Genomic DNA, 72,089 nt, shown 5'->3' with positions numbered 1-72,089 from the left:
CCATACAGTTGCTTGAAAGGAATGAGAACAGCACTCTAGTCGGGGTGTGGCCAGCAAGCCTTGTGGGGGGATCTTGTCTTTGGTTAACGTTCTGTCCCCAGCAAGCTGTGTGATCCTAGGTAAGCTACTTCACTTCTGTGAGCCTCCATTTCCCCATCTGTTGAATGGGCATTGACAATAGTACCTACATCATACCCTGCTGTAAAGGCCAAATAAGGTAATTCCTGTTAGCTAACGTTACTTTTGACTCTTGAGAGTCCCTTGGACTGCAAGGAGATCCAACCAGTCCATTCTGAAGGAGATCAGCCCTGGGATTTCTTTGGAAGGAATGATGCTAAAGCTGAAACTCCAGTACTTTGGCCACCTCATGCAAAGAGTTGACTCATTGGAAAAGACTGATGCTGGGAGGGATTGGGGGCAGGAGGAGAAGGGGACGACAGAGGATGAGATGGCTGGATGGCATCACTGACTCGATGGACATTAGTTTGAGTGAACTCCGGGAGTTGGTGATGGGCAGGGAGGCCTGGCGTGCTACAATTCATAGGGTTGCAAAGAGTCAGACACGACTGAGTGACTGAACTGAACTGAACTGAACGTTACTTTTGAGCAGGGAATATAAAACCACTCCAGTATTCTTGCTGGGGGAACCCCATGAACCCCATGGAAGCTCGGCTGTCCATGACAGGGAAGTGCTGCAGTCCATGGGGTCTCCAAGAGTCGGACACCACTGGGTGACTGAACAACAACAACACACTTCTATTACCCTAACTAATGATGAAGCGTCCTCAGTGCCTCTCTTGTGTGTCTCCCTTGTCTCTGGGCAGCTGCCCTTGATTTGTTTTTTAAGCCCAGGTGCTGGGTCTCGAACTCATCCTTGTATATCACATATTGTTACTTCAAACCACTTCTTTACCCTGTCAAGACCTCTTGGATCCCAACACTGTTACCCAAGGCATTCTCCATCCCATCAGGGTCTGAACAGCTCATCAGTTTGATTAGCAGACAGTCGGTGTCTTCTTCTCAGTTACTGATGAAAAATGCTGAGGGAGATGGGCCTGAGGTGGAGCCCTGTGGCACACCACTGTAGATCTTTCTCTAGGTCAGTGTTTCCCAAATTGTGCTCCCACAGTACCTTTATCTTCCATGAGATGCAAATGTGTGTTTGGGAATAAAGGAGCCAGATGAGGTTGACACACACTGATAATAACAGCATTTGCACACAAAAAAACAAAGATATAATAACATCTAATGGTAAGCTTCCAGGCTAGATGGTTTACCTTCCAATAGTATGGGAGGTGGTATTCAAATCCCTTTTGTCCACTAAAATTTAATTTTATAAAAGAATTTCAAGCTACATGTAAAGATGCTTCATGTTACTAATCATTTCAGACATGAAAATTAAAACCACAATGAAATATCTCACTTCATATTCATAAGGATGACTACTATTTAGAACACAGCAGAAAGTAACAAATTTTGTGAGAACAAGGATAAATTGGAAGCTCTGTGTACTACTGGCAAGAATATACAGTGGTGCGGCCACTATGGAAAATTGTATGGTGGCCCCTAAAATATTAAAAATATAATTACCACATGATTCATCAATTCTACCTCTGAGTTTACACCCCAAAGAACTTAAAGTAGGGTCTTAGACAGATATTTGTCTATATTTGCCATGTTTATAGCAGCACTACTAGCAGTAGCCAAAAGGTAGAATCAACCCAAGGATCATTCGACAGATGAAAAGAAAAAATGGTGTATATATACAATGGATTATTATTCAGCCTTAAAAAAGGAATGAAATTCTGACATATGCCAAAGACGGATGAGCCTGGAGGACATTATGCTAAGTGAAATCAGCCAATCACAAAAAGACAAATACTGTTTGATTTCACTTAGATGAGGTCCAGAGCAGTCGAAACCGTAAAGATAGGGGCTGAGGAGGGAATGGGAGCAGCTGTTTAACGGGCACAGAGTTTTGTTTTGCAAGATGGGCAGATGGGGAAGAGTGGTGGTGATGGTTACACTTCACGCCACTGAACTTTGCATTTTAAAACGGTTGAGATGGTAAACCTTCCGTTATGTGTGCCTCCTGTGAGTGCCTTCCCCACGGCCAATCACTCCTTCCTTCCTCAGACACTTTATTTTTTTCAATGCCCCTGCCCTGGGTGAGAACCCCAGCCATACCAGCATTTGAGAGCTTCTTGTTTGCTTCTTTGGCTCTCCAGGGACCCTCGCTTGGTTCTCCAGCAGCCAGCAGTGTGGGCAGCAGCCATCAATTCTGACTCATCTCTGTGGGCTCCTATTCAAATCCTGGGTGTCAGCTTCAAGAAGTGAAGTGAAAGTCCCTCAGTCGTGTCCAACTCTTTGCGACCCCATGGGCTACACAGTCCATGGAATTCTCCAGGCCAGAACAGTGGAGTGGGTAGCCTTTCCCTCCTCCAGGGTATCTTCCCAACCCAGGGAGCAAACCGAGGTCTCCCGCATTGCAGACGGATCCTTTACTAGCTTAGCCACAGGGCTGCCCCCAACTACAGCCGCCTCAGATACCCCAGACTAGGGCACTACTCCCTTCCCACCTCACCAGCCTCCCCTGGAGGCCCTCCCAGGACCAAGAATAGACCTGATGAGACCACAGGAGATTGAATACCCTAATAGTCTATGCTTATCCCCTTGATGTCTGAGAGTCAGCACCTACCTGTCTCAGACCTGACCCACAGTGGCTGTTTGTTGAATGAATGAATGCCCCCATGGATGCAAGCTGAGTTTTCCTTTCCAAATGAGTATCCACCCTTTCAGATTACTCTCTCCCTCCCTTTCCAGCCCTGCCTGGCACTAAGCCTCCCCAGTGTTAAAGAAAAAAAATGTATTTATGGAACTTGTTAAAGATGGCAGGGCAGGCTCTATTCAGGACCATCACCAAAGGTGTGGGGATCGCTGCAATATGACTTGCAGGGAGGGAGACTGGCAAGTGGGAATTTATAACCAAGGATCAGGATGAGTGGGAGTCAGTGGAGGGAAAATTACTAAGACGAAACACCAAGGATAGAGGGAACTCTAGTTAAACTGACTGAGCTCTTGGTGAATTATGAACTAACCAGGATTCTTGCTGAAGGCAGGCCAGGGAGCTCAGACATCACCCGGAGGGTACGGTAGGATGAGCAACCTGATCCGATTTCAAGGTTCTGGTTAAACTGACTTAGCAGAGTTCTGGCTAAAACTAGATTTTACAGGGAAGTGCTCAGACGGGCCCAGGAGAGTTAGGAAACCTGACTCAAGTCTGATCAAGAGACTCTGTCTCAGTAACAGGGAAACTTACATTACCATATGTAAAACAGATAGGCAATGGGAATTTGCTGCAGGACTCAGGGAACTCAAACAGGGACTCTGTAGCAACCTAAAGCGGGGAGGGATGCAGAGGGAGATGGGAGAAAAGTTCAAGAGGGAGGGGACATATGTATACCTATGGCTGATTCATGGTGATATTTGGCAGAAAACAACAAAATTCTGTAAAGCAATTATCCTTCAATTAAAAAAATAAGTTAATTTAGGGGGAAAAAAGACTGCCTCCAGCCTCTCCTGGGGTTTGTGAATGAAATCTAATCAGCAGTGCTTACACATGAAACCTGCCATGAGGCCACTCTCTTTTTCACACACACACACACAAAAAAAAACCTCTTTGGAAACATAGGCCCACATCCCCTCAAAACTTCTGTCTAAGCAATGTGAATGGTCACCTCTCCACCCACTTGTGTCCCCTGAAAACAAGTCACTGAAGTCCTGAAGATGCTCATCAGTTCTCACTAATGGCCACTAGATGGCGACACAGTGCAACTGTAGAAACAACACAGGCACTCTGTATAAAACAAAAAGTCGCCAAGAGCCAGACATGATTGAAGCGACTGAGCTCACAAAGAATAGGAGAAAGGAGAGGAAGTGAAAAGATAGGGACTTTGAATTCCAGCTCCCCCTCCCGCTATGTGGCTATATAATCTTGAACACGGCCTTTAATCTCCCGAGCTTCTGCACCTATAAAATGGAGCTAGTGGTGGTAGCTGCCCCTAAGGCAGTGATTAGAGTCCAGGGGTGCACATTAGGGTCTCCTGGGGAGCTTTAAAACATAGTGAAGTCCAGCCCCCATCCTGATCAATTGAATCAGAGTCTCTAAGGGTGTCTCGCCTCAAACCAGCACTCAGGACAGAAACAAGACAAAAGCTCCCCAGGTAACTGCGGTGTGCAGCCTGGGGAGAAGCACAGCTCAAGGGCGGCAGTTCTCAAGCTTGAGTGCATCAGGACCACTTGATGCTCTTGAATAACACAGGTCGCTGGGCCCCACCCCCAGAGTCTCTGATCTAGCAAGTCTGCCTGCGGCCAGAGAATCAGCTGGTGCTGCAGGGCAGAGCCTACTTTGTGAGAGCCTCTGCCAGGAAGAGAGAGTCAGCCAAAGCATCTACAGCACTGAGCACCACGCCTGGCACAAAGCAGACCTTCAGTGAACGTCGGGTACTCTTTTCCTTAACCCATTGCCATGCTCCAGGCTATCTGTGGGTCCCCCTGGCACCAATCTGGGCCCATATTTCAAGCTAGACATCCCGCCATCTACTCCCTATATGTCCAGGAAGGAACTGAGCCTCAACTTCACATCTGTAAAATGGGAGTTAAAGTTCCTGCCTTGCCAGGATGTGATGAGGAAAGAGAATACATCCGTGGCACACAGAAATCTCAAGACGGTGGGTAATCTTCATGACCTTGGGTGAGGCAATGGTTTCTTTGGTTTGATGCCAAAAGCACAATAAATAAAAGGAGAATATATATATTAATATAAACTGGACTTCATGAAAACTAAAAGCTATTGTATCTCAAAGGACACTATTAAGAAAACAAGGGACTTCCCTGATGATCCAGTGACTCCACGCTCCCAACGCAAGTGACAGAGGTTCAAGCCCTGGTTGGGAAACTAAGATCCTGCAAATGACACAGCACAGCCCCCTCCCCCCCAAAAAGTGTAAAAACAACCCAGAGAATGGGAGAATACATTTGTCAACCACATATTGGATATGTGGGACATATTTGATAAGGAACTTACATCTGGACATACAAAAAACTTGCAACACAAAGAAAAAAAGGGCAAATAACCCAATTAAAAACCAGCAGATGATTTAAGCAAACATTTATCCAAAGAAAATACACAAATAGCCAATACACATGAAAAGAGGCTCAAAAACACTAGTCATTTAGGAAATACAAATCAAACCAGAAGGAGACACCACTTCACAGTCACTAGAATGACGAGACTCAAAAGGACAGATATTGACAAGCGTTGGTGAGAATGTGGAGAAATGAGAGCCCTTCTACATTGCTGGTGGAAATGCGGAAGGGCAGACCTGCTCTGGAGAGCAGTGGGACAATTCCTCAGAGATTAAATCCAGAGTTACCATGTGTGTACAGGTGTGTTTAGCCCACCAGGCTCCTCTAACCATGGGATTTTTCAGGCAGAAATACTGTAGTGGGTTGTCACTTCCTCCTCCAGGGTATGTTCCCAACCCAGGGATCAAATCCGTGTCTCCTGTGTCTCCTGCACTGCAGGCGGATTCTTTACCTGCTGAGCCATCGCAGAAGACCAAAGTTACCATATGACCCAGAAATTCTATTCCCAAATACATACCCCAAGAGAATTCAAAACATTTTCACACAAGGACGTAATCAAACTCACAAGCGATCGCACAGCAAAGAAAACTTTAAACAAAAAAAGAGACCGCCCACAGACTGGGAGAAAATATCTGCAAACAATGCAACTAACAAGGGATTAATCTCCAAAATAAACAAACAGCACATACAACTCAGTATCAAAAAGCAAATAACCTAATAAAAAAAAATGGGCAGAAGACCTAAATAGACATTTCTCCAAAGAAGACAAACAGATGGCCAACAAGCACATGGAAAGATGTCCAACACCGCTAACTGTTGGAGAAATACAGTCAAAACTGCAACAAGGCTCACCTCATACGTGTCAGGACGGCGAGCATCGAAAAGTCTACGGTAATGCTGGAGACAAGGGAATCCTGCTTCACTGTTGGTGAGAATTAATGCAAACTGGCACAGCCACTATGGAAAACAGTAGGGAGGTTCCTCAAAAAACTAAAAGTAGAGTTATAATATCAGTCAGCAATCCCACACCTGGACATATATCCAGAAAAGATAAAACTCTCAATTCAAAAAGATACGTGCATCTCTACGTTCAGAGCAGCACCATTAACAATAGCCAAGATGTGGAAGCAACCTAAGTGTCCATCAACAGATGGATAAAGAAGATGCGGTATACATACACAAAGGAATATGACTCAGCCATAAAAGGGAATGAAATAATGCCATCTACAGCAACGTGAATGGCCCTAGAGATTGTCATATTAAGTAAGTCAGACAGAGGACAAAACATTATTTCATTTATATGTGGAATCTAAAAAAATGGTACAAATGAATTTATTTACAAAACAGAAACAGACTCAGAGATATAGAAGACAAATTTCTGGTTATCAAAGGGGAAGAGGGAGGATAAATTAGAAGTAAAAGATTAACAGATTAATTATCTATATATGTGTGTATATGTGTGTATGTGCTTAGTCGCTGAGTCATATCTGACTCTTTGTGACCTCACAGACTGTAGCCCACCAGGTTTCTCTGTCCATGGGATTCTCCAGGCAAGAATACTGGAGTGGGTTGCCATGCCCTCCTCCAGGGGATCTTCCCAACCCAGTGGAAGGGAACAGGGATTAAACCCAGGTCTCCTGCATTGCTGGTGGATTCTTTACTGTCTGAGCCACCAGGGAAGCCCATGAATACTAGAGTCGGTAGCCTATCCCTTCTCCAGGGGATCTTCCCGACCCAAGAATCAAACCAGGGTCTCCTGCATTGCAGGCAGACTCTTTACCAGCTGAGCTACCAGGGAAGCCCACATATGTGTGTGTATATTTATATCCAAATCATGTTGCTAAACACCTGAAACTTATACATTATTGTAAATCAACTGTATTTCATTTTTTTCAAGTCTTTACACAAAAGCTTATGCACAGAAGTCTTATTCATAGTGCCCAAAAAAGCAGAAACAACCCAAATGCCCACCAACTGATGAATGGACAAACAAATGCAGATATCTACACACTGGAATACTACTCAGTCATAAAAAATAACAAAGTACTGATACATACTACAACATGGATGAACATTAAAAACATGAAGCTAAGTGAAAGAATTCAGCCATGGAAAGACCACATGTTGTGTGATTCCATTTACATAAAATGTCCAGGAAGGGCAAACCCACAAATAGTAGATTCTTGGGCTAGGGGAAAGGGGAACTGGGAGTGACTGCTAATGGGGTACTGGATTTCCTTTGGGGTGATGCAAATGTTCTCGGAATAGATAATGGTGACTGATAACACAACTTTGTGAATATATCAATACTAAAAAAAAAAAAAACACTAAGTAAAGGTTCTTATATATATAAAGTGTCCTAGAAAAATGCCAACAAATCTAAACCCTCAGAATCCAAACCAAACAGGTGTCTGAGGAGAGGAGACAAGCAGGGAGTGCGAAAGGGCCTAAGACAAGCTTCAGGAGCGATAAACATGCTCAGTATTCTGACTGTGGGGATGTTTCCACCATCACGTACATATGTCAAATACTGCCAGACTGTATACCTAAAATGTATGCAATTTATTGTGCATTAATTACTCCTCAATAAAACTTTAAAAAAAAAAAAGAAACAAAGCTCAGTAAAGCTGTTTTGATTTTTCAAAGCAAAGGAAACTATTGTTGTTTGTCATGGAGAAGATGAAGTTCGGATTGAGTTTCAGGGAGCTGGAAGATCTCGAGGTGCTTTGGGAGGTGGAATTCCACGGGGCTGGCACACGCCAAGGTCCTGTGGCCTGACAGAGCGCTGTGCTTGCCGAGGGCCAGAGCTGCAGGGTGAGGAGCAGGGCAGGAGGGGGCGGCAGGGCCTTAAATACCAGGCTGAGGAGCTTGGACCTTGTCCCGAAGAGCAAAAGATGGTGGTGGTCAAGCAGGAACTAGCACCAAACAGCTGACTAGTGAGAACGGAGCGTGATGTAGTAAGACTGTGTGTGCCCTCCCGCGTCACAGTGAGGGAGGGCCCGCGGGACCGTCCCAGAGCCGAGCCCTGCAGCCGGCCCACGCGGTGGGCAGGGGCAGCCCACCCAGCCTCCCTCGTCGCCAGGAGTCTGGACCCCTCCCCAGACCTCACCACCCTGACTCCAGTCTTCCTTCTCTCCAGCCATATGTTTCCTGTGAGTGACCCCAGCCTGGACTCACAAGCGGAAGGAAACTTTTCCAGAAGTACAAATAGACTGGGAGGAGCTGTTCTCAGAGGTGGTTCCTCAGCCCAGGGCAGGGGAACCCCTGATGATGGCCCGATACTCAGACACAAGGGGGTACAGAAACAGCCTGAGCCTTTGAAGAGTCGTCCACACAGACCAACAGATCCCCAGTTTCCTCCTCTCCGCTGGCAGAATTGCCATAGCACCGCCCTGCCTTTCCCGCCAGCATCCTTGTTAGAACTGTATGTAAATTGAGCCCTAACAGGCTCAGAGATACCCCTGTGGGTGCCAGTTTGACCCAGGAGCTGGGGAGGGTTGCTTTGGGCTGGTAGAGCTTCTCTTGGTTCTCTCGTGGTTCTCAGTGGCATGGCAGGTGGGTGAGGCTGTGGGACCCCCAAGACCTCCACCAGCTGCCTCAGTTTCACCCAATCTGCCTTGAACTCTTCCGGGCAGACTCCTTCCCCAGGGCCAGCCCAGATTCCTCATCCCCTGGCTGGACTGGGCCCACAAGGGCCGCCTCAAGCCACAAGGGGTGGGGTCTGGAGATGGCTAAGGGGTCTGGAGATGGCTGAGGGGCCTGGAGACCGGCCGGGCCAGCGCAGGCAGGAGGCAGACATCCCAGGCTGGCTAGGTTCTGGTCCTGCCGCCACACTGCCTGAGGCTGTGGCCTGAGCCGGGTCTGTTTACCCCATCAAGAGGCAGCCCCTGACCCACCTTCCTGCCCTGCAGAAGGCAAATCCTCTGACCCATTGTTCTCCGGGACAGTTGGTGGAGGGCGCAAGGAATGTGGGGCCCAGAGGCAGGAAGTCCTGGCTTCCGCGAGGGCGAGCTCTCTGCCAGACTCAGGCCTGCCCTCCAATCAGGGAGGAAGGGCCCTTGGTCCCATCCTGCCACTCCCAACTCGCTGGGCCACCCTGGAGCAAAGCCTTGAGCTCTCTGGGCCTCTGCAGGAGACGAGGGTGCAGAAGGCTTGGTCAACAGGGTAATAGAAGCAGATGATTTCCAGTTAATAGAGGAGGAAGGGGCTGGCCCCAGGAATGGCCCTCCTTCGGCCCAGCTGTGCCCCTTGGCCCACTCGTGCACATAAACACACATGTCACACTGATGTGGATGCCTAACACTGTCCACACGAGCTCTGGCACGTACACATTAGCCACACAGCGGCCAAACCAACGCCGTGCACATGCTCACACCTCACCCGTGCACATGTGCAGCTTCACCATCAACCTCTCTGCAGCATCACTGTCATGCCAACACTTATTGAACACCTACTGTATGCCAGAGGCAGCTTTACTCGAATCTTCTTAATGACTCCTTCCAGCAACCCCACAAGGAAGGCCTGTGGTCACTCCCATTTTACAGAAGGGGAAGCTGGGGCACTGGAGGCTTGTCCAGGATCAGTGGGACAGTAAGCAGCAGGTATGCCTGGGACATGACCACAGGCATCACTCTGAACCCTCACGTCGGGGTGGGGGAGCTGCTCCTGGGTACCCTTCAGCCCCAAGTGTGAACACAGCTTCCTAAGAGCCTGCCCGGATACGGTGAAAGAAAAGTGAGAAACAGCTGGGAAAGTGCTGTGCGGATGACCCATTGTTCTCACTGTCGGGAATTCAGTGCCTGCTCCAGTGGTCCCTTCCTAGCCAAGGCCTCACTTAGTCCAGCTCTAGCGACTGTACACAAAGCGGCCACGGCTCGTGGCTCACCAGCCAGGCCACAGACCATCAGACTGGCTGGGCGATTTGCCTGGCATTCAGTTTCTCAGAGGCCCTGCCTGAGTTCCCTCGTGCAGCTCATGAGGCTTCGGCCACCTGGCTTCACCCCAGCCAGTCCTTGAATCCCCCTCCCAACAGTTCAACCCTTGCCCCTGGGGGAATGGCTTCTCCTTCCCAAACAGGCAGGAGACACCGGTTGGATTCTTGGGTCAGGAAGATGCTCTAGAGAAGCGATAAGCTACCCACTCCAGTATTCTTGGGCTTCCCTGGTGGCTCAGAGGGCAAAGAATCTGCCTGCAGTGTGGAAGACCTGGGTTCAATCCATGGGTTGGGAAGATCTCCTGGAGAAGGGAATGGCTACCCAGTCCTGTATTCTGGCCTGGAGAATCCCATGGACTGTATAGTCCATGGGGTCACAAAGTCGGACATAACTGAGCAACTTTCACTTTTCACTTCCCAAACAGGCCTCCCTGCTTGGACCTTGCCCTTCTCTGTGGCTGGTCAGTCTTTCCTCTTGCCTGCCCCTCCTTTCAGAGCAGCCTGGGCACCCTGTCCTCTGGCAGCTCCCCAGGCTACCTCCTCCAGGCACCCCCAGCACAGGGCACACACCTCTGTCACCAACCTGACCCCACCCAGTGCTGCTCATCCTGGCCTGACACGTCAAAAGCAGGGAACCCGGCCTGGGTGACGTCTGCGTCCTCATCCCCTCCCCCCTGCCCCCCACCCCCGGCTTAGAGCGAGGCAAAGCCTGCATATCATTAAGTGTATTTTTAAAATAATATACAAGCACAAAACATTGTCAAACAATGACACGTTGCCCAGATAGAGTGAACACTCAACTGGGAACCAGAAGACAAGGGTTGGAATCCTGCCCCTGCTACTCAGGAGCTGTGTGACCTTGAGCAAGTTACTCAGCCTCTCTGAGGCTCAGCTCCCTCCTCAGGGAAAGAGGAATATGGATAGTATCTACACTTTTCAGGGTTGTAGTAAGGAATCATTATGTAAGAGGGGAGGAGCCTGGCAGGCTTTGGAACTGAATGAATGGGGTGCAGGCAGGGTGGGAGCTTCCACGTGGAAAGATGCTTTCCAGAATGGGAATCTGGAAGGGCTGGGTGGAGGGGTGGTGCGCTGGAGCTGGGAGTGCAGGAGGATCGGGCTGGTGGAGGTAGGAAGGAAGAGCACTCTGGGTGCAAGGACAGCACAGGGAAAGGCCTGGAGGCAGGCGGCTGCAGCAGCTCAGCCCGAGCTGCCCTGGGGTGTCCAGTGGGGCTCAGCACACTCACGGGAGCCCTGGCTTGAGGTGGGCAGTGCACTGGGTTAGTACTCAGCGCTGTCAGAGGGACAGAGTCAAATGACCTTTCAAGGTCACCCCAGGTATTAAAAATAAGGCACAGATCCTGGGACGGGTTAGACACGTACTGGGTTGCTGGCTGTAACCCAGGCCACCCAGTCTCAGCGTCTATCCAGGGACTGTCTCTTCCACTTCCGGGGTCCTCACCTGCAGCTGGCACAGAGCTGGGCACCCAGCAGGCTGAGAGGCCGCCTGGCTGACTGTGCCCTATGTGCTGGAAGGTACCGTGGACCCCAGGTACACGGGCCCGACGCCCGTGTCTGCCTCCACGCACCAGGGACTCATGCACACACTCGTCCATGCATTCTTTCATTCAACGACCCAGCTCTGTGCCCACCCTGAACTCTGCTCTGAGCACCCAGAGGTGAGCCTAGCCCAGTCCCTGTTGGAAGTGGCTCTCCCTGGTCCTTGTGGAGCCGCAGCTGAGGGTGAGACCCCTCCCCCACTCCTGAGACCCTGCAGCCTACCCTATGCTGACCCTTTGTTTCTGTGAAGGTTGTGTTCACTCCCCTTTCCACAGCCACACCGCCAAAGGCTTTCCTTTCATCCAAACCTCTCAGCAGGCGACTCACATTGCACCCTGCGCTCCATTCCCTCTCCCGCCCACTCCACCCCATCAGGCAGCCTGGGAGCCCCATGAACTCAACTGTCCCCTCTGACCCACCCCCTCAGCCCAGAGAAAGTCTGAGCCTCAGGTCCCCACACTCTTTCTCAGCCACAGATTTCAAGCAATTATCTAGAGAAAAAAGGAAGGGATTGAAAACTATTTCAGCAGACAAATCAAGCTACAGACAGGATCTCGGCATACATCCCAGGAACTTCTCCCAAGAGCATGCTAACTTCATCCCTTCCTCGTGCTCTGTGATTACAGGCACTGTGCTCACATGCTCACTCAGGGCTTCGCCTACTGGTCCGGGGCCACCACGCACTCCCAAAGGCCCTGCAGAAGGCACAGGTCTGATCCGCAGTGGGCTGACTGCCCTTCCACGAGTCCACAGTTTCAACTCCACGTGAGCAAAGTGCTCACCCTGTGCTGGGCGCCCACCAGGGACTGACAGGCACAGGAGACCCCATCACAGCACAGGGAGGGGAGAGGAGCAGATGGGCGGGGCAGCAGGCGGTGAAGGGGGTCCATGGAAAAGGTCTCAGGAGCCCAGAGGAGGCAGAGGAGAGAGGACAGGGCAGAGGAGACAGCTCCAGATGGAGCAGGGGGTTTCGGGGGGCAGGGGGAGGGGTCCATAGGCAGGCAGGCGAGGAGGCAGTCCAGTGAGCAGACCTGAGCATGGGCAAAGGCCAGTGGTCTGGCTTCCCTGTGCCCTCCTTGGGTCTCCCACACTGTGGGGAAGAACGAACAGGATCGCCTCTTGATAAGCCCCTTTTGTGCACCAGACCCAGACGGACAGGAAAGCTTGGTGGGCGAGGAGACAGCCTCTGGAAACACAGGCTTGGCTGGGAATTTCCCATGTGCCACTAACGGGCTCTGTGATCCTGGGAACACTCGGTTCCCAGGCTCTGTTTCTCCATCTGTGTAGTGGGAATAACAATAGAAGCCCCCCCCCATCCCCTCCCCACCCCTACCCCCCCCCCCCCACAGCTGCAATCCTTGTAGTTATCCTGAGGATGAAGAGGGAACCCTATGGAGGGAGAGCTCCTAGGGCATGGCCCTCCAGTGTGAGTGTGCAAACACAGGGCCTGGAAGCCACAGACGCGCAGGTCTCGGGGTTCCGTTGGCAGCCATTCTGCCTCCACTGCCCTGGGGTGGGGCCCAGAAGGGTGCATTTTCAATACATGCTTTTCCAGTGATTCTGAGACAGGAGGCCACACTCGGAGAAATACCTGTTCAACGAACGCGTGCTATTACCATCATTTATTTTCGTTGTCTCATCTGCTGCTCAGACAGCCCTGCAAAGTCTGAACTGGTAACTCAGATCACAGGTAAGGAAAGAGATTCAGAGAGGCAAGTCTGCTGGCCCAGGTCACACAGCCAGCAAGGGGCCCGCTCAGGATCTGAACCGGGTCTGTGCGCCCCCAAGCCTGAACCTCTCACAGCAGGATGTCGTGGGGCCACCTCCCTGGTCAGCATTTGTCCTGGCAGAGGCAGGGGGGTGTCCCCAGGCCTTGCTGTCACACTCCCCAGCCCAGCCCCACCACCTCCACTGTTGCTTTCCTCTCCAGATACTAATCAGGCCTCGCAGACCATCTTGTTTCCTGCAGGTCGACTGGCTGCCTCCTTTGCTCCTGATGGTACCTTCCTGGCCTGTGCCTTCCGTCACCTCCTCTGCCTCCAGAGGGGATTGGAATCGCGGTTGGGCAGTGGCAGAAATCACGCAGAAGACCCTCAGAGGCACCAGCCGCCCTCCGGTGGCCAGGACCACCACTGTGTGGGGGCCCCAGGCCTGCCTCAGGGGCACATGCCCAGTCAGCCCTTCCCTTGTTTACAGACACCAGAACAGTGGGCTTCAGGGCAGTCAACATCCCCACCACTGAGAGCACAGGGGGTCCTGGTGGGTGGAGTCAGGACAGACACCATCTCTGTCTGCCCCCAGCAGGAAGTGGACGCCAGGACCTGGCCCGACCTCACGGGCACGTCAACCACGAGGGCAGGCAGCAGGCACGGCGGGGGTGAGGAGCACTCAGGCTGGGGCACCAGGGGCGGAGCCCTGGCTGGCCCTGGCTCCTCTGTGGCCACCCCACCCCCGGCAGGAGAAGGCAGAGTTAATCCTGTTGGAAAAGGAAGTGCGGAGTCTTTGTTTGTGCACCCCACAAACAGGGAGCGAATGGGCTGCATCCTCCAGCACAGAGGCCCGCCTCGGACCAGCCTCTCTCCAGCGAAGTCTGCCTTCCCTTCCCTGCCACTGGAGTCCCCTCTGCGCACAAACAGGCCAGCAGAGCTTTAAAACCAAACCTAAAAGCCTCCCATCTCTCCGTGCCATTCACTGCAAGTCTGGAGGAAGGAGCGGTGACCGCACGCCCCCACTTCCTGGTCCCCCATGCCAGTCCTCTCGGTCCATCATGCCTTCTCCTTTCCCTGGGCCTGCTCTGGTCACATCCATCAATGACCTCAAATGTCCAGTGGTCAAGTTTCAGGCCTCACCTTTCCCGGGCTGACACAGCCGACACCATCCTTCTTCCCTCCTGGCTTCAGACACACCTCCTGGCTTCCCTCTTCCTTCCCTGGACTCTCTCCTAACGAATCTACAGATCTCAGAGGCCGGGGCCTCCCCCCCTGTAAGCTCATCCACCACCACTGCCTCCGGTGCCAGCCATAATAAGCTCAGGGCTTCCAGACCTCACTTCAGGACGGACTGCATCTACCTGTATCCAGCTACCCACCTCTCTCTCCAACTGCCAATCTGACCTGGCCACTTGCGGGTCTAAAAGCCATCTCAAACAGGCCTGAACATAGAAATCTTTATCTCCCCCTCCCCTATCTCCACACCAGTGGCCGCTGACTTAGTGCCCCTGGGCAAGGCTCTCTCCCTCTGAGGTCTCATGTTTGTCTAGCTGTATAAGGGATCCCGTGCGGGACTTCCCAGCCATTCATCCATCCATGGAAAAATAGGGGCAACTATTCACAGATTCCCACTACCTGCCCTGGAAGATTCCAAAGTCAGCTGCACTGGTGTGGGGCCCCGGTCTATGCACTTGGTAAAATCTCCCCCTATGACTCTCACGACTGACAGACTCTGAGCACCTCCTGCCCCCGGCTTCCTGGTTCTAAAAGTCCCTGGTCCTGCCTTCAGTTTCCCTTGTCTTCCACATCATGTTGGACTCAATAGCCGTGTGAGGCTGAATTTCTGATTATCCCCATTTTACAGCAGAGAAAACTGAGGTTGGGGTGGAGGTGCATGACAGGCCCATGGTCAGCTCAAAAGTGAAGTCAAGGAACTTGACTCCACTCGGTATTCCTAAACCCAAACAGGCTGGCACCTCACAGCTGGAGCCCAGGTCCACCTTCACCGGAAGAAGCCGATTCAGGGCACACAGCCAAGGGTTGCGGTCTGTTTCCTTTCTCCCACCACCCCCGGCCCCCGCCTCTGAGGCTCCCCCCAGGCCTCCCCAGCACCTTTGCAGTCGGCCCTCCCCCAGCATGTCATGGGGTCACCTGGGAAAATCTGGTCTGTGTCCTGAGCTATAAAAGGCAGGTGATGCCACCTGCCCTCGGGGTTACAAGGAGCTCATATGAAGGCCCTCGGCAGGTGCTGGGCTCAAAGCTCCAGGGCTGAGGCCTGGGGTTGGGGTCCGAGTTACATATCCAAGGCCAAATCTCAGACTAGGCCTCCATGGGGGCAGCCCGCCTGGGCAGGCCCATTGCGGGGACTGCCTCCCTGCAGCCAGCTCGGCCCTCACAAATGAACAATAACAGGAAACCATCCTGGTGGGGGCGGGGGGTGGCGGGGGGGACATGGGCTGGGGCCAGTTGGAAAACCTGCAGGGGCGGCGGCCAGGCCTCCCTTGCCGCTGGGTGGGGCTCCCCTCCAGAGGCTATCGGCCGAGCTCTGCAGCGCTCCACGGCACGCTCAGCCCCAGCCAGCCAGAGAGACGGAACAGACACACTGTGAGCCCACGGACACGGTGAGTGAGGGGCCTCGGCCTCCCCTTCTGCAAAATGGTCATCAGCGACTCCCCCAGGAAGAGCAGCTCCTGAGGTGGCCTGCATCTCCTGGTAGAGCGGGGCAGGGAAGGGACGCCTGGTGGTGGTGTGGTGGGCACAGACGGATGTTCTCGGGGAGGGGGAAGCTCGGCTCTCCCACGGGTAGACTCCCAGACTTGAGGGCCCACGGGCATCTGTGGGTGCCGAGCTCCGATGCTCAGAGGACAGGATTCCACCTGAGTCTCCCGGCACACCAGGGGCAGCAGGCTGGCACCCAGGTGACGCCCCTACTCCCGTGAGAGAGGGCTTATCCAGGCTGGCATCCCCTCTCCGGAAGGCTCTGCGCTGGGAGTGGGTGAGGAGCCCTGAAAGGGGAGCTCAGAGCCTCGGCCCCCTCCCGGCCAGCCCCTGCCCCCATTTTCAGAACAGGCACGCTGAGGCTTGGCTCTGGGTGCTCAAGGCCCTGCCTGTGGAATCCTGTCTCCTCCCTCCCCAGACCGCGGGAGCTGTGGATTCTCCCCCCAACACCCAGGTACCCGTAGATCGGTTGCCAAGAGACCTGGAAGCCCTCGTATTTTAGAGAAGTTCTCCCAAAAGACTTGAAGGCAGGAGGTCTAAGGTGAGAGCCTGGCTTGGAGACCGTCTTCCTGGGTACAAGCCCCAGCTCAACCATCCGCTTCTGTGATTTTGGTTAAGTTACTCAGCGTCTCCCAAACTCAGTTTGCGTGTCAGAACAATGGAGATGGTGGTTCTTTCGTGAGAATTCATTGTGAGGGCTGGAGATGAGGGCCACAGAAGGCTCTGAGGCACTGGAGCCCGTTACTGTATATCACACCAGCAAGCTGATGAGTTAGACACAGCCCTTCTCCATTTCTCAGTCAAGGCAACTGAGATACGAAGCGAGATCTTGTACCCCAAAGCCCAGGTTCTTCCCAGAACCACACAGCTTCTCACGTGCCAGCCTCCTCATCTGTAAACTGGAAGAAAGGGTCTTCTCATGAGTCAAGGGGGGTGATGTATACACTGGCACTAGGAATGGATCATAGGAGAGATGCTTTGAGAAATCACAGATGAATTTACCTTCCACCTGAACTGACCATGGCTAGAATGTCTTTAAGGTTATGACCCCTGGGGTTGGTCAGTCCCCAGCAGGTGAGGGATGCATCAGCTCGTCTTCCAGCGGGCACTCTGGGCAGCGACTCCGTGCCAAGCACTGTGTCTGTTCCCCACCCCCCACCCCGTGGATGTTTCTGCCATGGGTGGGGGGTAGATAGGATCCTAACAGGAGATGAAGGGCATTCCAGGGGAGGCAGGGAGCCTGGGCAGCTTGACGGATCTGGAGAAGCCAATGTGGCCAGAAGGTTTGAAGAGCAGGGAGTGGTGGGAGGGCAAATGACGCTGAGGACCAGGGGTGAGTACCAGGACTGAGAGCCCTGGTTTATCTTCAGGCATTGGGGAGCAGTAGGACCCTCCCGATGACCTGAGTCCAGCCACGTGTGGCTCCCAGCCTGGAGGGCAATAGGACATCAAGGGGACCAGGAGCTGCTGTGCCCCCAGGCAGCCCCGCTAATTCTGGCTTACCGTGGTGAAGGGGTAGGCGAGGCGCCCACCGGCCTGGCAGGGGTTAAGCTGCCCGCCCCACAGTCTGGACCTGAGCGATTGTGCTGCTGAACAAGGGCCGGACACGGGGGCAGGAAGCCGGAGGGGCCATGCTTTCTTCTCCCAAAGCTGGATGACTCACAGCTCTGCTGCTACCCCGAGGACGCAACGGACACAATGGCCACTAGCTCAGGGAAAAATCTTTGAGCCCCCTTGCTGATGGAACCCATCCCTGCTACTTCCACCACCTCTCTGCACCTCCGTGGTATCTGTGAAGCTACTAAAAGAATTCCCAGTTGAGAGACAGAACCACAGAGGCTGAGAGAAACGGAGCAGCCAGTCCAAGGTCACATGATTACTATGAAGTAAAAGCAGGATATGAATGAGGCCAGCCCCTTCTGACCCCATTGCCCTGCCACACTCCATAGGGAAGCCTGGAGGGGGAGAAGCCGGGGTGAGGATTGAACTGGACAGTTCAAACCACAGAATCAGGCACCAGACTGAGCCAGGAGCCCAGAAATCCTGGAGAAGGAATGTTCTAGGAGACAACTGCTGCCCTGAGTAACCGGCTTCTTGCTGGAGAGATACTGGCAAGCCCGTCCTAATCCAGCTCCAAGCTGATGTTGGGTAGAGAAAGCACAGAAGAGTTCCTAGAGGAAGAGCAGGAGCCCCAGAAGGTGCTGGAAGGTCTTGGGTGTGCTCTCTGAGCTTCAGTCTTCTCGTTTCTCTAGGGCAGGGAATGGACTGCATGGTCCCTAAACTCACATGAGGACCACTAGACCGTGCGCCACGGCATAAAGGTCGGATTCTGGCAGGTGCCGACACTGAGAGGGCACAGTAGGGCCCGTGGAGCTGGGGCAGGAAGGCGGTGAATGAGATTTCCTCGCCCAGGCAAACAGAAAGGAGCAGCAGATGAGCCCAGGGCCGAACCAGGAAATGAGGTCAGACGTGAGTGCCCAGGGCAGAACCAGGAAATGAGGTCACACCCACAGCTGCCAGGCCAGGCTGAGTGGGTAAGGTGAGAGTTGGGACACCCACACACTTACTAAGCACCTACTGTGTGCCCATGATCTCATCAACTCTCCATTAGAGATGAGGAAGCTAGAGTTCAGAGAAGGCAAGGAATGGGCCTAAGGCTACAGAGCCCATGAGCAAAGAGGCAAGTGTGTAATACTTGTTGCCCCCACTGACTGCCTCAGAGCCCCAGGCAAAGTCAGAAATCCCAGAGGAGGAAAAGGCTCTCCCACGGGTGGGTTTTCTCTCCTTGAAGCTTGGAGCTGCCCCTTTAGGATATATCGGGGTGACCCAGAGACCCTAGCATACATTTGTTTCAAATCACAAACTAGTTCTGATGAATTGGTAGTCTCTAGCTCAAAGACTGTACTGAGGATTCAGGAGCTGAGTTCGAGTTCAGCAGGAATGAACACTGTGATTTATCACCGATGTCTGCCATGAGTATGAAGAAGGCTGAGTGGCAACCCAGGACTTCTGTTTTGTCAGTCCTGCCTTCAGAGGTGCCCTGCACACGGGTATATGGTCATCAGGGACCCATAAGGATAATCTGATTGTCCTCAAAGGGTTGTGTGTCTGACAAAGCCGTGGGCTATCAGAGATGCTATTTGGGGACGGGGAGGAGCTTCTCTGAGTTGTTTCAACTATTGTACCTGCTCTGAGCACCCAAGGTGTTGTCTGCAGATGCGCAGATTTGTTTGAAATTCTGTGAGTAAGGAGGGAAGGAGACCAAGGCGGGCTCACAGGCAGTGGTGGGGACACTGGCTCCTCAAGGTCCTCCAGGCCTCTACTTCACACAGCTAGATGCTGAGATGAAGGGGACACTGGCCCAGGACCTGCCTGGTCAGAGACACTCGGGAGTCCGTCAGAAGATGTCGTGGAGGATACGGACTGGGGCTTGAAAAGAAGCAGAGCATTCATCCTGGGGCCACAGCAAGGAAAGGCATTCCAGGCAGAGGGAACAGCCTGGGCAAAAAGCCTGTTAAAGAGAGGAAGAGCACTGTGTACTGCAGAAACATCCAGTTCTCCTCTTGGCTGGGAGGGGCAGGGAGGGGAAGGAGAGGAGAGCCAGAGGGTGGGCAGGGATGCTCAGGGGCAGGGCCTCGTCCTGCTGGCAGTGGGGAGCCAGGGAGGAGCAGTCAGCAGGGGAGCGGCGTGGGCATCTCTGAGGGGAGCCGAGACAGGCGGGCTGTTGGCAGAATCCCGAGGGGAGGGGATCAGGTCTGGGACCCTCTGGAGCGGGTCATGGGGCCGAACAGAGCTCCAGTTCAGGATGAGGCCTCAAGGGGCCAGCTCACAGCTGCCCAGCCCCACACCCAACACTTCCCATCCCTGTGGCTCCCGGGGCCTCACCCTTCATCCTCCCAGTGTGGGTGACTGCCAAGGCCCAGCTGTAAATGCTGGGGCTCAAGGAGACAATTTGGGAATCCCTGAATGAGTTTGGGGATCACTGGCTCCAAACTCTGCCCTAGACTGAGGCTTGAGGTGGTGAGAGGGTGGTGGGGAGGGTGGTCCAGGGCCACACAGGCAGCAGGGGCTCCAGCGCCCCACCCCGCAGGCACACCTCCTGCAGGCTCTGGGCCTCTCCTCCCACCTCCCAGCCCCTCACCCTTGCCCCAGGGTCCCCGGGCAGGAGCCCAGAGCCTGCAGGAGGCTGGGCTGGGGTGGAGTGTCCAGTGTACCCTCCGAGGCTGTGCCTGGGGCTGGGCTCTGCCGCCAGGTCTTGTCCCAGATCACAGAGGTGTGAGGACAGGAGAGGGGCCAGCCCTGCAGAGAGAAGACTCTTCGGGGGACACAAGTGTGTGCTTGCATAGGCAGCACATGTCTGTGTCCATGTGGCCTGAGGATGTCGTGTGTGTTATCCCTGACCTGGAGTCTTTCTCTAGCCCACACCCAAGGGCCCTGCGGTCTGCTCAATAACCCCCTAAACCCAGACCCAACCCCTGAAACCTAAGGCTTGAACAGGTCAGGGCAGAACTAGCCTGGGCCTTTGCCAGGCTGTCTGCCGAGCAGCTCCCAGCTGGTCCAGGCTTCCTAGGGTCAGTTCAGCTACATAAAGCACAGCCTCTGCCTGCCCCATCTCTTCCTATATCCCCACCTTGTAAAGAGCACAGAGCTGAGCAGACCTCACAGCCCCTCCAAAGCCAAACCCTAGTGACAGATGGAGGCCTGTCACAAAGAGAAAGAGACCAAAAGGAGTTGTGCCTGCTGTCCCACAGCGGGTCAGAGAGAGGCGGGGTCACTCCTGGGCTGAGACCCTCCGAGGAATCAGGGGCCCCCACCTCCGCCCTCTCACAGCTTCCTCTCCTCCTCCATCACACCACACACCACAACCTGAAACCGTGTTTCTCATCAAATGGTCAGTGTGTCTACACGAGGGTGCAGGCTGTGTTTGCTGTCCACGTGTAGGTCAGTGCCTGGCATGTAGCAGATGCTTGATAAACGTTTGCTCAATGACTATATAACCCCTGGGCTCTACAGAGGGCTTCAGAGGGGTGGTGACATGTGACCCAAATCTAGGCAGAGGCGAGAGAACATCAAGGACAAAGGGGACTGTGACTAAGCCTGAGGGCCGTCACTGTTCTCCAGGCTGTGGCTACTCTTGGAGTACTTGGTGAGTACTCTTGGAGTACTCTTGAGTACTCACCAAGCACCCTCGAGGCCCACACAGGGAACTGGAGAGGGGCAGAGGCACCCCGCCACCCCACCACCCCCGAGCCCAACCTCCACCAACACGGCTCAGCCCTCAGAGCCACACCTCTGTCCTCGCTTAGGCATCCAGGTTCTGAGCTCAGTGGCCCCACACACTGTGGACACACCCAGACCTGGGGATTCTCCAAGGCCGTGACCTCCCATCCGAGCATGCCTGAGCCCAGCTGGCCCCCACATGCTCCCGGGTTCCCCTACCCCTTCTCCTGGGCTCCATATACCTGCTACGAGGGGGCCCCCTGGGCCTTCCCAGACTGACCGAGGGCACAGAGGGCCTGCCTTTGCCCATCAGTCCATTGGAAGCTGCCCCTAAAGCCTCTGTCACAGCTCCAGGGATGGAGCATCATCACAGATCCTGGATTAACAGGGACAGAGGCCGGCCCCTGGCTCCTGGGTGCCCAGCAGGCACCTCTGAGTAGCCAAGCAAATCCCCCATTCCCAAGGCTGTCATCAGGCAAGCTCCCAGGCTGCTTGGTGGGCATTTCTCAGCACAGACATCACTTCCAAACTCCTCAGTCTCTCTGCATATCTATGGTACCCAAACCCAGCCAGCAGCAGCCTGATCTCTCCAAAAACTTGTGAGAACCACCAAGAGACATGACTTCTGCTTACAGGAAAGGAAAGGGCTAAAATAAGCCTGACCCCAGCTGTGCGCTGACCGCACCTCCAGAGGTACAGGCCAGGGCAATTCTGTTTCCAGCTGTGGGTCCAACAAATCCTGCCGGCTGACTTCCTCTCCAACTGGAGGACGAGGAGGAAAAATTTCTTGACAAACCCTTCCCCTCAGAAACCCATTTAGGTAAATTTCTAACCGAAAAGACAAAAGACAGAAACACATGGGGTTTTTCAAAAGGAAAAGTCCCTCAGGGCCCTCTGAGATTGGGTGTGAAGCCCAGGCCTTAGAAAAAAAGACAGATCTGCATGAGGGTTCCAGATGTACGACTTACAAGTTGTTATCTGAGCCTCACTTTCTTCCTCTGTGAAGTGGGGGTGATAACTCCTGCATGCTGGGGATAGTGTGAAGACTACGCGAGATAGAATCTATGAAAGCCAGCATGGAGAACAGCTTCTTCTTATTACTATTATTATTACTACTATTATGATGATGATGATTATTACAGGATAGAGAGAGAGTGTCATGAGGGAAAAACACTACTTGGGGTGAAAGGTAGCCTACTTCATATCTTGGCTCCACCGCTTGCTGCTGTGTGACCCAGGAGGACTCCCTCTACCTCTCTGAGCTTATCTGCAAAACAGGATTACTGACAACTATCTCACAATTTGCAAGGTTTAAGTGAGATGAAGTTTCAGTATGCCACTGAGGGGGTGTTCAGGAATGATGCCCCCGGCAAAAAGGGCAGATCTGGGCAAGCACGCCAGGGTCCAGCAGAGGAGTGAGATGGGGCATGTGGTCCTCCTCTCCCGAAGGCCCCACCTTCAGAGTCCTGGCCCCTCACTCACTGCTCAGAGAGCTGAGCATGCAGAGCCCAGCAAGGGACACTCCAGCGACATGAGGTGACTCTACAGGAGCAAGCACCAGTCCTGGGTGCCAAGGGATTTCTCTCCAGGGCTCACAGCAGAGAGTGATTCCTCTTCTAGACACATAATAGGATCCAAGGGGCTTTTCTGCACATTCAGAGGACATTTCAGGGCTGGGGGCCAGCCAAAGCCACCGAGAGGATGATGTCTCCCGTGAGCCATGCGGCCGTAGCCTGTGACGAGCAGCCTCTGCTGTACTGCAGGCCAGTGTGGTTATTTGTTTGTTTGGCTGTCACCTACTGGCAGCCCCAGGACCACTGCCCTATCCAAGAGGCTGCCACAGAGAGAAAGCCGCATCCGCTTCACTGTATCAGGTGGAGTCTCAGCTGGAAACATCAGCTACCCCTGTCATTCCAAAGAAGAGACTTTATAAAGGAAACATAGAGCTGTGAGCTTAATCATAGGAACAAATGGGATGTTGAGGCCTGTAGAGACAGGAAGCAGGCTATCCCAGGACCAAGGGGACTAAGAAGAGGGGAGGGTGTTTCCAGAACCCAGTGAGGGACTGATGAGAGTAAAGAGGCCCGCAGGATGGAGAGATGCAGCCACAGGAGGAAATAGGAACCAGAGCAGAGAGCAGTGGAGAAGAAGTTCCTGACTTCTCTCCTCCTATCCTCAAGACGCCCGCTGCAGACCCTACTGGCCAAATATCTGAAGCTCAAGCAAGAAGGCCCAGGGTCAGTCCCCTTGACACAGAGCAGAGGTCAGGGGAGGGGCAAGGGGAGTGGATCCAGCAGGGTGGGAACAAAGCCCCCAGCCAAGTGGCTGAGTTCTAAGGAGCAAAAGTGGTAAGCTGACTACTCAGTGGAGCAGAACAGAGCATCAGCAAGGATTCATATACACTTAGTTTCTTACCTACTCTTTTGGCCATGTTACGATTTTTTTTTTTTTTTAATTCAGGCCTGAAAACAACTCTGAGAGGCAGATACTAGTGTTCCCATTGTACAGATAATGAGACTGAGGCTCAGAGAGGTGAAGTGTCATGTGTACGGTCACACAATGACAAAGCGGCGCAACTGACGTTCTCTGAAGCATAGAGCCTGCAGTCACAACCATCACCCTGCTCCACGTCACCCCACAGAGGGGAGAGCCATGCGCCATGTGTGACTGGGCCTTGGGGAGCAGTGAGGATGGGCACAGGGCAGGTGGAAAGCTCTTCTCCAGGAAGGGAAGGAAGCTGTGATTTGAGCCCAGCAGTGGGAACTGGTCCCCAGCCCTGGGACCAACCCCAGGTGATGATGTACTGGAAGATGCCCACGGATGCAGGAGGTGCAGGGTGGAGACCAGAGATGGCTCCCCAGAGGAGTCTGTTTGGGCTCAAAATTCCAGATGAGGAGCTCACCAGACAGAGAAAAGAGGAAAGACCTGTGGGGCTGTCCTGGGCCACTTCTGCTCCCTGGTCTCCTTCACGTTCCAGCCTCCCAGTCTGAGCACCAGCCACACGATACGACTGTCTGCAGCTGCTCCAGCCCCAATTTCTCTCCCACTCCAGATCAGGTCTCTGGCAGCTCCTGGCCACGGCCACAGAGATTTCTCATAGCAACTCCAACCTGACACAGCCCACACAGCCCTTGTGGCGCCATCACCCACCCATCTTCCAAATCTCAGCAAAAGCCCTGACCTGCAACTGCTCAGGCCAAAGACTGGGGAGCCGGCCTCGATTCCACACTCCTTGGCCTGGGGCCCTGTATCTCTTCAAGCTCTGTTTCCATCATCACATCTGCTTTTTTCTCGTTCTGATCTTCCTGCCTTCAACTTCTTAAGGACACTGTGATTGTACTGGGTCTATCCACATAATCCAGGATAACCTTCCTATCTCAAGATCCTTAACTTGACCCTATCTGCTACAAGTCCTCTGCCATGGAAGGCAGCTGGGGAGGGGGGCATGGACATCCCTGAGGCGCCACCGTGCACCCTGCCACCCTGACCCGTCACCTCTCTGGAGCCCCACAGATTACTCATTTCTCTCTGACCCAAGGGCCTTCTCTTTTGTTTCTTCAGACAACTGAACCATTTTCTTCTACCTCGGGGCCTTTGCACTTGCTGGTCCTTCTGCCAGGGATTCTCTCCCTTCCCCTGGTATTCCAAGGGCTGACACTCCGACGTTGGCCCAGCAGTCATCTCTTTTGAGAGGCCTTCCCTGGCTTTAGGAGTCTCAGCCAGCTGCCCCCTCGCCCGCTATGCCCCCCAGCGTAATTCCCTGAGGGCCTCTGATCAGCAGCTGATGCTTTTCCTCATGTCCTTACTTTCCTGGGGTTCCCACGACAATGTGCACTCCCCAAGGACATGTCCTGTCTGCTCTGCTCACCGCTCACCAAGCACACAGCAGAGGCTCCATTCACACTCGCTCAGGGCTTGGCCTCAGGACTTAGTCCTGCCCAGGGGCCTGAGAATTCTCTCTTCCCCTTTCTCAGTTTCACTTCTGTTTGTTTCACTTTTTTATTTTTTAAAAAAACTTTTCATTTTTATTGGAGTATGGCTGGTTAACAATGTTGTGATCGTTTCAAGTGGACAGCAGAGCGACTCAGCCATATGTATACATGTATTCATTTTCCCCCAAACTCCCCTCCCATCCATGCTGCCACATAGCATTGAACAGAGTTCCCTGTGCTATACAGTAGGTCCTTGTTGGTAATCCATCTATTTATTTTTGATTTTATTTATTTATTTAGGCTGTGCTGGGTCTTTGTTGCTGCCCAGGCTTTTCTCCAGTTGCAGTGCACAGGATTCTCACTGCAGTGGCTTCTCTTGTTGCTGAACACGGGCTCTAGAGCGCAGGGCTTCAGTGGTTCTGGTTCCTGGGCTCTAGAGCACAGGGCTTCAGCGGCTCTGGTTCCTGGGCTCTAGGGCGCAGGCTCAATAGTTGTGGCACATGGGCTTAGTTGCTCCGCGGCATGTGGGATCCTCCCGGATCAGGGACTGAACCAGTGTCCCCTGCCTTGGCAGGCTGATTCTTTACCACTGAGCCACAGGAAAGCCCGGTAATCCATTTTAAACATAGCAATGTGTATACGTCAATCCCAAACTCCCTAACTATCCCTTCCCCCCACCCTTTCCTACTTTTTCATTCTTGAGTCACTTCTCACTTGAGGGATACAGAAAGCAGCAAGACATGCAGGTCATTTCCAGGCAAAGAAGGAAATGACCTACCGGGCCTGAACCCCATGAGGCTGGCCAGGGGTCACAGCTGCGCTGCCTCTGAGTTAGGACGGCTTCCCGGCAGGACTCTCAGCTCCCCGTGCCTTTGTTCACTGCCTTCCTCCTGCCTGGAACAGCTGCCCTTTTCACAGCCCACCTCGAAGGGCATCGGGTCTCTTTCGGTCCAACTGCCCCATTTAGGACTGAGGAAACGGACACAAAAGCCTTCCCAGGCACACAGCACTTGCTCTCCAGGCACTGTCCCACCTCAGCCCTGCAAGCCCTCTTCCTCCCCGGCCGGCAGCAGGGGCCACAGGGATGCTGGGTGCTAAGATCAGCAGGCCCAGGAGCCAGTCTACAGACACCCTTGGCCCTCACTGAGGACAGCCTGGCGCCACCGTCTCAGAGAAAATGTTACTAGAGTTTAGAAACTTCCTGTGCTGTGCAGAATCCAGCCCCTCCCTCCAGCCAGAGCAGGGGACGGCCAGGGTGGCAGCCTCCCACCCAGCACCCAGTGGGTGCCTCCTCTCCAGATGGGAGCCCTGGTTCTCCCACACAGCACCCCTCTTCCTCTGAACCCTCCCAGGAGCTACAGGTCAGTGACATGGGTCCCAGCATGGGTATAGGCTGAGGGGTCAGGGCTGAGAGGGCACAGTGACACCCGCCGTGGGTCAGTGAGAAAATCCCCCTTCCTTCTAGAACTCAGGGTGAAGCCAGGCCCTCTCTCTGCGTGACCCCAGGTTCCCCATCCAGGGTAACCCCACACCCCAAGGGTTGCCTCGTGCTGGGTTTCATGTTCTTCTGTCTCCGTCCTTAAATTCTTAATAACTTTTGTAAAAAGGACCCCATGTTTCCACTATGTACTGGACCCCACACACTATGAAGCTGGTCCTGTGAGCCCAGCCTCTCAACACTCCCACCCCACCCCACCCCTGCTCTCGTGACAGCTCCTAAGCTGATCACCAACTGTGAGCTCGGGGTCTGGTGAGGGCCTGACCCGCTGGGTTAAGACATCCCGCTTTCTTAAGAGCCTTCTGAAGACAGCATCAAAGCAGCGCTGCTACAGGGGTTCTTGGGCCGGCCAGGGGGCATATTTGCTCAGACAAGCCTTTAAATCCCACCCCACAGCAGGTGCTAGGACAAGAGAGGGCAGAAAGAAAAAGCAGGAACTTTGGGGCCAGGCCAATTCAGTTTGAGTTTGACTCTGCAGCTTAGAGTCTGGGTGAGCTGGGAAATGTTACTAAACCTCTCTTTTCCTCAGCTCATCTATAAAGTGAGGACTACACACACCCACCTCCAGGGTTATTGGGAGGATTAAGTGAGATACAATATATAAAGTTGATATTTATCATTCTGGTGACATTTTTATTTTTTTACGACATTTATTGATAAGTGTCGGCTGAGGTCAGACAACTGTGCTCTAGTCCCAGTCCCACCATTTACTCCAGTGTGAAGGTCATATGTCTGTGCCTTGGGTTTCCCACATGTAAAGCGAGGATAAGCTGGGCGTCCCCTGCACAAGGGGGGAGCTCTCGCTCATGGCAGCATCACCCTCTCCTCCAGCAAATCTCTCCTACAGCTCTCCTTTGGGCTCCCCATCACCCACACTTGCTTCCCCGCCAGCACATGCGACCCTTAAGAAGGAGTTGTTTCCATGTCCTTCCTCCCCTCTTGGACTGGGAGCTCTGTGGGGGCAGGAACAGGCCCTGGTTCTGCTGGGCTGAGCAGAGTGGAGGACGAAGGGTTAAATAGGTCAGTGCTCCCTGGGAGATGCTCGCACCCCACATGACCTGACGGTGTATCCCCTCCTCCCTCAGACCCGAGCCTCCCTCCTGGGAAGATGCAGGCACTCGTGATGCTGCTGGCCACGGGGGCCACCTACTACCTGGGCCTGCTGGCAGCAGCTGCAGCAGCCGTCAACCCTGGCCGACCCAACACCCCCGGCTCGCTGCCCGCTCACCGGCGCCAGAAGAGAGACTGGATCTGGAATCAGATGCACATCGATGAAGAGAGAAATGACTCGCTGCCCCATTACGTGGGCAAGGTAAGCCTCAGACCCCGGAGCAAGAGAAGCCTCGGCGGCAGGCGGCCCACAGCGTTGGTGGTGATGGGAAAGACTCTGATGGTGGGGGGGGTGGCTGTAGGGTTAGAGATGATGGCTGCGAGGGTGATGGTCATAGTGGGAGAGATGGTGGAGGTGGCGGTGGCGGTGACTAGGAGAAAGGAGACAAGGAGAAAGTGGTGGTGGTGGTGGTGGTCGGGAAGGGGAGGTGGCGGGGGCGATGATGCTGATCGTGGAGGTGGTGGTGGCAGTGGTGATGACGGCGGTGGTGGAAGTAATGCTGTGCACAAGGGTTCGTTTTTCTCCCAGACTTTGGTCCGTGGCCTGAATATCACTGGCAGAAGGACCACCCCATGCACAGTTAAGGAGGCCAGTATAGTCTGAGGGTTCAGGGCTTAGGGTGGGACCAGTAAGTTCAGTTCAGTTCAGTCACTCAGTCATGTCCGACTCTTCGCGACCCTATGAATTGCAGCACGCCAGGCCTCCCTGTCCATCACCAACTCCTGGAATTTACTCAAACTCCTCGAGGCAGTGATGCCATCCAGCCATCTCATCCTCTGTCGTCCCCTTCTCCTCCTGCCCCCAACCCCTCCCAGCATCAGAGTCTTTTCCAATGACTCAACTCTTCGCATGAGGTGGCCAAAGTACTGGAGTTTCCGCTTTAGCATCAGTCCTTCCAAAGAACACCCAGGACTGATCTCCTTTAGAATGGACTGGTTGGATCTCCTTGCAGTCCAAGGGACTCTCAAGAGTCTTCTCCAACACCACAGTTCAAAAGCATCAATTCTTCGGTGTTCAGCTTTCTTCATAGTCCAACTCTCACATCCATACATGACCACTGGAAAAACCATAGCCTTGACTACATGGACCTTTGTTGGCAAAATAATGTCTATGCTTTTGAATATGCTGTCTAGGTTGGTCATAACTTTCCTTCTAAGGAGTAAGCGTCTTTTAATTTCATGGCCGCAGTCACCATCTGCAGTGATTTTGGAGCCCAAAAAGATAAAGTCTAACACTGTTTCCCCATCTATTTCCCATGAAGTGAAGGCTGCTTTAAATCTGCCCATCTGAGAGGTCTTCAGGACCTGAGCAGATGTCTACAAAATTGTGCTGGTGACAAAGCTCATCATCCAGGCCACAGTTTGCCATTTCTAGTCAAGACCTTTGGACTTCCTCAAAAACCCCTTTCTCTCAGACCACCCACTCTGAGTGGTCTGAGATTCTAAGATAGCCATAACAAGGTGCCTGACCCAAGCCTGCCCTCCAGGGCAGTGTCTATGACTCTAACCCTCACTTCACCCCTTTGCAAACACATCCATCCTCAGTCACCTTCCTAGGGTTTGGAGCTACACTGAGTGACTAATGAACGATCTTTCTGTGTCAAAGGACTGCTGATGTCAAAACCACTACTGAACCTCTAAAAAAGGTTCAAAAACTAAAAAATCTCTATTGAAAGGAGAGGCTCTAGTGGTAGAATTTCACACATGACAACAGGGAGATGGGTTAGGCATTCCAACAGTTTTCACTGAGGAGAAAAACTCCATTCAAGTGCTTTAAAATCTCACCATGTCAATTTCCTGGAAGCTAAGCAGGGTCAGCTAAAGAAAGATCAGTGCCCTGGAGAGAGGAGGGGTGGTCCCAAGCACAGACTGGGCTCTAGAAGATAACGGGGGGCAAAGACAGACATGATCCTCACTATCACGGAGCTTGTGATCTAAAACAGGGTTGGCCACATGTCAACCAGTAAAGTTAGGACACTCCCTCACATCACACTCAAAATGATTTATTACAGACTTAAATATAAGACATGACACCATAAAACTCCGAGAAGAGAACATAGGCAAAACATTCTCTGACATAAATCACAGGAATGTTTTCTTAGGTCAGTCTCCCAAGGCAAAAGAAATAAAAGCAAAAATAAACAAAAGGGACCTAATCAAACTTACAAGCTTTTGCGCAGCAAAGGAAACCATAAGTAAACAAAAAGACAACATATAGACTGGGAGAAAATATCTGCAAAAGATGTGACAGACAGGGGCTTAATTTCCCAAATACATAAACAGCTCATATAGCACAATATAAAAAAAAAAAAAAAAGCTAATCAAAAAACAGGCAGATGACCTAAATAGACACTTCTCCAAAGAAGACATACAGATAGCCGACAGGCACATGAAAAGATACTCAACATCGCTAATTATTAGAGAAATACAAATCAAAACTACAATGAGGTACCACCTCATAGCAGTCAGAGAGGTCATCAGCAAAAAGTCTACAAACAATAAATGCTGGAGATAGTGTGGTGAAAGGGAGCCTCCCTTTCCCTGTGGTGAAAGGGAGCGTAAAATGGTGCAACCAGTATGGAGAACAGCATGAAGGTTCCCTGAAAGGCTCAGAACAGAGTTACTATATGAGCCAACAGTCCCACTTCTGGGCATATATCCAGAAAATATGACAACTCTATTTCAAAAAGATACATCCAACCCAAAGTTCACAGCAGCACTGTTTACAATAGCCAAGACCTGGAAGCAACTTAACTGTCCATCAACAGATGGATAAAGAAGATGTGGAGACATGCATGTATATGGGGGGTGTGTATACGCCATACAAAGAATGAAGCACTGCCGTTTGCAGCAACATGGATGAACCTAGAGGTTAGCATGCTCTGTGAAGTCAGACAGAGTAAGACAAACATCATGTGACATCACTTATATGTTAAGTCTAAAAACATGATATAAATGAACTTAATTACAAAACAGAAACAGACTTATATAGAAAACAAACTTATGACTACCAAAGGGGAAAGAGGGGAGGAATAAATTAGGAGTCTGGGGTGAGCAGATACAAGCTATCATATATAAAACAGACAAACAAAAAAGTCCTACTGTATAGCACAAGGAACTATATTCAGTAGTGTGTAATAACCTATAATGGAAAAGAATTTGAAAAAGTGTGTGTGTGTGTATATATGTATGTATGTATCACTCTGCTGTACACTGGAAACTCACACAGCATTGTAACTCAGCTCTATTCCAATTAAACAAATATGTGCATAAATAGGGGCTGAGAGAACTGCCCCACCACGCGGTTTTGAAAGGGAAGGTGTGGTTGCCTTCATGCTACAATGGCAGATTTGAGTAACTGTCCAAAGACCATATGACCCACAAAGTCAAAAATTTTTACTATCTGGCCCTTCACAGGAACAGTTTGCCCACCCTGGTCTATAAGGGCAGCATGTATTAGATAAAGAGCCCCACACATGGCAGATGGGGGCTCCCTGAGATTATAGAGAAATGGGCCAGAAAGGATCCTTAAATGGGGGAGGGTTCAGTTGGCCCTGGTACCAGAAATGCCACCGAAGGAGGCAGTGGGGGCCAGCTGGGGCATCTCCACTCGCAGCCCTGCCCAAGGCCAGCTCCCTGGGCCCAGGCCTCCTCTGGCCACAAAGAATGGCTGGGAAATTTAGATCTTTCAGTCTGCCTTCAGAGGGGAAGAAGCTTGCCCCAGGGTCACACAGGGAAACCAAAAGAGCTCCAGGAAAGCGTAGGGCTCCTGACTCCCCACACTAGAGGAAAATGTCATCAGACCACCTACTCCTCCGCAGTGGGATGACTGGGCCATGAATCAGCTTCCAAAGAGGATGGCTGCCCCCAAGAAATAATGTTGAGCTGAGTCAGGGACAGTCAGCAGAAAGCGGGGCTACGAGCAGCCCTGACAGATTCTAAACAGCTCACCCGAGATTCTTGGCCCAGCAGGAAGAGCGTCAGGCCTGCTAGTCACCTGCCATCAGCACGCACTTGGCACATGGCATGGAGCACAGGGCAGGGAGGGAGCCCCGTGCAATCCCCACTCTGAGAAGCAGCAAGGCTGCCTGGAAAAGGCAAGGACAGGGCTCCATGGCTCACCTCCTCACTCCAAAGACGTCATCTGAGGGAAGGAAGTCCCTGTTTATCAAGATCAGAGCCATGGAGCCTTTGTTTACAGAGCTGTTTGCTGGACAATGGGAATGAGACCTGAACGGCCTTCTGAATCCACAAATATGGGTCAGCATAGCTTTCGGCATTGAGATGTTACATCCAAATATAGGGATAATATTAAAAAGGGGAGGACCCCCCAAAACCTATAACCTCAGTCTGTTTAATCATGAGCAAAACAGACTCCAATAGGGAGGCATCTGACAAAACACCCAAGCAGCAGTCCTCAGAACTCTCAAGGTCATCAAAACCAAGAAGAGTATCATAGAGAAAATAAGCTTTTGTTACCAAAGAGGAAAGTGGGGTAGGTGTGGGGGAGATTACTTAGGAGTCTGGAATTAATATCTACACACCAAGATATATAAAACAGGCGAACAACAAAGCCTTACTGTATAGCAACAGGGAACCATACTCAACCTCTTGTAAAAAACCTACAATGGTTTGAAAATAATCTGAAATAATCTGAAAAAGAATATGTATGTATGTATAACTGAATCACTTGGCTGTACACTTGAAACTAACACGACATTGTAAATTAACTATGCTTCAACTGAAAAAAAAAAAAAAGGACAGTCTGAGAAACTATCCCAGCCTAGAGGAATTTAAAGAAACATAACAACCATTAATAGATGTAACGTGGTATCCTAGGTGGGATCGTAGAACAGAAAAAGCACATTAGGTAAAAGCTAAGGAAATCTGCACAAACTACAGGCTTTATTTAATAATAATATATAAATATTGGTCCATTAATTACAACAAATGTACCATACTAATGTAAGATGTTAACAACAGGGAAACTGGAAGCAGGATGTATGGGAACCCTCTGTACTATCATCTCAGTTTTTCTATAAATCTAGAACTGTTCTAATATATAAAGTCTACCTAAGAAAAGTTGGAGGGAAGGAAAACAGAAACTTACCTCCACAGGATATCTTTTTTAACGCTACTGATTTGATAATATTGAAAAATTTTTACCAAAGTTGTTGAAGTATGAGTCAGATACAACTGTCAACTGAAAAAAAAAAAAAAGGCACAATCTAAAAGTTGAGAGTCCTGTTTTTTTGGTAGACATTCTGAGGACTTCAAGCCTGGGAGACAGGACTCTCAAGTCCCTCTAAGGGACGTCTGCAAAGAGGCAAGGTGGGGAGCCAGGATCTACAGGAGCTTTTGCAACAAAGATCAGGTAGTCGGAACTTCAAAAGATTACTCTTAATTAAAGAAAAACAGACATCTCAAAGAACTTAGCCCTTTTTCTGTGTATGAGAAGATGCCAAGGTCAGCGTTCACTGAAATCATTCCTTTGATGCACAGCTCAGCTCTCTGGGGTCAGTATCCTGTGCTTTCTCATCCTGAGTCTCCTCGGGTGCACCATCTGCTGGGAGGCAGGGCGGGGGGAGCTGTAATATGATGGCTTGATGGCTGTAACATCTCTTGTTTACTAATATGGCAGCCAAAATTTTTTCCACTGGCACAATCTTAGAATTCCAATGACGCATCCAAGCAGACTCACGCCCCCCTGGTTACACCTGGGTCCTAATGCACCCACGCAGCCAGGTTTGGAACGACCATCCTATCCGAACCTTGAGTAACTCACAGGGCCCACACTGTCCCTCCTCCTTGATCCCCACTGCCCCCTGCCCAGGCCACAGGCTCCAGAGTAGGCACACCACTTCCTGCCTCCAGTCCATCCATTCATTACATGTCCTGGCTGCTGGGTTTACGGGCCTCCCCATGAACCGCCTGCCCCCTGAACACCGTGCTCTAAGATGCTTCACCACATCTAGCTACAGCCCCACTTCTCCATCTCTCCAGCCCCCAAAGGGGAGGAGCCTCACTCCCAGTTCCCCCTTCCTCACCTCTGAGACTCTTTTCTAAAAGCCTTGTCAGCCAGCTTCTCAGTCCACCACCCTAATGCTGCTCTCCCCAAGGGCTCTGATGACTGCATCATTGCTAAGCCTAAGGATGCTTTCCAGACCTCATGGGACTTGACCATGCCCATCTTCATGCCACCTCTTCTGTCCTGAGACCCCTCTCTCTCTCCGGTCCTCCGCCAGCCTTTCTGATGTGACACCTTCACTTACGGTTCTCATTCCAACTGACCCTTAAATGCTGCCCATCCTCAAAATCTCCTCTGCAGCTTCAAATCAGGCTCTGAGAGCAAGAGCACAGTCTGCGCTATCTCTATGCTCCCAAGCTGGCACTTCGTAGGGATTGGATTATTTTGTTTTCTTTTACTGAATTGAACTTTGTTTTTTGAACATCCTAACCATCCATTAGAGAAGCATTCGACATGTATGAAATATCATTTGTTTATGCTCCTAGGAATTTCTGTTTCTAAGATTCTATAAATGAAATGTTCAGCAATTCTAATCTTCTAATATCCTTGAACACATGGCTCTAGCATGAGTAACAACTAGCATTTATTGACAGCCTGAGCAAATTCCTTTACATACATTATTTGCCAAACCTTATTCCTAAGGACACTAACAAGACGCGTTACAAAGGAAAAGGATTCAGTGGTCTAACGAGTACGGGAAATTCTGAGTTAAACAAAGCTTGCTGGAGTTCTTTTCTGCAGGACTAAATACTGAAAATATCCAAGAGAACATTTTTTTTTTCAAGAAGAGAACATTTTACGTATCGTTCCAAAACTAAATGGCCGGGGCCCAGTGATGTGCTGATAAACAGTTGACAACTGGCTTTTGAAGGGAAAAGACCCTGTTTATAGCCTTTGCCAATTTCCTTGGTGTAAATACTTTCCCTGTATCTGTTTCAAGCTACCAGCTCGAAGGCAGAGTGGCAAAGAGATGTGCATGAACACACCATTAGCTAGGATTTCCGTGATTAGACAGGACCAGCATAAAAACTCAAGAACATGGTGAAATGCAGTAAAACTATTAGGAAGCAATACATTTTGAGGTAATTACCTTCATTTTTAATACAATTCATTTAACTGTACGCTTATATAAGTGATTTTTCAACAATCCCATACACCCACACAGGCACACACAGCAGCACTGCCGTCTCCAGCTCATGGTGCCTCTCCTCCTACAGATTAAATCGAGTGTGGACCCCAAGAAGACCGAGTACCAGCTCAGAGGAGAGTCTGCCGGCAAGGTGTTCCGGGTCGACAAGAACACAGGCGATGTGTATGCCTTAGAGAGGCTGGACAGGGAGAAGATCTCCGAGTACCACCTCACTGCCCTTGTGGTGGACAAGGACTCCAAGAAGAACCTGGAGTCTCCTTCTAGCTTCACCATCAAAGTTCACGATGTCAACGATAACTGGCCTGTGTTTACCCACCGGGTGTTCAATGCCTCTGTGCCCGAGATGTCAGGGATAGGTATGTGCCTGGTCTGTCCCTCTCCCTCTCCCCTCACACATCCCTGATCCAGAGGCACCTCTCCCATCAGCAGCTTCGCTGCCTGGAGCAGGATTCAGTGAGTTCCAAGCAGCGATGAGGATGCGTGTAGTGCCACTTGCTGTGACTTGAAAGGAACTCTGGTCCCTAAAGACTAAATTCTGACCTGGTCCCAGACAGAGCCCTGATCGTCACACACACACACCACACACACCACACACCCCACCCCACACACACCACACACACCACACACACACACCCCTCCGTACACACCCCACCCCGCACACACCACATACACACACACCACACACACCACATACACACACATCACACACACCACACCACACACACACACCACACACCACACACACACCACACTCCACCCCACCCACACACACACCACACACACACACCCCACCCCGCACACACACCACACCCCACACACACACCACACACACACACCCCACCCCGCACACACACCACACACACACACCCCACCCCGCACACACACCACACCCCACACACACACCACACACACACCCCCCACCCCGCACACACACCACACACACACCCCCCACCCCGCACACACACCACACACACCACACACACACATCCACACACCCCACACCACATACCCCACCTCACACACACACCACACACACACCCCCCACCCCACACACACACCACACACACACCCCCCACCCCACACACACACCACACACACCCCACCCCACACACACCACACACACACACACACCCCCCACACCACACATCCTACACCACACACCCCACCCCACACACACCACACACACACATACCACACACATCACACCACACACACACCACACACACCACCCCCACACACACACCACTCACACACACCACACACACACACACCACACCCCACACACACCACACACACCCCACCCCACCCACACACCCACACACACACCACACCCCACACACACACATACACCCCACACACACACACTACACCCCCCACACACACCACACCCCACATACACCCCACACACACACCACACCCCACCCCACACACACCCACACACCACACACCCCACCCCACACACACACCACACACACACATACCCCACACCTGACACACACACCACACCCCACACACATACCACACACACACACACATACACACATCACACACACACACACACACCACACACACACACACACACACCACACACACACCACACACACCACACACACACCTTGTTACTCTTTGAAGCCAACCCCACCCACTGCTCTGACTCTCAGGGCTGGCAGGCCGAGAGCATAGACTTCACATATGAAGGAGGCCAACTCTGCCACCAAGATAAGGGGTCACCTTTAGGGTCCATGCAGGAGTCGGGGGGAGGTGGGTAGAAAGGGACATACCTCATCCCCAGGTATGTCACCAGCCTAGACCCTAGGCCCCTAGAGGAGACTATTTCTTCCTCAGTTCTACTCCCAGCCTCCAGGGGATGCAAGAAAAGAGCTCCCATTCCCACCCCTTCATCCAGGCTCTCTGGTCAGGGCTCAAGACCAGACCTTCTTGTTAAGCCTGGGGAGCCTGGAGTTCAAGGGGAAAGAGATGTGACACCCAGTCTTTTGGGACCCTTCCTATTCTCTTGTCCTCATGCTTCCAGGAGCAAAAATAAAGCAGCTTTTCCTCTGTTTCTCCCCATGACTGCAGACACTCGCCCCTTCCCTCATTTCCCCCATAAATGAAAACCACCGCTCTCTTCACCCTTCATGTTTGACTGGCTGGGCCTCCGCCACTGCCAGCACATCAGTGCCAGGCAGGCTCCTCAGAAAACGGGACCCAGGGGAGGGGGTTCAGGGGACAGCCTGAGCCCCATCTGCCCTCATCTGGGAATGGGGTGAGGGGCTGGTAGTCAGCAGGCAGCCACCCTGGATTCTCTCCCGCAGGGACCTCGGTTATCCAGGTGACAGCGATGGATGCAGATGACCCCACGGTGGCAGACCATGCTTCTGTCGTGTACCAGCTCACAAAGGGAAAAGAAAATTTCGACATCCGTGGTTCTGGTCTGTGTGACTAACCCCCCTGGGCAGCACTGGCTTGGAGCGGGTGGAGGTGCAGGCACAGAGGGAAGTCTGACAGGTGTTACCAACCACTGACTTGCACTTTCCTGAGGAGGCGGTCGGTACCACGCATCAAGACAAGGGGGCTGGTGAGGGCAGGAGGAGGCAGACCGGTGCCCAGGACGTGAACTCAAGTCCAGGGGACAAAAATCCACCCAAGCAGTGACATGAGAGGCGGACGAGAAGGCTGGTTAGCAGCTCTGGCTGTGGAACCACACAGATCTGGTTTCCAACCCCATCTCTGCTGCTCACCGCTTCTAAAGACCTTGGGCAAATCAACCAACCTCTGAGCACTGGCGAGTCCTCATGGTGAAAATAGGGAAGGTTATATGCATGCACCCCATACAGGAGCTGTGAAATCTGAATTAGATGACGTATAAAGAGCATGTGGCTCGTTGTCATTAGCCATCACATGTGACCTAAAAAACTGTGAGGACTGAGTCTTTGGAGAAAGACAGAAGAACAAGTGGTCAGGCCTGGGGCATGCCACCATTCAGAACAATGGCAAACACACAAGCTGTGCGGCACTGAGGCATAACCATCACAGCACTGTGCTCACTCTGAGCCCAGATGCGGCCTCAGGCTCTTTCTCGGCCCATAGTGGACAGAAGTGTTTGTGTGGCTTTGGCCTAACAGTGCAGGGCGTGGAGATGGGTGGTGGATCTCCCCTTGCTCTTGGCCCTGGCTGCACAGGGAAGTCACCCAGGAGCTCTGAAGTCACGGCTCTCTGGGTAGCGTCTGGGCACCCATATTTTTTTAAAAGTTCCTCAGGTAACATGGTTCCTGACAGGACACATTTTGCAGGACTCATTGTCACCATGAACAAACACCTGGACCGAGAGACGCAGGACAAGTATGAGGTTGTGGTGGAAGCAAAAGATGCCCAGGGCCGCAGGGGGGAGTCAGGCACAGCCACCGTGTTCATCACGCTGCAGGACGTCAACGACAACTTCCCCATCTTCACCCAGAGTGAGTCCATCTCCCTGGGCCCTGGTGGAGGGCGGGGGCAGCTCTCAGGGAGGAGCCTGGCGTCCATCTACCTCTCCCTCCACCCCAGAGTGAGCCTGCATCAGAGATGGCTTCCCGGTGCTCCCCGTCTCTGCACACACTCCAGGGCTGCACACTTGGCCTGCCAGGGTGCCCTCTTGGGCCAGCAGCAGCTCACACTCCTGGTTGTGTCCCATGTGCCCAGAGTCCCACTACCAGACAGGACCAGTTTCACCCAGTTCCCATGAGCTCAGGAAAACCCACGAGCTGGGGAGCCGGGGTTCAGCAGAGCGCCAGAGCCAGGGCTGGGCCCTGACCCACCCACGGACTGATTCTCCCCACAGGAAAATATCCAACAAGAGCTCTTCACACGCGCTGGGCGGGCTGGGGAGGAAGGTCAGATAGATGGCTCACCACCTGCACCTCCAAGGCTGATGTCCCTCAGAGGCTCAGCCACTGCAAGGACAGGCCTGTGTACCCTGAAGTGACCTCACTGTACATGGTGAAAGCCTCGCAAAGGCAGGGCTTCTCTCTTGGCACTTGACAGATCCCCTAGCAAAGTGCCTGACACACAGGGGGTGCTTAATAACTACTTGTCAGATGGATGAAGGGATGAAAGGACAGATAGAGTGGAACCTCTGTGCCTTGAGACCCAAAATTTCAGAGGAATTACTACTACTGCTGCTGCTACTTTACTGTGCCTGTTGCTTGTATCAAAATATACTGGGATAGTATATGCAACAATTACCTTGTCTATCTCATTAACCCAATGCCCTTTGGGGCGCCCCTTCTGCATCAGACAGGTATACATTTTCTGTGCCAGAAGACATCCGTGTGGGCAGCCCCCTGGGCTCTCTGTTTGTTGAGGACCCAGACGAGCCCCAAAACCGGAAGACCAAGTACAGCTTCGTGCAGGGAGAGTACAGGGACACCTTCACCATCGATACGGACCCCAGCCACAATGAGGGCATCATCAAGCCCATAAAGGTTGGCAGGCCTGCAGCAGTGGCATCAGATGGGGGGTTGGGGGCTCCTGGCATGCTCAGGACTCATCCAGGGGCTGCTCCCGGGTCAGAGGCCACCAAAGGTCCACGTTTGGGCCAGGTGGAGCAGGCCGTGTGCTCGTGGATCCTGTGACCCCTGGAGCTGGGATGTGGAGCCACGAGAGAAGGGTCAGTCCCTTGGGCTGGGCTACCCCAGAACCAGACCTTGAGGCAAGGACTTAGGTGTATACAGCTTATTTGGGGGGTGATCTCAGGAAGCCCCCAGGAGCAGTGATATGTAAAAGGGAGGAGAGTTAAGTCAGGCTCCTTAGTGAGCAGGTGATCGCTGTGGATGAGTGGGATACGGTCCCACTGGGAACATCTGGGCAACTGTGTGCGATATGCTTCTAAGTCGCAGCAGTTGTGGGCTGCCTGAGGGCTCCTGGGGGCTCACTTCCTGGCACTTTCTGATCTGCCCTGGGCGCTGGCCAGGAGAGCCCTGGTAAATTACAAGTGCTTTCGGCCAAAAGCCGTCAGTGTGTAAGGACACAGTGAACACCATGAGGACGGGGTGTGCATTGGCAGTGGCTGCTGCAGAGACAGCAGTCAAACCAGCTGAATCTAGAAGAGGAGAGAAGGTCTGCCAGGGGCACAAACTGCCTCCAGAATGGCCATACCGAGGACTAGGGGGGCCAGGCCAGGGATCTCCTCCTCAGAGGGGACACTCAAACCTGTGTACCTGAGCCAGACCACTCCTCCAGCAGACCTCTCTGGAGTCCTTCTCTGATCCAGCCCTGTGCTGGGAACTGGATATGCCCAGGGGAGTCAGACAGCTCCCATGGTAGCAAGGCTCTCGGCCAGTAGGGAGGACACACACATCCCCACCAAAGGGGACCCAGGCAGGGAGCAGAACTACTGTGTCAGGAGGGGCAGGAACAGGCTCTATGAGCACATCCGGTTACGTTTGGACAGACTCCTTGATGGGGTGAGGAGGAGTGTGGCAAGCAGGCAAGAGACTTGAGCTAAGGCACACAGAAAAGGCATGGCTTTGAGGAGCTGTGGGAAGAACCACTAGTCTGTGCTCCCCTTATAGCAAGAGTATGGCTGATCTGCTTGGTGTCCCCAGTACTCAGAATAGAGCCGAGGTCAGGACGAAGCTGAAGACAGCCAGGCCACGGGCCCCTCATCTGTTCAACAGGTGTCATCCCAGCACTACCGTGCAGGGCCTGGTTCAGAGCAGGAGCTCACCACACTTTCCTCCCACAGCCCCTGGACTATGAACGCATCCGGCAATACAGCTTCACCATCGAGGCCACAGACCCCACCATTGACCTCCGCTACCTGGGCAGCACCTCCCCCAAGAACATCGCCCGTGTCATTATCAACGTCACAGACGTGGATGAGCCCCCATCTTCCAGCAACCTTTTTACCACTTCCAGCTGCAGGAGAACCAGAAGAAGCCTCTGATTGGCTCAGTGCTGGCCAAGGACCCTGATGCTGCTCAGCGGGACATCAGGTAAGGGGGTGGAGGTCGTGAGGACGCGGATGATCAGGGCCACACCCTGGCACCGAGGTTCTTACATCAGCTGGGCTGAGCCAGGACGCCAAGGGGGAAACTGGCTGCTCCCAGCATGGACACTGGGCGTGGGCAGGGGCAGGACGAGAAGCCCAAGCTCTTCCACTATACCCACGTGGCCAGGTATAATCTCGTCCTGCCCAGGTACCCACCTAGCCTGGTCCTGGCCATTACAGCCGCCCATTGTCTGCTCTACCTTGAAGGGGAGGCACAGATTTCCACAGGTCCCATCTAGGGAGAGCTGATAGTCAATAGGACAACCAACTTGACATATGTGAAATCCCTTCACTAAATATGTTTCATTACCTGTGTCTTCCCAAAACCACAAAAGGGAAAAGTTTATTTCACACAATGAAACAACACAAAGATCTACAAAGAAAGCATCAGTAACCCTGACTTCCGGACAACTCATGTCCATGGTGTGCTACGATCCTATCACACCTCTCTTCACGACCACACAAACACCCACAGACATTTATGGTGGATTTGTCCTTTGTTTCAGGGCTCTGATCGTTTTAAATTTTTTCTGGATCATAGTATGCCCATTTCAGCTTCCCTAGTTTCTCAGGGGTAAAGAATCCGCCTCCTAATGCAGAAGATGGAAGTTCAATCCCTGGGTTGGGAAGATCCCCTGGAGAAGGAAATAGCAGCCCACTCCAGTATTCTTGCCTGGGGATCCCATGGAGAGTGGAGTTTGGTGGGCTACAGTCCATAGTGCCAAGAGTTGGATGTGAATTAGCAACTAAACAACAATTATGACCATTTCATCACTACTTGTTCCTCCATCTCAACTAGGCACCTCTACCCTCTGTGACAAAAGATGCAGTTCCAGCCCATACTTTCTAGGGCCACATAACATTTGAGAGCATGGAGTTCACGCAGTCTCATTTTATTCCAGAGCTGGTAGCCAACTGTGCCGGCACCATTAATCAAATAAGTCATCATTTTCCACCTTTGTTACATACTGAGTTCCTGTATATCCCTGAATCTATTTTTGAATCCTTTGTTCTGTAGCAAAGTCATTCTGTTTTATTGTCGCTGTTTTATGGTCGCAGTTTTATACTAAAACTTGGTGTGTATAAGGCAAGTCCCTCCCCCAAGTATTTTTTCACTTTATATAACTTTAATGCATTCTCAAACATCCATTCTTTCTTGTGAACCATAAAACTCGAGTTTTATAAAAAGCATTAGAATTCTAATGAGAATTGTATTTGCATGTCAGTTTGGGGAGAGTTAACGCTCTATTAAGGACAAATGTGTACCTCCTTTCCGACCACATCTTGTAAGTTTGGGGATGACTGTTTTCATAGCCATTCTATTTTAAATAGTCTATAATGATCATTTTTATTTCTTCACTGATCCAATGGTTTATTTAAGAGATTTTTTTTCATTTACAAGTGGTAGGGCGTTTTTTGGTTTTAACATGTTCTGTGGTGTAACGCAACTCTGCTTTTGTCCATTTTCCTCTGTAATATCTAAACTTTTGCTTTATGTATTTAAAATTTTTCTATTCAGTTAACAAAGGTTTATAATTATTTTACCTTCATTATGACGTGTCTCTTTCATCCTCACGACATTACCCAGTCTGTCCTGCTTAAGTATTCTGTCCTCCACTCCACGTTGCCTGACGTCAGGTTGGTCAATCCTGCTTTCATGTTACTGAGATTCGCCTGAATTTCCGACCTTTGCTCTTTTCATAGACAATTTTATTTATTCATTTGGCTGTGCTGTGTGTTCACTGCTGCACAGGCTTTTCTCTAGTTGTGGCCAGCAGGGGCCACTCTCGAGCTGCTGTGCGCGGGCCTCTCAGTGCAGTGGTTTCCCTCGTTGCGTGCAGAGCACAAGCTCTGGAGCTTGAGGGCTTCAGCAGTCAGTTCCCAGGCTCTAGAGCACAGGCTCAGAGTTGCGCACATGGGCTTAGTTGTTTTGCAGCATGTGGGATCTTCCCAGACCAAGGATCAAACCCATGTCTCTTACACTGGCAGGCAGATTCTTTACCACTGAGCCATCAAGCCCCAATCTTTACTTTTAATATTTCTAGGTCATTTGGCATTTAAGTTGTCTCCTGAAACTGGAATGCAGATGGCTTTGCTTTTCAATCAAAACTGAGAGGTGTCATGTTTAACCTATTTACATTTTTCCTCATAAATGATGAGTTTGATCTTATTTCTTTTAGCCTGTTTTACATTGGCTATTTCTCAAAACTCATGACTTTTTTCTCTTCCCCATCTTTGTTGTAGTCTATTTTTTTCATATTTATTCTCCTAGGTATTTGGATGGAATATATGCATTTTTACTTCTGCCAGTGACATTTATTTCTATCTGTAAAACTTAAACTGGTTTCCCAGACCAATATTTTCTACTTATAAATCTCTCTCTCTCTCATACACACACACCACCACCACCTCCACTGCTTTCCTATATATGATAAAGAAATCAACAATTTCCATTTAATTCCTCCCAAGCCAGATTTTTTACTTTATTTTGAGACATTTCTTAGATGAAGTGAGTTTTCACAAAAAGTTTTTCAGGACCCATCTTGTGGATGATATACTTCCTGAGTTCTTTCATATTTACAAATCAAAAATATTATCAATGTGTTCTAGCACTTAACATTGTGCAAATGTCTAGGATTAAGTCTGATTTCTCTTTCTTTATAAGGATGTATTTTTTCTGTGTGGACTCTCTCCAATTTCTTTTCATACCCCTGAAATTCCCAAGTATCATCAGAATATAGCTAAATATTGATCTTTTTTCCACTATGCCTGATATCAATGACCTCTTTTAATATATAAACTTGGCTCTTTCTTCAGAGCAAGAAGTTTTCTTTTATTACATTGTTTGTTATTTCTTCTGTTCTCTTTGTTCTGGAATTTTCCTTAGTATTAGAAAAAATATATCTGGAACATTATGGATTTTTTTCATCTCTCTTCTCTTCATGCCTTTTTCTTAAGAACTTTTCACATTTTTACTTCACAAATTTAATTTCCTTTCAATCACTTCTTACCTCTTCTGGTTCCTTTTTTATTTCTTCCTGGCTCTTACTCAACTATCTTTTCATTAATCACAAAATCCAATTCAAGCTGAAGTAAAGCTGGCTACAGTGCCACCTGCCTCGACTCAGAAGATACCGCTGATGGAGTCTCAGGGTCCACCCTCATCTCAGTGATTGCAACAGTGCCCAGATCAAAGAGATTATCTCACTACCCTGACTCTCTCTGGGCGGTCGGGTGCAACGAGCAGTGAGCGAAGGGTGGGGGATGATGCAGGGGGACAGATCCTAAAGGGCCTCGTCTGTCCTTCTGGGCAGTCTGGACTCTGCAAAGAACAATGGAAAGCCATGGAATCCCTTGAACTCTTTCCCCTGGACAGGTACTCCATCCGCAGGACCAGTGACAAGGGCCAGTTCTTCGGAATAACCAAGAAAGGGGGCATTTACAACGATAAAGAACTGGACAGAGAAGTGTACCCTTGGTACAACCTGACAGTGGAGGCCAAAGAGGTGGATCTGAGTGGTGAGTGGCCCTTTTGCCAGAGGACCTGGGCTCTTCTCTTTTCCCCATTCTTTTAAAATTGGCATAAGCTGTCATTTGAGGCCTCCAGAGGTACTATAAGCGCTGCTGATGCACCACTTGGCTGGGATGCTACAGTGCCTCCATCCCCAAGTGTAGATGGACCAGCTGTATCCACGTCACCAGAGACTTTGTTAGAAGGCAAAACAGCAGGCCCCAACCCCAGACTGAGTCAGAATCTCATGCACACTACAGTTTAAGAAGCACTGTTCCAAAACAGGCTGCCATATGTCCCTGTGATGGGAATCACGAGTCACCTCTTAAACACAGAGCTTCTCAGATGCCTTTCTGGAGGTCCTAGTCCAGAGAGTCAGAAACAACAGGGAATGTGCACTGAACAAGTGTCGTGTGATTTTTATTATCATGGACATTTGGGAAAGGCTGCTTTGGAGACTTTATGTGCCAGTTAGTGGGTTGAATTCAAAATCTGAAGCACTTGCCAACTCCAAGATTGTTAGAGTCTCCAGAAAGTAGGGTAACTATTGCCAGAAGGAAAGGCAGGTGTTGGAGCTTTGCATTCTTAGCCTATATGAGAAAAACACAACTGCTCTCCAGGAGAAGGATCAACATTCCCCGCCCTTCCCAGAAACCAACGGGGCCCAGAACAAAGGGTGACTTGGCCAAAGTCCCACTGGTCCTACCCAGGAGGGTCCCTGCCTCCTGCAGGCAGCATGTCCCCTACATGGCAGCCAGGCCAACTTCAATAGACTTCTGAGTGCCTTCCAGATCAATCTTTGCCCCTTTCTTACCCATCTAATCTCACTCATACAATTTTTAAATCTTACAGCAATAGCTTACTGTGAATTTTAAAATACAGAAAATAAAAAAAAAAGAAAAAAATATCCCCCCCGCCATAACCCCACCAAACAGCAATAATTACCGTTAGCACTCTAGTGTGTTTCCTCTGGTCTTTTTTCTGCCATTTCATACAAGTGAAATCATAATTTCCTGAATTTTTACTTAACCTTATTCCAGAATTATTTTCTCATGGTACTAAAATGTCTTTATTAAAGAGATTACAACTTTAAAATGTAATTTACATGGGCATTGCCAACAGCCACATGATCCATTCTTTTAAACTGGCCGTGTTTATTAAAGCAATTTCACACAGACTGTTTATCTTTTCAACTGTTCTGTAGTGAATTTATTTAAATTAGTTTGATTACTTAAATTACTGCATTGACTTAATAATTACTTAATTGATTTAATGAAAACCTTTAAAAATACACTTATGCTGTTTCTCTTTTTGATTCTTACAAGTAATTCTCCAGCAAATATCCTTATGCATGAGGCTTTACCCCCGCTTCCTCTTCTGCTCCTTTCATTCAGAACGCCATCCTTGGCCTTCCTTCTAAATGTCCACAGCCCCCTCTTCCAGAAAAAAGAGCACCCCTCCAAGACTCCCACCAACACACCTTCTAATCTCAGGGCTGACATCTGCTAAGTCCACTGTAGTGACGAGTCTTTCTCCTGCAGGGACTCCCACGGGCAAAGAATCCATTGTGCAGGTCCACATTGAAGTTATGGATGAGAATGACAATGCCCCAGAGTTCGCCAAGCCTTATGAGCCCAAAGTGTGTGAGAACGCCCCCCAGGGCAAGGTGAGTCTGGCTCAGGTGGGGGGTGAGGCAGCGCTTGCCGGGGTCAGACCAAAGGGGCAGCACCTCCCGGTCACAGTCAGCTGGCACTTCATGAGCTTAATGTAACCTGTACAACAGCCTTGAGGAAAGATGACATTCCCCCTACAGATGGTGAAACTGAGGCTCAGAAACAATGTGTAGTGAGCAGATTGGTGAGGAGGCGGGTGGTAGAAAGAGGGACTTTTTGGAGACCATTAAGATTAGTGTTACAGGTGAGAGGCAGCCACAGTCAGGTCTAAACCCAAAGTCCCTCACCATCACTGAAACCCCAGCCAGCTCAACACCACCACTGACCATCCCCCATCTTCCACCCTCCAGCTGGTCGTGCAAATCTCGGCAACAGACAAGGATATAACACCACGAGACGTGAAGTTCAAGTTCTCCCTGAGCACTGAGGACAGCAACTTCACCCTCATTGATAATCACGGTGCGCCTTGAAGCAGTCAGCCTGGCTCTTGGAGTGGGCGGGGTTGGGGGGAGGTGGCGGTCAGAGATGGAGTTATTTGAGTCTTGAGATGCCAGGGTCAAGGACTAAGCCAATGAATCAGGTGCCCTCCCTGGGGCTATCAAGTTCCAAGATATTGTATACAATTCCCACCACATATCTTATTGGTCTGTGCAATGGTCACAGCCACCCTGGCCACACTGCCAAGTCCACATGGCCTTGCCTTTTCTCTTAAGATGCCCAGGTCACTGAATAGGCACAGAATAGATATGGGGTGTAGACAGCCTGGTTCACAAACTAACTAAGGGACTCCTTCTCATGGGACCTCTGTGGTCGGTACAACTGCAAATTACTCTATGACATGGAACTTTGAGGTTGCTCCCAAAGAGCCAAAATGGGACATTTGAAACCAAAATACCAAGAATATAGTGTTTTGATTTGGCCACAATGACTACTTAACACTCGGTGTCCTCAGGACGGGATCTGGTCCACCAGTCCCGCCCCAGAGTCCTGCGATGTCAGCAGTGGCCAATCAGAGCTTCTGATGAGCATGTGCTTCCCGGAGTGATGAGGCTGAGTGGGCTGGATTCCAGCCAAAAACAGGCTTCCATGCTCTCTGCACCTTCCTCAGAAAAAAACCTAGAATATCCACCTTGAGTCTAAAGAGAGCAATCCTTCCTCCAGAATGGGGAGGAATCCCTGCCCACCCCTAACCAGCAACGTGGTGGTTGGTGAGGCTCCCACCATAGACACAGCCACTGCCACCTCTGAGGAAGGTCAGGGACTGGGATCCCTGAGAGTGAGGGGGAGACCCAGGGGACCAGCCACAGACTCCTCCTGAGGGATGGGGATGGTGGCCAGGGCACGCTGACAGTCAGTGCCAACCATTCAACACTCCGCTGTCTTTAATAGTAAATAATGTGGGAAAAGCACCTGTCACAACCATCCCCAGTGCCCGCTTCAAACCCACCTCACAGGAGGTCAGCAATGGAGTGAAAAGCTTAAGTGTCACCCCAAATACCCCCCAGTATGTGATCAGGAGATAAGCCTGTTGGTCTCAGACTCACTTATAACATGAATGTCCTGCTACAATATTAAATGAGTATAGCGAGAAATCTCATTTCTCTCATACAGCCTCAGTGGCCATACTGCTATTATTTTCTATCACAGTAGATATGGCTACTTAATAATGAAATGTAATTGGCTTCAATTTGAAATCTATAAGATGGCCTCCTTTGCTTTTGGCTTCCTGAGTGTGCCAACCCCGCCCATGTAGCTACATAAAGCCTAGAGTAGGGAGTCCCTGTACCTTTGACCATCATAACCTCCCAGGAGCCAGTAAAAGACACATTTTCCAGCCTTTGCCCAGAGCCACTGAATCAGAAATTCAGGAAAGGAGAGGGGGTGAAAGAAGGAAAGAGGAGTAGACGGGAGGTGGGTAGGAGTGGGGTCTGAAAATTAACATGTTCAAAAATCTCCCTGGGGAATTCTTACATGGACTGATTGGGTCTGAGAGGGAGAGCCAATATTTGGGCCAAAGCACAGTCCCAATTCCAGCCTGCCCAGGGAATCCTCAATTACAACTGTAATCATTCCCCCAGTGCCCCAGGGGACCTGTGCATTGTTCTTCCTTTCTAATGCATTCTCAGGCATGGCAAAAACAGCCTTAGAAGTTAGCCTGATGCTAAGAGATTTTTTTGGAGAAGGCAATGGCACCCCACTCCAGTACTCTTGCCTGGAAAATCCCATGGACGGAGGAGCGTAGTAGGCGCCAGTCCATGGGGTCGCTAAGAGTCAGGCACGACTGAGTGACTTCACTTTCACTTTTCACTTTCACGCGTTGGAGAAGGAAATGGCAACCCACTCCAGTGTTCTTGCCTGGAGAATCCCAGGGACAGAGGAGCCTAGTGGGCTGCCATCTATGGGGTCACACAGAGTTGGACACGACTGAAGCGACTTAGCAGCAGCAGCAAGAGACTTTTTAATTTTGTTTTCCCCTGATTGTTCATAAAAGCTTGAAACAATGCATTAATTAACTGCGAGTTCCCTCTTACTGAAATAGGGTTAGGGGTCAGGTATTTCAGTTACCCATAGAAACAAAAAAGCAAGGATTTTAAGTACTGGCCAAATCCTTCTTAGAGGCCAAATCGAAGCAGCTGCCCACAATATCTCCTCTCTGGAGGAACAGACCTGTCCTCAGATGGCTAAAACACGAGGCAGGGGTATAAAAGGCAGACACATGGCCCAGGCAGCATATGAGCTGGCACAGTTACGAGGGCTTCTGGAGGAGGCGGCCACACTGTCGGTGGTGATGAGAGAATGCGCACTCCAACAGCAGAGCCTGACTCCGAGGCCTTGGCGTTTCTAGATAACACGGCCAACATCATAGTCAAGTACGGGTATTTTGACCGGGAGCGCGCCAAGGTCCACCACCTGCCCGTGCTCATCTCGGACAACGGGAGGCCAAGCCTCACGGGCACCAGCACGCTGCACGTGACCGTGTGCAAGTGCAATGAGCACGGCGAGTTCACCCTGTGCGAGGAGGCGGCCGCCCAGGTGGGCATCAGCATCCAGGCGCTCGTCGCCATTTTCCTCTGCATCCTCACCTTCACAGGTCAGTGCCTAGAAGGGTGGCAGGGGACGGCGAGGGGAGGCTGGGGACCCGGGCCCAACCCCGAGGCTTGCAGCCCAAAGCGCGGACCCTGTGCCCGTGTCAGGTCCACCTCCCCGGGTGCTGAAGGGTGGGGGGTGGATGACAGCGGAGGAGGAGGAGGCACGGCTCGAGACCCTTCCCCAGTTTAAAATACTTTACATAACATTCATTCATTCAACTGACATATTTTGAGCACTAACTGTGTGCCAGGCGCTGTTCCAGGCACTTATTTATATAAAATCTCTTTTGGAAAAAAGAGGATCCAGTCCCTCTTTTGGAGAGAAATGGAAAGTATAAAATTTCTAGTTTAAATTATCACCGGGGTCGGGGGGGGGGGGTTCTTTCCTTTTTTAAGATTTCTCCAGCCTTGATCTCTCTCTCCCTGCCACCCCCCTCTTGTTTGGGCCTCAGAAATTTTAGAGGCATTTTAGACCTAACCTCAGTGTAGGTTCTCCAGGAAGTAGACCCTGGGAAAAGGATTGGGGTACACGTGATTTATTTGAGAAGTGGTCCCAGGAAGGCCCAGAAGGAAGAGTGGGAGCTTTGACAGGGAAAGGAAGCAGCTGGTGAAGGGCAAGTTGTCACACAAGTTGCCACCTCGGGCCACTGGAGCTTCTTCTCCCTGGGGACTGGGCGGCAGCACTCAATCATGTTCACCCACCAACGCCCACCAGCAGATGGCCAGGGTGGTCATCTGCTCCTGCTCTTTACGTGGGGCAGGAGCCAGCCGTGCAGAGGAGGCCCTTGGGTGGTCAGAGGTCACCCTGCGCACTCCAGTGACAGGGCCGGGGACACAGTGAGGCTCCAGGCCTTTCCTGCCAGTGGCTCCCCTGAGAGGCCCCCTGGCAGAGCCCCCCGTCTGTGGCCAAGAGTCCAGACTGAGATTCCCCTCTCAATAAAAATCTGTAATAATGATGACACTGGCATCCCCACCACACACAGAATTGCACCTAACCTCGCAGCCACTGTATCCGATGTAAACAGCAGAGGCGTCATCACTGGCATTTTACAGACAAGGAAACAGACTCAGAGGCCCATCCTGGCTTCCTATTAACAGTTTAAGTGACTCCAGGCTAGAAGGACAGAATCTAGGGATGTTCTGGGCCTACTTCCAGGAGCTCTCTGCCCCACACAGTCCACCCCTCCTAGGGCTGGCAACCCTTATGCAGTCATACCCCTCAGAGCTCTGAGCAGGGCCAACATCACACCACTGTCTGATCACGGGACTCTGGGCAAGTGACTCAGCTTCTCTGAGATCAGTCCACTTACGTAAAATGGGATAATAGTACCAGATGAGATGGTTGGATGGCATCATCGACTCGATGGACATGGGTCTAGGTGGACCCCAGGAGTTGGTGATGGACAGGGAGGCCTGGTGTGCTGCAGTTCACGGGGTCGCAAAGAGTTGGACACGACTGAGCGACTGAACTGAACTGAGTAAAAGAACATGAAAACGTGCCACCACCATGCCAGCATGTAGCACACAGTAGGTGTGCTCAAGAGTGGCTGCTGCTGCTGCAACAGGAGCCATGTCCACCAGCACCATCATGACCCACCATCATCATCATGGCTCAGAATCTTGGCACCCCAAATTCCAACTCCATCTTTTCCCCTCTTCTGCCCCAACCTCTGGCCTCCTGGCCTTTGCAGATGACAGAGAATCTGTCACAGTGCTAAGACGTAGGAGGAATTGAGGATGCAGTTAGATGGGAAGGAGAGTGGCAGGAGAAAATGAACTTGAGAGAACGTCCACTGTGTTCCTCTCCTCCCACCCCTACTGTGGCCAGTAACACCAACAAAGATCATACCCTGGGGTGGGGGTGGGATGGACATGACTCTGGGCTGGGAGTGAGGGTGCTGAGGGTGGACCCACCATGAGACCAGAGGGAACCAAAGCTTCTGTGTTGGCCCACGTGCCACCGGGAGCTGGGCTGGCCCAGGGATGCCCAGGGAGGAGAGGAGGGAGCAGGTGGACCTGGGAGGTAGAAGGGACCGGGGGGAAGCCTCCGCCCAGCCTGACCAACTCTGGCTCACTGACCGCAGTGATCACCCTCCTCATCATTCTGCGGAGGCGGCTCCGGAAGCAGGCCCGCGCCCATGGCAAGAGCGTGCCGGAGATCCACGAGCAGCTGGTCACCTACGATGAGGAGGGCGGTGGCGAGATGGACACCACCAGCTACGACGTGTCAGTGCTCAACTCTGCGCGCCATGGCGGGGCCAAGCCCCCACGCCCGGCCCTGGACGCGCGGCCGTCTCTTTACGCTCAGGTGCAGAAGCCACCCCGGCAAGCGCCCGGGGCGCATGCGCCCGGGGAGATGGCCGCCATGATCGGGGTGAAGAAGGACGAGGCGGACCACGACGGCGGCGGCCCACCCTATGACACGCTGCACATCTATGGCTACGAGGGCGCCGAGTCCATTGCCGAGTCCCTCAGCTCCCTGGGCACGGATTCATCGGACTCGGACATTGATTACGACTTTCTCAATGACTGGGGACCGAGGTTCAAGATGCTGGCCGAGCTGTATGGCTCAGACCCCCAGGAGGAGCTGGTGTATTAGGGGTCACAGGCCTCTGGGCCTGGGACCCAGACCACTTGCAGCTCAGGCTAGTCGGACACGAGGCATTGAGGCCTCCAGTTGTAACACTCCTGTCCCAGCCTAACAGCCCTTCCTTGCAGGTCACAGAGACTTCACCACCTTGGTTGGCAAAATCCAAGTTCCTGAAACGTCCCAGGACATATTTCAGCTATGGGTACTCCCCAAATGCTGGAAAATCAAGGCTGGTATGCTGTCTGGGTTAAGACATCCATATAACCCTGTCATCTGGAATCACGGGTCCAACTCAAAGATTCTCTCTGGCTCTTCAAAGCTGCTTATGCTCAGTTGCCGCAGGGGTTGGGGTGGGGGTCTTCCCTTGAGGTCCCTGAACCCCCTGGGGAGGCTGGGGAGCCCTGGTGCCTGTCAGCCTGGAGGCAAAAGGCTGGACAGCATGACCATGAGGCAAGACTCTCTGTAGCCCTGTCCTACCAGAAACTGGGACCACCCATCATGCTTGTCCCACCTCAGCTTCCTCACACGCTCCCAAGTACTCCCGCATTCCTCAGCCTCTCCCCAGGCCCGTAAAGAGAGAGAGGAAGGGCCCCTTGACATCTCCCAGCCTTGGGTCCCAAGGTGACCTCACTGGCCCGCTGTGCCTGTAACTATGCTGTACTGTGTATTGAAAATCCAGCCAAGGTCAGGGAAGTGGCTTGTTGAACTCTGAAGCAACTGTGAATTCTTCCTGAAGGAGCAGTGGAGACCACGTGTGACACCAGATCATAGGGTGAGGGCCACCTTCACACCCACTCCCTCCGGAAGGGGCTGGGGGTCACTGTGACCCCAATTTGAGACTCATGACACCCCTCCAGTTTTGCCTGGGAAGCAGGGCAGGTGTTCCCAGAATGAAAGACCTCTCCCCATATCTCCTGGTGACTCGTTCATGCTCTTTTTTTCTTTCTTTCCATCTACTCTTGATCTCTTGGCATAGTGGCACTTAGGATGTGACCCATGACTACACAACAGAGCCGTGTCATTTGTCTTCACACCCCATTGCTGCCACATCTCAGGGAACCCCAGCAGGGCCCCCTCCCTGCACAAGGCAAGGCCCCTGCTCAAGTCCTGTGGTCGCCTGTGTCTCTTCCACTTTCAGCCACATATGGAACTTTCCACTGCACCACATCTTGGGGAAGGGGCATCACTCAACAGGAGAGGGGAGAGAAGAAAGGAGGCAAATTCTCCAATTCACCCTCTGTCATGGACCAAGGCTCCTGCTGTGGGCAAGGCCCCTCAATTCAGGGGACTGTAGATAATACTGACTTTTAATCCTTAACTAATATCTAGGTTTTTTATATTTTTTATACTAATAATACTTAACACATTTCTAGCTCTCATAGACATATAGAATAAGGGTATTTGCATAATTAGCAGGTTTCTATTTAGGTTAACAATTTTATTTCAGGTTTTTTAGTTGGATCAAGAAATTCCTGTAACCATCTGTTTCCTATCATTGTAGTAACTGCTCTACTAATAATGACTATATATATATATATAGGCTACACTGGTGCATGGAACATACTGTATTTTTTTAATAACTAAATAAAGAAAAATCTTGAAATACGTCTCTTTCTAGAGCTAAGTGAGCTCATGAGAAATAGAAGCACATACATGCCACCACCAGCACCGCCACCACCATCAGAGGAACCCAGAGTGCAAGGTGACACTTGCAGGCAGGATTTCAGACACATACTGTAGGAAAGTGACTGCAGCGGAGAATGACAAGGGACACCTCATCCATCCTGGTCTCCTCCCAGAGGTCCATGCCTTCCCTCAGCCTGCACATGCCCCCCAACCCCCCCTGACTCTACACAACAGGCAGGGCCTCTAGCAGCTGAGCTGCCACACCTTTTGCAAGTGGCAAATGGACCAGGTAGGTGAGATAAATCAGCAGTGAGGGAGGAAATCAATCTCTAATTAGCTGGCTGACAACAGTGACTGAGCAGCTGGCACTTCACTCGGGTGTGTGAACCCCAACATTGAGGTCCTGCCTGGAAATCAAAAATGAGAATAGGAAGCAATCAAAAATGAGAGTAGGAGGCCTCCCTGACAGACTTAGGACTTGAATTGGGGAGGTGAGAGATGAAACTCACTTCAGCAAGGCCCCTGGCTCCTTTACCCCTGCCAGCAGGGTTTCCTGGGCAGTGTCTCTCTCAGGGATGGCATTTTGCAAACTGTGCTCTGAATAAACACTACTTCTTGGAGCTCTCAGGGGTCAATATGTCCTAATTCCAATTTTGCTCTAATTTCCCTTGTGATTTCTTGATCCATCGGTTATTTGAAATGTATTGTTTAATTTCCAAATATTAGGGAATTTCCCAATTTCCTTCCGTTATTGATTTCTAATTTCATTCCACTGTGGTCAGAGAATTTTTATGATTTAAATCCTTGTAAAGTTTATGATTTAAACTAGTAAATTTATAGTAGTTTTATACCCTAACATATAGTTTATCCTGGAGAATGTTCCACGTGCACTGGAGAGGAGTATGTATTCTACTGTTGTGATGGAGTGTTCCATAGTGGTATGTTAGGGTTGTTCAAGTCTTCTGTTTCCACACTGGTCTTCTTTCTCGCTAGTATATAAATTTTATTGAAAGTTTAGTGCTAAAATCTCCAACTAGCACTGTTGAATTGTATACATCTCCCTTCGATTCTGTCGGTTTTTGCTGCATGCATTTTGGGTCTCTGTTGTTAGAGGCATATAGGCTTACAATTGTTATGTCTTCTTCTTGATGGACTGACCCTTTTAGCATTATAAAATGTACCTCTTTGTATGTAGTCATGATTTTTAAGTCTGATTTGTCTGATATTAGTAGAGTCACTCCAGCTGTCTTTTGGTTACTGTTTACATGGTATATCTTTCCTACCCTTTCCTTTTCAACCTACTTGTGTCTTTTAATATAAAGTATCTTCTGTAAATAAAATATAGTTGGATCGTGGCAGATTATCCATCCTACCAGTCTCTGAAATGTTGTCTTTTACTATAAAGCGTGTCTTCCGTGAACAAAACATAGTTGGATCATGGCAGTTTATCCATCCCTACCAGTCTCTGCTATTGAAGTATTTAATCCTTTTACATGTAATGTGATTACTAGTAAGGCAGGATTTATGTCTGTTTTTTCCTGTTTGTTTTCTATGTCTTGTCTTTTTTGTTCCTCTGTTATCCCGTTATTGCCTCTTTTAAGTTAATCAGATATCTTTTAGTGTACTATTTTAATTCTCCTACAATTTCTTTTACTGTATTGTTATTTTCTTAGTGGTTCTCCTAATGATTATACTTAAAATCTTAACTCTTAGAACAATCCAGGTAAAATTTGTCCCAACTCAATTTAAGTTGTGTACAAAGCCTTGCCCCTAATACCTCCACTTCCTCCCGCCTCCTCTGTGGTGTCACTGTTTGCACGTATCACAGTGCTATAGCTTGTATGCCCAACCACACAGATGTGTGTTTATTGCTTTATGCAGTTGTCTCTTAAATTGTATAGGAGGGGAAAAGAGAATTTCAAGCTACATATATACTGTCTTTTGTATCTATCTATATAGTTACTTTTATCACTGATCTTTATTTCTTCATGTGAATTCAAGTTACTGTCTACCATCTATCACTTCAGCCTGAATGATCCCTTTAGTATTTTCTGTAGGGAGAGTCTTCTAGTGTGGAATCTCTCCATTTCATCTGGGAAGACTTGATTTCACGTTTATTTTTTTGTAGGGTAGTTTTGCTAGCTACAGAATTAATAGTTGATATACCTTTTCTTTCAGCCCTTTGAATTTCATCCCACAGCCTTCTGACCGCCCTGGCTTCTGATGAGAAGTTGACTGTTAATCTTATTGAGGAAAATTTTATGTGATAAATTATTTCTCTCTTGCTGCTATCAATAGTCCCTGACTCTGTGATTTTCAACAGTCTCATTATGATGTGCCTAGGATAGGTTCTAGAGTTGATCTTACTTGGAATCCACTGAACTTCTTGAATGTATATATTAATATTTTTATAAAATTTGAGAAGTTTGGGGCCATGATTTTTTCAAATATTCTATCGCACTCTCTCCTGTCCTCTGTGTGTGTTAATCGCTCAGTTGTATCCGACTCTTTGAGACCCCGTGGATTGGAGCCCACCAGACTCCTCTGTCCATGGAATTCTCCAGGCAAGAATACTGGAGTGGGTTGCCAATTCCTTCTCTAGCGGATTTCCCGACCCAGGTATCGAACCCAGGTCTCCTGCATTGCAGGTGGATTCTTTACCATCTGAGCTATTAGAGAAGCCCTCCCCTCCTCTGGGACTCCCATTATGCATTTGTTAATATACTGCTAATTTCCTATGGACATCTAGATTTCTATTCATTTCTTTCTTCTTTCTGTTCCTCAGACTAGATTATCTCATTTTACCTATCTTCAAGTTGGCTGACCCTTTCTTCAGCCAACTCACATTTGCTCTTGAGCTTGTCAAGTGAATTTTTATTTCACTTACTGTACTTTCAACTCCAGAATTTCTATTTGGTTCTTTTTAAAGCCTCTTTATTGACATCCCCTATTTGATGACACATCGGTCTCATACTTCTCTTTCATTCTTTAGACATGGTTTCATTTAGTTCTTTGGACATATTTTAAATAACTGGCTTAAAGTATTTGTCTAATAAGACCAACATTTGGGTTTCTTTAGGGATAGTTTCTGTTGATTGCTTGTTTTCCTGTCAATGGGCCATTTTTCTTATTTCTTGGCATGCGTCATAATTTTTGTAGAAAATTAGCATTTAAATAATACAATATGGCAACTGTGGAAACCAGAGTTTGTTGTTGCTAGGTTTTCTTGGTGCTACAGCTTGTATTGACTTTCTTTTGTTGTGTGTAGCTACTGAAGTCTCTCTTTGACTGTTGTTGTTCAGTTGGTAAGTCATGTCTGACTCTTTGTGACCCCATGGACTGCAGCACACCAGGCTTCCCTGTCATCCACTATTACCCAGTCTGCTGAAATTCACGTCCATTCAGTTGGTGATGCCATCTAACCATCTCATCCTCTACTGCCCACTTCTTATGCCTTCAATCTCTCCAAGCATCAGGGTCTTTTCCAATGAGTTGGCTCTTCACATCAAGTGGCCAAAGTATTGGAGCTTCAGCTTCAGCAATAGCCCTTGAATATTCAGGATTGATTTCCTTTAGGTATGACTGGTTTGATCTTCTTGAAGTCTAAGGGACTCTCAAGAGTCTTCTCCAGCACCAAAATTCAAAAGCATCAATTCTTTGGCACTCAGCCTTCTTTATGGTCCAACTCTCACATCCGTACATGACTACTGGAAAACCCACAGCTTTGACTAGATGGACCTTGTCAGCAAAGTGATGTCTCTGCTTTTTAACATGTTATCTAGGTTTGCCATCGCTTTCCTTCCAAGGAGCAAGTGTCTTTTAATTTCTTGGCTGCAGTCACCGTCCACATGCTACTCTCTTTGGTAGTAGTCAGTTAGTGACTAGACAGAGTCCCTTAAACGCCTGGAAGGAAGAAGTCTCTCAGCATTTGCCAAGGGTTCTTTGCGTGTGTTGGGGAACTTCTGCTCAGGCAGACAGTTTACAAGTCTGTCTTAGCCTTTACTTTCTGTTGCACAGAGTTTCAAGATGAGCCAGAGGTGAGAGCTTAGGGCCTTCCCAGGTCTTCCCTGAGAATGTGCACAGCTCTACACATATGAGTGGCCTTTTAGATTCCTAGGATATGCCAAAGTTTTTCAAAGCCCTCTGTAGACAGTTTATTCCTTAAGTTTTCCTTTAAAATTTTTGGTCGGCTTCTTATTTGCCTTGCCTGTTATCACTGCCTAAGGCAACTGTGACGTTAAAAGACTCTCACCAATCATTTTCAACAAATGCTCTGCAGGGGGGTGGGGGAAGAAACGCTTGTTTGCATTAAGCAAGCTTTAAGTTGGGTCAAATAAACACAGCCTTTCAAGGGAGCTCACCTTAGGAAGCACCAGATAGGTCAAAAGACACCAGGTATCTAGGAACTGAGCTTTGGAGGAGTTTATATTCTGTTCTGCTCCTTCCAGTGGTTGCCAGGCTGCTGATTTTCACTACAACTGTGGAGCTACTGGGTTTCAAGGTGACTACTGGGCTAGAGAGAAGTGGATGGGACTAAGGCAAGTTAAAACAAAGCTTTAACTGCAAAGTTAACTATTCTTACCACAACTTAGCCATTTGGTTTTTGCCGCTTCCTTTTTTGTTTCGTTGTTGATGTTTGTTCTTGTTTGCCATGCCAAGCAGCTTGTGGGATCTTGGCTCACTGGGCAGTTCCTGGCCCTTGGCAGTGAAAGCGCTGAGTCCTAACCACTCCTAACCACTGGACTGCCAGGGAATTCCCTTAGCTATTTGTTTTCGATGAATACTCCTTGGATTGTTTCAAGCCTTTGGGTAATTTCCAAAGTTCTGAAAAGGTTGATTTTGATCATTTTTCCAGTGTTCTCATTGCTTTTATGGAAGAGAGGATTTCCTTATTCTGCCATTCCTGCTGATGTCACCCCCTCAGATTGGTTTTTGAACTCTATTTTCCTGTTTGAAGTGTCTGCCCTCTGAACTCACGGTTGTCCAACCCCTGAAGCCCATGAGATCTGTGTACGACCTTCAGCTCCAAGAAGTCTCCCAGGCACTCCCAAATCACGGAGTCCCTATCCCTCCAGCCTTCCAGAGGGGCCTGGCTCTGAGCACGATGCCACCCTGGCCACATTCTCTCTGACTCCTGTTTACCCTAAGGTGGCAGGAGTGATCCTCATGAAACCAGAGAGCTCATCTCTCAATTAGCAGCCTTTAGTGGATGCCATGAAAGGGCAAAAATCCATGCTCCCTGGAATCTGCTTGCCACACTGCACGCACCTGCTCCAGCCAACTCTGGGACCCCCACCAGGGCAAGGTGGGCAGAAGCTAAAGAGGTTCTGAGCCCTTCCTCAAGCCAAACGAGGCCAGCATCACTTTCCTCATTTCACAGATGACTAAAGTGAGGCCCTGGAGCAGGGAATGGCAACCACTCCCGTATTCTTGCTTGGAGAATTCCATGGACAGAGGAGCCTGGCGGGCTACAGTCCATGGGGTCACAAAGAGTCGGACATGACTGAGCACACATGCATGCAAAATGAGACCCAGAGAGGGATCTTTCCGGAACTCTATCTTTCTTGGAAGGCCCTAAGCTCTCCACTCTGGCTGACCTGAAGGTTCTGTGAAATAAAAAGTGGCCAGAGTCACACAGCAAGTTAAGAGAGAGTTGGGAGTAGCACATGCCTTTGGCTCCCAGGAAAGTATGGCTCTGCAAGAGATTTCCCTAGATCTGGGGGCTTAGAGGCTGCCGGAAACTTCATCCATGCCCATTGTGCTAGTAATGGAGAAAGTGACCACTAGGGGGCACAGGGCCTCAACACATGCTCAGGACTCTCCAGCATCCCTGAGATGGAACACCTGGGTATCCTCTGGTTCTGAGGGGCCTAGACCTTGAAGGAACCTAGATCAGACAGGGGGCTACAGGGTCCAGCCCCACAACTTGCTCTGCATCTCCCCTCATGCCAGTCTCTAATGGGAACAGAAAGGCAAGTACTTGGTTCCCCACCTTCTCAAGTAGATGGGTTACCTGTGACCTCCAGTAGCTCTGATGACATGGAGAATCTCAACTAGCGGGAGCAGCTGGCCCTGGATGTGCACCCCATTATCCCTTCATGCATCAGGAGCCTCTCCCTCCACACTCAGCCCTCCAGCTCTGTGGCACCCCACTTTTGGCAAGTCAATCCTAGAGCACTGATTCTTAGGCCAGAAAGAACAGCCATCCTTGAGCACCCTGGTTCCAGGTATCTTCCAGGTTAAGAATCCTTACCATAAATTCTACTGTCCTCAAAATGGCAGGCTGAATCTCTGATCTCTACAACCAAAACCACAGACCACACACAGTGTTAATTTCACATATATATACAGTAAAAAATAGAAAACAACAGAAATGCCCAACAATAAAAGACTAGTAAGGTAAATTATGGCAGATCCATAAAACAATACTGGGCAGCCATTATATCATGTGACATGGTCATCTTGAGCTGAATTCAAGGTCAAACCAAAAAGCTGAACCCAGTGCATTATTAACAGTCAGATCTCAACATTTTTACTTGCAGATATCCATCTCCAGGTTTGGAAATTATAAATAATTTTTCTTAATTCTGTGTTTTCTAACTTTCTTTAATTAGCATGCATTATATTTATAAGTAGAAAAGAATGGTAACTTGTAAACACTTTCTTCTCATTGAAAAATAGTAAATTTGATAAGCAAAGTTTATCCCCAATATCATTTAAAGTTTAATCTTAAAAAAAAGTTTTTTCGTTTACTATCTACTAATGCAATGGATAGCTTTTTAAAGTAATTGCTTCTGAACTCAGTAAAATGGTTGTTGCTGTTTTTAATCATTCCTTTTGGCAACCCACTCCAGAATTCTTGCCTGGAAAATCCCATGGACGGAGGATCCTGGTAGGCTACAGTCCATGGGATCACAAAGAGTCAGACACAACTGAGTGACCACTTTTCAATCATTCCTTTGAACTTTGTCCTGTGGGACCTGCATCTTTGGAGCTGTTTAACCCCAAATTTCCAGCAACTTTCTGGATCTGAACTATTATAATCTGTGGGATGAAGCAAACATGGTTTTCTAACCAAGTGACCCCACAGGATTCTGCAATGCATAGAAAATCTTACATTACTCTTATACTACATTACTCAAAGATATAAGAGAAAAGGCTGAGACCAATTTCCACAGTCCATCCAAAGACGATCTGGATGTGTCTGGGAAAGTTGAGTGTCTACCAACTCTCAGGGACTTCACAGGACTTTGCAATATGCTATTGTAGCATAAGGTGTAGGAAGTGCAGTTAACCTCTGATGCTCCTGAGTAACAGTTGCTGGTGGGATGTTTGATGATGTTACACAGGAAGCTGTGCAAGGAGGGGCAGGGGGGCGGGGGTTGTTTTCATATGGGACTCTAAGCAGGAAATGAGTCCTCACATCAAAGAAAGCAAGCAAAACTCTATCTTTGAGCCTAGGAAACCAACCAGAAAAGGCTTTTCCTGACTGAGCACAGGGAGACCTATAGACACAAGGTGTTCAGCAAGAAACAGAAATGCCCTGCCTGGGGTATCGCATAAAAAGTCAACACTTTGCAGAGTGTAGAGAATAATGAAAAGTGATCTGGGGCATTTTTTTTAAAAACATACATGTGGTACAGCCATACAATTAAATACTACCTAGCAATAAAAAGGAAACACTGATACATGCAAAAACTTGAATGAATCTCAAGTGCACTATGCTAGGCAAAAGAAGGCAGACTTAAAAGGCTGCTACGTGTGTATGCGTCTGTGTGTGTTAGTCACCCAGTCCTGTGGGACTCCTTGCAACTGCATGGGCTGGAGCCCACGAGGCTCCTCTGTCCATGGCAGCCCACTCCAGGATTCTTGCCATGCCCTTCTCCAGCTACATACCACATGATTCCATTTATACAACATTCTGAAAAAGGCAAACGGTCTGTCTAGTCAAGGCTATGGTTTTTCCTGTGGTCATGTATGGATGTGAGAGTTGGACTGTGAAGAAGGCTGAGCACCGAAGAATTGATGCTTTTGAACTGTGGTGTTGGAGAAGACTCTTGAGAGTCCCTTGGACTGCAAGGAGGTCCAACCGGTCCATCCTAAAGGAGATCAGTCCTGGGTGTTCTTTGGAAGGAATGATGCTAAAGCTGAAACTCCAGTACTTTGGCCACCTCATGCGAAGAGTTGACTCATTGGAAAAGACTCTGATGCTGGGAGGGATTGTGGGCAGGAGGAGAAGGGGATGACAGAGGATGAGATGGCTGGATGGCATCACCGACTCGATGGACAAGAGTTTGAGTAAACGCCGGGAGTTGGTGATGGACAGGTAGGCGTGCTGCGATTCATGAGGTTGCAAAGAGTCGGACATGACTGAGCGACTGAACTGACTGACTGATACCAGCAGAAAACAGATCAGGGTTTCTAGGAGTTGCAGGGGAGGAATGGCTTAACAAAGAGAAGCTCCACAAGAAGGACTTTTCATTATCTTAACTGTGGTAGTGGTTATACAATTCTACGCATTTGTCAAAATCATAGAACATATACTCCAAAAAAGTAAGCATTAATTTTTTTAATTATCAAAAAAATTTTAATGGAGAAATATTTTATCAGGGTCTCACTCTATAAGCAGTTAATTTATTGGTTACTTCACTGGTGCACAAGGTGCCTCTGGAACACATACTCATTCCTTCTTTCTCTCTGAACTATCTGTCGAACAATAACTCCCTCGATTCTAGTCTTGACACCTCTTGAAGCCCTCTCCTCCCCTTCTCTACTGTTCCAACCTTAGTTGGAACCCACTTTGTTCTCTGTACTATGGTACCCCCAACATTTCCCAATTGTTCTTCCTATCTCTAGCCTAAACCCCTGCCAGCCATTCTCCTGCTAATACCGAAATGATTTTTCTGAAGTGCAGATACGATCTTACACTTCTTTGCTGAACAGTCCTCAATAGAATTTTTCAAACCTGCCATGGCTCTCCACTGCCAGACATAAGAGTCCAAAGCCTTCAGCCTGGTACTCAAGGCCATGCATGATCTGGCTTCTCCTTAAAATTTATTTTCTTAGTTACACTCATATTGGACATTCCAGTCATATTAAGCTACTTTTCCTCAGACCATACGGTAGGTTGCCTTTTCAGTCAAAATATGCACTGCCCTTCTCTGTGGGAGGTCTACCCATCCCTAACCCACTGATGTCAAATTTGGCCAGGTGATGCACTCTCCCAAATGAGAGTGGAAGAGACATTTGCCTCTTTGGAGCAGTTCATGGTTCTACCATCTCTCCTCTTTGCCACCAGCAATGAACACATAACTTGAGTGAAAAATACACCTTAAGGGACTTCCCTGGTGGTCCAATGCTTAAGACTCCACCTGCCAATGCAGGGGACAGGGGTTCGATCCCTAGTCTGGGAATATCCCACATGCCATGGAGCAACTCAGCCTGTGCACAACTATTGAAGCCCGAGCCTAGAGCCAGCGCTACACAATAAGAGAAGCCACTTCAGTGAGAAGCCTGCTCACCACAACAAAGAGCAGCCCTCACTTACCACGACTAGAGAAAGCCCCAGAGCAGGAAAGAAAACCCAGTGCAGCCAAAAATAAACAAGCAAATAAAAATTAATAAATAAACCTTGACTGTAGTAAACCACTAAGATTTGGGGGTTGTCACCAAAGCATAATTTAGCCTAAAGTAACTAAAACTCTCCATGTAAGGTCCATAATTGTTCACTTTGAAATCTCTATGCATAGTACAGACACATAGCTGGTATTCAATACATATTTGTTGAATGAATAAATATAATAAGTGAATGAATAAACAGATGGCCCCTGAGTCTTGGCACATGATACTCTCTCTACAAAGAGTGACCATCTCTGCTTCTTTATTGCTCAACTCCTCCTCCAATCAAACCTCAAAGATATCCTCCTCCAAGAAGGCTTCCCTACCATCCCTCCCTCCTCCCTAAGGCACTATGTGTATTTGTGCTCTCATAATAACTGTGCAGCTCCCCACCCTGGCTGTGAGGCCCTTAGGCAAGGCCAGATCCGCCTCACCTCGGTGGCCCCGTTCCCAGGAAAGCCGGCCCAGAACAAACAGGTAGATGAATGAATGAAGGAGTGAGGTGTGGGGAGTCTTCTATCTCTTCGCTAGCCACAGGCTTTCTGCACTCCAGGCCCTTGCACGGGCTGTTCCCCTGGATGGAACATGAGTTCCTTCCCTGTTTGTCGGCCTAACTCTTCTAAATCCTTTAGCATCACCTGCCCCATCCAATGCACATCCTTGTCACAATTAAGTCACTCCCTCTCCCTTGTTCCCACAAACTTAATATATCCCTTCAACAGAGCCCTCGTCACATGGTGCTGAGGTCTTCTATGGCTTGCCTCCCTTATTCCTCACCCCCTCCAGCACTCTAGGGCAGGGCTTAAGTTGTATTCATCCCTAGGTCCTCATACTTAATGACAGCAATAACCAAAATAACAACAAAAACGAACCAGGCCTTACTCTGTTCAAATAAATGGGCAGATGAAAATTTGAGTGAATAAACTAGGTGACTGGATTCTAGGATGTTCCTCCATCATTCCTCAAAAAGCCCAGTATTGACTGAAAGTGCTGTGATTGAATGTGCTACGGCTGAGCTGACTGGCACTTTGGTACCACAGCTGCCTCCTCTCCCAGGCCTCTGCCCTTGTCCCTAACTTCATGGGCCACACAGCCCATCACTGGTGAGTAGCAGGGGGGCTATAAGGCTCAGCACATGGTCCCCCTACCCTATACGCCAGCCAGTCCCTGAGCAGACTTGGCAAAGGTGTCCCAGAGAGCATGACTCCAGGAAAGTGTGTGCACAGGTGTGCCAGTCCTAAAGCCTCCTCCTCTCATCTCTTATCAACAAGGACAACTGGGCGAGGGGAGATGTGCAGAGAAGGAGGAGGAGCAAGGAGTCTGTGCCATCCCAAGGCCAATGTGCATGGTTAACTATATAATTGACTGCAGATGTGATTGGGAACTCTGACTATGATGGTAACCACCCAAGGTCAAGAAACACTGGTCACCTCCACAGAATGGCTTCTTCCCCTGACTCCTGCTCCAGAGAAGCCCAAGAGAATCAAGCAGAATGATAAGGGAAAGGAAAAAGAAGCACTTATCTAGAACTCATCCTGACCACACACCTCCAGGACCTTCAATCACCTGGAAACCAACCAGAAGCAAAGGAAATGCTTCTATGTAACTGATCGGTACTCCTCAGAGATGCCAAGTTCATAAAAGCAAGGAAAGAAATCAGGAACTGTTATAGACCAGAAGAGTCTGAGGAGACACAACTGCAAGCAAGTTGGGATCCTGAAGCAGATATTGAAACAGAAAAGGAACATTAGGTAAAAATTAGAGAATTTCACATAATATACAATAAAAATATTCTACCCATGTTACTTTCCTGGTTTTGATCATTGTACTATGGCTGTATAACTCGTTATCACTAGGGGAATCTGAGTGAAGGATATACATGAACTCTTATGTTTGCAATTCTTCTGTAAGTCTAAAATTATTTTTTAAATAAAAAAGAGTACACTTTGTTTGACTTCCAAAGGACTGCTATGCAGTTAGCAATGTCCTGGTAAGAATGCAGTCCTTCTTACCAAACCTGGTTTGTGAATATAGCATAGTCCTGTTCTCTCAAGAAAGCTACAGCTCTTCTGTGAAGCTTATAACTATCAAATGGAAGGAGGAGGAAAGCTAGAAGAGATATCCTGAGAAGCGACAGGGAGGGAAAAGGACTAGAACAACACGAGAGCAGACAGGATGCTCAAGGCAGTCCCCTGTTTCAGCACAGCTGAGGGTATCTTTATGCTCCAACTCCACTGGTGCAACAAAGGCTTATGGAGCCCTTGGCCAGATCCTGAGCTGGGGACACAGGACTGAGTAACTCCTGCTCTTCCCCTCCAAAGGCTCATAAATAGGGTGGAATGTATGTACAAACACAAAAGAAAACCTTACACAATTTCAATCACTTTGAAATGTGAAGTGTGTTGTGGGGCCCCAGATGAAGGAAATATTAATTCAACCTGAGGGAAAATAAAGCCAGAGAAGCCGCTACAAAGGGGGCTTTCAGATGCTGGAGATGGGTGGAGCCCAGTGGGTGAGGGGGAAAGTGACTGAAGTAGAACCTAGAGAGGCAGGCAGGGACCAGATCAGAAAGGATCTTGACTGTCTTTTCTAATGTGGACCTGGCCCTATAGCAATGGGAAACTACTGAAGGGCTTAAGCTAGGGTGTGGTTTGATCTAAGGAAGTGCCAGCGCTGCAGTGGAGGGGTGTCCTTTCTTCCAGACCGAGCTGAAAAAAGCTTATATTGAGGGCAGCACGTGCCCTACTTATGCGATGCTTGTAGCACATTGTTCAGTTCAGTTCAGTCCCTCAGTCGTGTCCGACTCTTTGCGACCCCATGGACTGAAGCATGCCAGGCCTCCCTGTCCATCACCAACTCCCGGAGTTCACCCAAACTCATGTCCATTGAGTCAGTGATGCCATCCAACCACCTCATCCTCTGTTGTCCCCTTCTTCTCCTGCCTTCAATCTTTCCAGCATCAGGGTCTTTTCAAATGAGTCAGCTCTTCATATCAGGTGGCCAAAGCATTGGAGTTTCAGCTTCAGCATCAGTCCTTCCAATGAACACCCAGGACTGATCTCCTTTAGGATGGACTGGTTGGATCTCCTTGCAGTCCAAGGGACTCTCAAGAGTCTTCTCCAACACCACAGTTCAAAAACATCAATTCTTCGGTGCTCAGCTTTCTTTATAGTCCAACTCTCACATCCATACATGACCACTGGAAAAAGCATAGCCTTGACTAGACGAACATTTGTTGGCAAAGTAATGTCTCTGCTTTTTAATATGTTATCTAGGTTGGTCATAACCTTCCTGCCAAGGAGCAAGCATCTTTTAATTTCATGCTGCAGTCACCATCTGCAGCGATTTTGGAGCCCAAAAAATTAAAGTCTGCCACTGTTTCCACATCTATTTGCCATGAAGTGATGGGACCAGATGCCATGATCTTAGTTTTCTGAATGCTGAACTTTAAGCCAACTTTTTCACTCTCCTCTTTCACTCATCAAGAGGCTCTTTAGTTCTTCACTTTTAGCCATAAGGGTGGTAATATCTGCATGTCTGAGGTTACTGATATTTCTTCTGGCAATCTTGATTCCAGTTTGTGCTTCATCCAGCCCAGCGTTTCTCATGATGTTGTTAAAAGGAACAAGGCAATACAGTCCAAACAGAGAGGCTAAGAAACAGCTTATTCCCCAGAGGGTCAAATTCACAAGACTCTGCAGGATTTCTGCCCTACGTCCCCCAAGGGCAAAGGCTCAGCTAATCCAGGCTGGGGGTATACATCTTTCTGTACTGCATTTGGGGAACATGCTTAACATACTTCTGGGAGATGAGTTCTCCTAGCAGCATTTCAAGTCCACTCTGGTCAGCTCAAAGCAAAGAGCAGACAGACTCCTCAAATGAGAGGGCAAGAGAGGGGTCCGGGCTGTGTCTGCCTGCCTGCTCCCCTAGGCTCCTGAGCTACTGAGCTTGCTTAAGGAGAGCAGGCGCAGGTGCACTGAAGCACCCCCAGCCATCTTGCTGGGTTCCACAACTGCCTGTTCTTCTGAGTCCTATGAATGTGAATAGGTGGCACTGAGCGTTCCCAAGTTACCAAGAGTCCCCAGGAACTCTGGTGGAGAAAGCCAAGATAGAAAGAGGAGGCAGGGTTAAGAGTCCCCTTCAGAACCCTCATACACTGTTGGTGGGAATGTAAGCTGGTGCAACCACTGTGGAAAACAGTATGGAGGCTCCTCGGAAAACTAAATATAGAATTACCATATGAGCCAGCAATCCCACTCCTGGGCAAATATCCGGACAAAACTCTAATTCAAAAAAACACATGCACCCCTACGTTCACAACAGCACTATTCCCAACAGTCAAGACATGGGAACAACATAATTTATTCAATTTATTCATCAATAGATGAATAAAGAAGATGTGGTGCATATACATACAATGGAATACTACTCAGTCCCTTGGACTACAAGAAGATCCAACCAGTCAATCCTAAAGGAAATCAGTCCTGAATATTCATTGAAAGGACTGACGCTGAAGCTGAAGCTCCAATACTTTAGCCACCTGATGCGAAGAACTGACTCACTGGAAAAGACTCTGACGCTGGGAAGGATTGAAGGCAAGAGGTAAAGGGGACAACAGAGGATGAGACGGTTGGATGGCATCACCAACTCGATGAACATGAATTTGAGAAAGCTCCAGGGGTTGGTGATGGACAGGGAAGCCTGGTGTGCTGCAGTCCATGGGGTCACAAAGAGTCAGACACAACTGAATGACTGAACTGATATAAAAGAATGAAACAATGCCCTTAGCAGCAACATGGATGCAGAGATTATCCTACTAAGTGAAGTAAGTCAAGAAAGACAAATGCCATATGATCACTTGCCTGTGGACTCCAAAATATGACACAAATGAACCTATTTATGAGACACAGAGAACAGACTTCTGGTTGCCAAGGGGAAGTGGGCTGCGGGAGGGATGAAGTGGGGGTGGGGTTAGCTGATGTAAGCTTTTATATACAGAATGGATAAACGACAGGGTCCTACTGTATGGCGCTGAGAACTATACTCACTAGCCTAGGATAAACCATAATGGAAAAGAATATTAGATCACAGAGATCCATCAAGCCTTTTTAGATCACACATCTTCAAGATGACCACCCAGGCAAAAAAAAAAAAAAAAAAAGAATGTGTATAGGTATAATTGAATCACTCTTCTGCACAGCAGTAATTAACACAACATTGTCAATCAACAATGTTGTTTTTTCAGTCACTAAGTTGTGTCCAACTCTTTACAACCCCATAGACTGTAGCCCGCCATGCCCCCTGTCCATAGGATTTCCCAGGTAAGAATACTGGAGTGCATTGCCATTTCCTTCTCCAGGGGATCTTCCTGACCCAGGGGTTGAACCCAGGTCTCTCGCATTGGCAAATGGGTTCTCTACCACACACCAACTAGGGAAGCCCATAAAGTCAACTGTATTTCAACTAAAAAAAAAAAGAGTTCCCTTCACATTTGGTTGCTGCTCCAGGGGAGGGACCACAGTCTGGACAGGAGACTCAGGCCCCAGGCAGTGCCTGATGGAGACCTTCTGCTGGACAAAGTTTCTTAAAGGACAGGGATTTGTCCCAGGACTCACAGCCCATGAAAAAGAGAGTGAATGGAACCCAGATTTTCTGGCTCCAAGTCCAGAGCTCCTGAACCAGGCCGGAGTGAACTTCTCTCTGCTTTCTGGCAGTTGGAGAAAGCAGAGGCCCCATGTGATCCTCTGTGTTCCATCCTTGCCCCGCTGGCCAATGCCTCACCAGTGTATTGCGTACCTCCTATGTGCCAAGTCAGCCCCTCCAAACCACACTCTTCCCCTGTAACATCCTCTGAAATAAGCGGTGGAAATGCTCAACACACGTAAGGTTGCTATCCATGTTTTCTGCACTGGTTTGTTTATTTCTACACCATTTTTCTCCAAAAAGAATCAAAGCCACTAAAAGGCACACATATACTGGGACTTCCCTGGTGATCCAGCGGTTAAGACTCTACACTTTAAATGCAGGGACCTCAGGTTCAATCCCTGGTTGTGGAACGAAGAACCCACATGATACACAGCACGACTGAATTTTAAAAAAGAAAAAAAAAAAAAGACACACACATACAATCACGTTTTCTCTAACAAATGAGTGACTAGGGGTAAAGGAAACACAAACCTCAACTTCTAAAAAATAAGTGAGTGAATCTGGACAAAGGAAACACATGCATTACAATTTTTTAAAACAAATAAGTGAATTGGGAAGGGAAAAACAAAGACAGGAAATAAAAAACTCAGGATGACATCTAAAGATACAATTCCTGCAATTCCTTGCCAGAGGCTGACCCCAAAACTTTCAGTAGCAGCCACTGCAGAGGAAAGCACCCCCTGTAGCAACATTTACGATATTCAAGAGATATTTTAAAATAAACAAAAAGAGAAAATTATTGTTCAGAAGACGTGAAACTCTTTTTGTTACTGAGCCTCAAAACAAAGTTCTCCACGGACAGAATAAATACGATTTCCCTTCCCTTTATCCCCCTGCCTGGAAATCTAGTTCCTTCTCAGTCACCAAGTAGGGAGCCTGCCTCTCCTGCCTGGGCTGTGCAGGTACAGAAAGAAGGGGCACTCTATCAGTTTTTAAAACTTTTTTTATCAAACTATATCAAGCATACATTAAAATGCACACAAGTGTGCTGTCCAGTAAAATTTTACAAAATGTACCTGTGTACCCAGCACTCAGCTCAAGAAACAGCATTACCAACATGCCTGGAGCCCCCTCCCAGCCAATGCCTTTCCGAAGGCAAACACTGCCCAGACTTATAATACCATAGATGTGCTTTTCCTGTTTTGGAACTCATATAAATAGAATCATTCAGTGTCTGGCTTCCTTCACTCAACCCTGTGTGTGTGAGTTGCCCATACATAGCTTGCGGTTGAAGTGTGTTCATCTTCATTGCAGAATTCTGTCGTGTGGCTATACCACAACTTAAGTCTCCTGCAGATGGGCAGATCTCTCCATTCTTGGTCAGGAAAATAAAGACAATCACACGTTGCACATGGGTATTTTTAACTTAGCTAACTCTTAATGATTTAAGTGCCTGCATTCAGAAGATGCCAGTGTTATTTTATTTGCCAGTTATTCCTAAACTTTTAATTCTGACATCTGAAAACTATCAGTCTGGCAGCTGACATTACTTGGATCAATAAAATCTATTTTTTGTAACCAAACATGGCTCAGTCCTGTAGCCAAGCGACCAAAAGACATATAGGAAAAAAATGTAAGAATTTGGCTCACTCTTTTTCAATTAGACTCAATACTTATAGACAACATTTACTGAAACATTATTGTGAGTTACAAACTGCACTAAATATTTTGCCTGTATTATTTCTTTCAACCCTGACAAACACCTCAACAGGACCTTACAGCTTTGTCCTAAGCACCTAGCATAGGATCTAAGAAACCACACCCTAAAAAAGTGCTTATTAAATAAGGCAATGAATGAATAATAGCAGATACCATTCATAGGGCTCAAAGTATATGCCAGGAACTGTGCCAACTGCCTACATTCATTATCATATTTAGTCTTCTCAACACACCTGAGATAACCTAGGAGACAACTTTGGAGGTGCTGCCCACCTCACAAGTCTCCACTCTCTCTGAAAATCACCCCCTGCTTCAGGCAGGGTCTTGGTCGACAACCAGACTAGGGACCAACCGCACCAAGCAGACCACCCACGGCTATCAGCTTGCCACAGCAGAAGGCCCCGCACCTAGAGTAATCAGCTCTGTGCCCAGAGGGCAGTGTGCTAATGGGACACACAGGACGTCTTGTACAAAAGGCCACTTCACCAACGTCAGGAAGCATAGCCAACTACAGACACACAGAAGTAAAAACAGCAGCTTAGGCAACATGAGCTGACAGAGGAACATGTCCCACAGGAAGGAACAATAAAACCTCAGGAGAAGAACCAAGTGAGGTAGAGACAGGCAACCTGTCCAATAAAGAGTTCAAGGTAATGATTATTAAGATGATCAAAGAACTCAGGAAAAGAGTGGACAATAAACAGAGTGAGAAGCAAGAAGTTTTTAACAGAGTTAGAAAATATATAAAGAAGAACTAAAGAGAGATGAAGAATATAATAATTGAAACGAAAAATACACTAGATGGTATCAACAGTACATTAAATTATACTGAGGAATGAATCCATGAGCTGGACAAAAATGGAAATCACTGAAGCTGAACAGGAAAAAAAAAAAAAGGACAAAAATCAATGAGGACAGTTTAAGAGACCTCTGGGACAACATCAGGCACACTAACACTCATATCGTAAGAGCCTGAAAGAGAAGACAGAAAGAACCGGGCAGAGAACATATCTGAAGACATAATACCTGAAAACTTCCCTAACCAAGGAAAGGAAACAGACATCCAGATTTAGGAAGCACGGTGTCCCAAATAGGATCAGCCCAAAGAAGACAGCACCAAGACACACTGTAATTAAAGTGGTAAAAATGTTTTAAAAAGAGAAAATACTAAAAGGTCACAAGGGCATGATATACTTAGAGTGATAAAAGGGGGAAACATACCACCTAGAAAACTGGACCCAGCATGGCTTTCATTCAGGTTTGATGGAGAGATAAAGTTTTACATACAGGCAAAAGCTGAAGTTTACCACCACCAAACCAGCTTTACAAGAAACGTTAAAGGGATTTCTAACTGAAAAAGAAAAGGCCACAACCAGAAACATGAAAATTATAAAAGGAAAAAGCTCATCAGTAAAGGCAAATATACAGCAAAGGCAGTAAATCAATCATGTACAAACCTGTGGTCCTAGTGTAATTAGATTAACTAGTTTTCTGTGAGTATGGTTTCAGTGTGTCTGCCCTGTGATGCCCTCTTGCAACACCTACCGTCTTACTTGGGTTTCTCTTACCTTGGGCATGGGTAT

General features: G+C 49.4%; 1 protein-coding gene across 1 annotated transcript; it reads left to right on the top strand.

Annotated features, from left to right (window-relative positions):
• The first annotated feature begins 26,495 nt into the window (after nt 1–26,495).
• CDH5 (cadherin 5) lies at nt 26,496–54,895 on the top strand. The gene is given in 13 exon segments (XM_027516387.1): nt 26,496–26,578; nt 27,801–28,027; nt 35,071–35,359; nt 37,319–37,435; nt 38,297–38,461; nt 39,279–39,466; nt 40,729–40,870; nt 40,873–40,978; nt 44,411–44,553; nt 46,087–46,211; nt 46,569–46,677; nt 49,064–49,309; nt 51,392–54,895. Coding segments are annotated over 12 exon segments (2,349 nt in total). The 5' UTR covers nt 26,496–26,578; nt 27,801–27,823; the 3' UTR covers nt 51,907–54,895.
• The last annotated feature ends 17,194 nt before the right edge of the window (nt 54,896–72,089 follow it).

Source organism: Bos indicus x Bos taurus, chromosome 18 (assembly GCF_003369695.1).
Source record: "Bos indicus x Bos taurus breed Angus x Brahman F1 hybrid chromosome 18, Bos_hybrid_MaternalHap_v2.0, whole genome shotgun sequence".
Taxonomy (NCBI): Eukaryota; Metazoa; Chordata; class Mammalia; order Artiodactyla; family Bovidae; genus Bos; species Bos indicus x Bos taurus.
Note: the sequence above shows the minus strand (reverse complement) of the source record. Positions and strands in the feature narration are given on the sequence as shown.